The 56,935-nt window shown below is 34.1% G+C and overlaps 1 protein-coding gene across 1 annotated transcript; it reads left to right on the forward strand.

Moving 5' to 3' along the window:
- Positions 1-7,690: 7,690 nt before the first annotated feature.
- LOC123667926 (glutamate decarboxylase) lies at positions 7,691-51,131 on the forward strand. The gene is made up of 13 exons (XM_045601756.1): positions 7,691-7,756; positions 9,730-9,805; positions 24,179-24,288; positions 24,496-24,622; positions 36,919-37,116; positions 37,379-37,497; positions 37,857-37,997; positions 38,407-38,517; positions 38,757-38,824; positions 44,386-44,464; positions 47,626-47,775; positions 48,494-48,688; positions 50,176-51,131. The coding sequence occupies exons 1-13, from the start codon at positions 7,691-7,693 to the stop codon at positions 50,356-50,358; spliced, it is 1,623 nt and encodes a 540-aa protein (XP_045457712.1). The 3' UTR covers positions 50,359-51,131.
- The last annotated feature ends 5,804 nt before the right edge of the window (positions 51,132-56,935 follow it).

The following is a 56,935-nucleotide window of genomic DNA, read 5'->3' on the forward strand; positions in this document are numbered from 1 at the left end:
GGTCAGAGCTTAATCCACCACGCTGCTCCAATGCGGGTTGGCGGATATATTCCCTACTATGAGTAACAAGGCCTATAAGTAAAAGAGGCCTATGCCCAGTAGTGGGATATTACAGGCTGAAACAGATAGCCACGTGTCTTCTGCGGTAGAATTATTCTGAAACTGCGAGGTATCATAAAAATTCTTTTTCACGGCAATTAACACACCGCCATCGTGACATTGTTAGTAAAAGTCGTATTTTTCAACAATATGAATCCATTACCATGTTTCAAAATATTTTTACAATAACTACAAAGTAAATAGTAATAGTAAAAAATTTGAATCCAGAAAAGTATTAAATGAGAAACGTTGCCTGAAATCAACTTTGGCTATTCTAGCATCATATCTTTAATTTGAGTTTCGAAAATGGCATTTTCTCTACACATGTTAAAAAAGCTGTTATTCACCCCATCTTTAAAAGTGGTGACAATACCTTTGGTAATTATAGAACTACCCTATGGAAAAAATCTCATAAAACATGGACAAATGCAGACCAAATTCTCATACCGAGTTATGAGAGTCAACGAGAACTCCACTCTATCCAAAGTATTCTAAAGCCTAATCAATTAAATATTAATTAGATACCTGGATAAACAAAATTTGATTTCTTCCCAACGATTTCGCTTCCGTAACAACAAAAGCACATCAGATGCTGTTCACGAACTGATCACTTATATAGTTAGACACCTAAATAATAAACAAAGGGTACTGACAGTTTTTCTTGACCTTTCCAAAGCTTTTGACATAGTCTCTATCCCTATACTTTTAATGAAACTTGATGCTATAGGCATCAGAAATAATCAAATCGATTTTTTATCGTATTTACCTTACTGGTCGTAAGAAAATAATGAAAATAGATGACTCTTACAGTGACGAATTGTTTACCTCATATAGTGTTCCTCCAGGCAGTATTATTGGACCTACGCTTTTTCTTATATTCATCAACGACTTATGCTATCTCGACCTTTGTACCGGCAGCGTTGTTTCAAAAAAAAAAGAAATTAAAAATATATTTCAACCACCAGTAAATTATCAATGTTTTAAATATATTATTGCTAATGGATGCCATAGTACCTCCCATAGTAGTCTTTTATTTCATTTTTTTAATTTGTACCTATAAATAGATTTTTAATTATTATCTACAGTTTTGGTTTTATTATACGATTTTAAAATAAAAGTGATTAATTTAACTTTTTCCATTTTTTTTTCAGCATTGTTTTTTTTATCGTCTTTAAATAATTGCTGTTTCTTATTGTTAGTTTTATGTATATCTGTTTAAATTAATTGAGATAGCGTAATACGTGCAATTAAGATAACGCTAAGTTTTTAAGATCTTTTATGTATGATTACAACTTTCTATTGTCACTGTCTATCTTGTTGGTTTAAATAAATAAATAAATAAAAAAGAGTGTGCTTTAGACCACACGACTGAAGTAACACTTCTGCACAATAGACCTGCACTATGTCTTAGATATACGAAAGATAAACTGGCTATAAGAGAAAGAGAGAAAGAAAATGTGTGCTCGCACCTTTCTCTTGCTCCGTTATCCTCGTCCGATCACATTTTTTGTAACGCTCTCGTCACACATTCAACAACAACAATTTTACTTCAATAAGTATCAGACACAAATCTGTTAGTTAAGCGATAGCTAAGAAAAAATAATAATTTATTCAACAGTTTTTTTTAAATTCTTTTTTTCGTGTCTGGATACTCCGTGATAAAAAAGAAACAAACGTAATCAGTAAAGAATATTGTGTCATTAAAACAGATGGAACATATTTTATCGCTCCGTAACAGATTACATATTTTTTATCATATAATTTCAATCATTGATAAAAGAAACGCACAGTATATTAATTCTCAACATATGATTACTTTTTTATTGTAAAGTCTGACTTAATTTAGTTAAAACTTAGTCTCCTAACTATTGTGTAGTGTCAAAAAATACATACTTTTTTTTCAATTTTTTCCTAAATTAGTAAGTATCCTTTCCAAATAAAATATATAATAGTGTAATGCTAACAGTGTTTTAAAAATTTTTATATTTCATAAATAATATAGCAGGTAATTTTTTAAAGTGACAGTTATTTATACTTTTCGTCCTTTGCTCAAACTTTCTTTCGTAAACAAAAAAAAAAAAAATATTCAATTGTGTCCTTAAATTTATTTATGTTATTCGTGCATCTTAAACAGTGTTAGAAAAATAATTGTAACAAACGATTGACATTTTTTTTTAAATTATCTGCGTTTTTTCCGGTTCTGTGCAGAATCAACATTCCGAATCGATGGTAGCTTCACTATTAACCATGATTAATTCATGAAGGATGAACTGTAATTATATTTATAATTACAATTTGTGAAATGAAAATTTAAAAGTGATTTTATAGGGGTAGAGGAATTTTTAGTTTTGATTTTTGAATAGTTTCTTAAACACAGACGTCATTTATTTCATTATATAAATAAATAACTTTTTTTACTTATTTGTATCAAATACTCAATAATTTCTTAACCTGCCAAACGGCGTGACAGTTTATCGGCGGAATTAACGCTTGTCAACATATTACTTTAAAAAAAACACTTTAAAAAAAAACAGAATCACAAATCATTTATACAAGGGATGTTGGCAAGGGCGAACTTATCTCTAAAAGAGATCTCTACCAGTCTACCCATGGCTCATAAGCGCAAGTGATAAAGTAAAAAAAAAACTGAACAAAAAGATTAAAAAACCATATACTTGTTACAACATAGTTATATCATACAATATTATAATTATTTTCCCTTTACTATATGTATTATAAAATTTTATCCAAAATAAATATCATTTACTATTTTTATTATTTATACTTTATTGTACACCACAAATATATTACAAACGAACCATAAAGATAGTTACAGACAGTGAAGTACAATGACGGACTTATGGCTATTAGCCATTTCTTCCAGACAACATACATAAAAAGAAAACTTATTATCTAAACTGGGTAGGTGGTGTAGATGTATATTAAACTTCCATACAAATGTTTACATTCTAATACTTATTGAAAATACATCTATGTATATAATAATTGTGTTTGCAGACAAACGAAAAAAAACCGACTTCAGTTACATCGACAAGTAATATTTATTTATTTATTTATTTATTCTTAATGTACACCAAAATACAGACACATATAAAGAAAGATACAATACAAGATGTAAAAAGGCGATCTTATCGCTAAATAGCGATTTCTTCCAGATAACCTTTGGGTACTGGACACGATACAGTAGCAGCGGTTAGAAGTGTGCACAAATTAAGGAGGAAAAATCAATAATAAATAGATAAAAACTACGATATGATAGACTTACATAATTATTAAAGAAAAATAATACAACGTAGATCGACGAAAAAATAGTCAAGTAACTACGCGTTATCAAAGATTACTCAAAAAGTAGTTATCAGATCTCGATAAAATTTAAATGTGACCACATGATAAACATCAGCTTTTGATTCAATTAAAAATTATTAAAATCGGTACACCCAGTAAAAAGTTTGCGGGATTTTCGAGAGTTTCCCTCGATTTCTCTAGGATTCCATCATCAAATCCTAGTTTCCTTCATCATTACAGCCTATACAGTCCACTGCTGGACATAGGCCTCCACAAGTTTACGCCAAAAATAACGTGAACTCATGTGTTTTGTCCATAGTCACCACGCTGGGCAGGCGGGTTGGTGACCGCAGTACTGGCTTTGTCGCACCGAAGACGCTGCTTCCCGTCTTCGGCCTGTATATTTCAAAACCAGCAGTTGGATGGTAGTCCCGCCATCGGTCGGCTTCTTAAGTTCCAAGGTAGTAGTGGAACCTTGTTATCCCTTAGTCGCCTCTTACGACACCCACGGGAAGAGAGGGGGTGGCTAAATTCTTTAGTGCCGTAGCCACACAACACAGTTTCCTTATCATGGTACAAAACTAGGGATATTTCCTTTCCAACAAAAAAAGAATTATCAAAATCTGTACATCCAGTAAAAAGTTATGCGGTATAATACAACGTAGGTCGACGAAAAAAGCGTCAAGTAAAAACGCATTATTAGATATAACTCGAAAAGTAGTTGTTAGATCTCAAATAAATTTAAATGGGACCAATTAACACACATCACCTTTCGATTAAAAAAAAAATGTCGAAATCGGTCCACCCGGTCAAAAGTTCTGATATAACATAAAAAAAAATACAGTCGAATTGAGAACCTCCTCCTTTTTTGGACGGTTATAAATGAATACTTATCTGTATGTCCTTTATAGAATCGTAAACTATGCATTTGATCATGTCATCATCTTCAGTAAAGTGTTATGCACGAGCCCACAAAGGTTGCAGAGTTGGTAAGAGCAAAAAAAAAAGTGCAGCAACGCGCGCAGGGCAAAGCTAGTAATCTTTCTCGCTTATAAATGTCAAGATGGTAGAAATTGAATCGGGAAGTTATGGATTTTATTTTTGCAGCAATGCTGAAAATGTCAGTCTCATTATACCCTTATCACGATCGAACATATGGAAGATAGATATGAATAATAAAGACAAATATCACTTCTGATTTCGTCAGACGGACTTTATCTTATCTTAAGTACTCTCAAACACGACTTCACGTGTTTGAGAGAAGAAAAAGCTATCGTTTCACGTTTTCTGAAATTTTCCAAACATTTTTCGCAATTTTCGTAACATTTCATTTCGCAAGGGGTCATCCATTAGTCACATAAGGCTCGATAAGGGAGTGGGAGGGTTCGGTCGAAAAAATATCACGAAATGTACACGGAGGGGGGGATATTGAGATATCACGTGTATTAATTTGTTAACCAAAAAAAAACAACCACCAAATAAGCTCCAACCTTGATGTCTGTCTAAACAGTATCACAATGCTTAATTATTTAAAATAAATAATAAGATTATACCTTTTTTTCCGAAAAATTTAATTTACTTTGCACAAAAGAAAAACTACACGTGATTTTTGGGTCGCTTCAGCCTGTAATATCCCATTGCTGGGCATAGACGCCTTTCTCCATGTAGGAGAAGGATCAAAGCCGCTGCTCTAATGCGGGTTGGCGGTTGGCGGATTTTCGGGTAAGGGGGATAATCTAAGACTTCACCAAATATTACGAAAAAGGGGGATATTGTTTAAAAATTATTAAAAAATATCACGTGAATAATAGACGAGCCATAGGAACGTGATAAAAGTGTTTGAAAATTAAACAAAATTTTCTGATTTTATCGCGGTTTATTAAGTTTTTTAGATCAAGATCAATACTCTACAGCAGCAACAGTCATGGGAGGACTGGGGTGTCAGACGTCCTAACTTTACTCATTATAATGTAGTGTTTTCATTATAATGAGTGAAATTTGCGTGAACATTAGAAAACAATAAGTGTTAGAAAAATTAAAAAAAATTCAAAATAGTCGTGCTGTTCTCTCTGGTTTCTGTTCTGGATAAATATTATCAACAACAGATGAAACAAGAACTCAGAAGAGTGTCCAGTTTTGTTGATAAGTTAATCTTTCAAACTGTAGCAATTGATATACTATCATAGATATCTTTGTCAGTGGAAGGTAAAAATGGCTCTTATAATGGTTTTAACCGATTTCAAAAAGCAGGATTTTTTCCATTTCATTATATCTTTCTGTATGTTATATCTTAATTAAAACAGCGTCACGTTTCAGCCTGTAATATCCCACTCCTGGACATAGGCCTCTATATCTATATTCCCTACTATGAATGTGCTAGGCTGTGTGGATATGGCAGAAAAGAATATAGCCAACCCCTTTCTTCCCGTGTGTGTCGTAAGAGGCGATTAAGGGATAACACAGTTCCACTACTACTTGGAACTTATAAAGCCGACCGATGGCGGGATAACCATCCAACTGCTGGCTTTGAAATACACAGGCCGAAGACGGGCAGCACCGTCTTCGGTGCCACAAAGCCAGCCCTGCGCCAGCCAGCATGGTGACTATGGGCATAACACATGAGTTCGCACTATATTTGATGCGAATTTGTGGAGGCCTGTGTCAAGCAGTGGACTGCGATAGGCTGATATGTGTGTGTGTGTGTGTGTGTGTGTGTGTGTGTGTGTGTGCTAATATGAATGATGATCGCTATCAGGTGTACATGATAACAACCGGGACCGACGGCTTAATGTGCTCTCCAAGACACGGTGGAAAATAGCGCTAACCGTATAGAAACTCAGTGAAGTTGTATATAAATAAATACATGCATAAGAGAGATAACTACATAATGAACCGTTGTGTGTGGGCGTATTGACGTAACGTTTCGTCGTGGGCGTAAAGGTTAGCATTTCGTGACCTTACAATGGATCACTGCTTGCTTACTGATAAAAGCTTCCATTCGTAGTTTCCTTTGACTTCAAAAAGAAAATATTATAAAAAATTGCGGAAAAAAGTTTAGTTAATTTATGGTAAATATTTAAATTTATAAACTCGAAAGTGCTCATGGCCTATTTGAATGAAGTTGTTTTTGATTTTGAAAAACGAATGTAATTTTTAAATTCTAAAATAACGATTCGAAAGTGCTTGTAAGGCGTCCCTGAATAAAATTATTTATGGTTTAGATTTTGAAAGAATTCGGCTTTTAGTCATACAATAACAATCGACCAAATTACAATTAAAATAAGAAAAAGCTTCTTACTATGCAAAGTATAAAACTCAACATATTTAAGTGAAAGCTAAAATCAGGATCTTTATGTAGGGTTCTCGCTTGATTACCGTTTTTGAATTGTTAAGTATAATTATCTGCTTTTGTGGAAGGTAGACTGTGAAACACTACTAAGTAACTCACAAAAGCGAAATAATAACCGCTAGGTAATAGATTTGAATTTCATTTGAACTCGACTTATATCAAGTAGAACCTATCTGACATATCTTTGATCATAAGAATTCATTTGATATTTTGATATAAATCGCAAATATTACATCGAATCCACATATAACGTTCACCAGCCAGATCGATTTTAAATGTAGGCTGACCTAATTCCGCCCATCCCCCCATTTCAACCCCCATAACCTACGACCTTTCTTATACGCATGCGCGTTTCATACCCTAGGCTACCCTGAAATAAATACCTCAGTCGCTGACCAACTATCGTGGCGAACGCCGCTTAATATTAACCAATAAATAATATATATCTCTTCATATATGAAAAGCATAATTAAAATTTTACGAAAAAGCCCCGTACCGAGTTTTAAATTTTCTAACGATCCTTTCTGCCACATAGTAATCTGTTTCTCAACGAAAAACATTTCCTATAAGTAGTGTTCAATCAATTCTATTAAAATAATTATTACATTAATATACTTCTAAGTTTTAATCTACGGTTTAAATAAGGTTGGTATTGTGTATCTGTTGTATGTAAAATTTTGTAGTTTTACGTAGTAATTCATATTTCATTTTCTTCTCATACATTTTGAACGTTGAATTATTTATTCGATCATTAAAAATATCATAATCAAATCTAACAATTTTTAATCATAATAAAAAGTCATAGATTATCTGTTCTCTATAAATAACGTCAGCCGTTCCTATGTATGAAAAAGCCTCACAGATAAAAAAAATCTAGTAAATTAACACATTTTTTTTTTCTTTTTACAGACTAGAGATAAGAAATTGAGGTTAGCAATGTCTAAGCTGACTCTGGACGGCTTTTTTTCCTACTGCAAGCAAATAGCAGAGCACATACAGTTGGTTCGTCTTATAGCCGCCATTTTGTGATCGCCGCCATTTTAATTTCCGCCATCTTGTCTCTTGCATGTTACATAATCTTTATTTCGCTTCTGATATGAATTAGCTTCACAAGTTTTTTTTCTAATATTTTTTATAAATAGCCAACTGTTTATAATCAATTTTATTTTATAGCTATGAACTATTTTCAATTTAATTATAGTTTTTAGACTGTAGTCTAGATTTTTACTTAAAAAACACAAAGAATTGATGGAATTTTATTTCATTTTATACTTTTTTTGGTATAAACTATAACGTGAAATAAATTTAAACAATTCTGGTGCAAAGAATGTAAAAACAAGTATTTCTATTATCAGTGCAAAATATAAGTATAAATATCCTTATCTGTGAACACGAAAGTTCCAAAAATACTAAAAAAGTTTTTTATAAAATATCACCTCTCGTTTTTGTTTACAATATAATTTGTTTTATTACCTATTAACTATTAATAAAATTAAATTCGAACATAATTATGAACCAAATTAACCCTATAATTAATAAATTTTGTCACCTTTGAAATTTATTTCCGATTTTTGAATTGACTTAAACTTACGTTATATATAAAAAATAATATAGATATATATCCTGGTATACCTTTTCTAAACGTCGATATGTTACCAGTGACATAGTCCGTGGTCGGAACGAAATTCCTAAGACCTCACAGTACAGAGAGAGAGAGACCTAAGAGTCAGAGTCAAAATCTATAAGACAAGGAATGCCAAAGCCTATACGACGTCCTACATTATCACGTTAGCAAACGTTAATTGAAATATTAATAGCGTTGTTTCGCAAAAAACCGTATCGTCGTGACGTATCGCAAGCACGACGACTAAGTATCACCCCCCCTCGAATGCTACATTGACAACAAAAGAAAGAGCAATAATTAAATGATAGTTAATTACTTGCATAAAAAAATATAGAACCTTCTTTTCTCCGCCCTTTTTGGATTGAATTTGAAATCGCTCTTAAATTATATGTTGCATATTTTTAAAAAAATACGAATCAGAAATATTTTGGTAACTACTAAACGGAGATTGCACATCTACGAGGCGCTTAGGACGTATATCGAAACGCCTTAGTCAGTCTTTTATTTTAAATGTTAACCATATTTTTTAGGTCCTGTGTTCCCACTATAAAAAATCAGCAACTTACGCGTCAAAAGAACAAGCAGGTTTTAGTTATGCTAATATGCGATCCTTGTAAGGCCTAAACAAAATGAGGCGATTTTCTAATTCTTTTGGTCACAAAGTCGAAATAAATGGTAGTATCAATCAACTTGATATGTGATTAACATAATCATCGAATAATCAATATAATAAAACGTTAGATTTCATGTGATATTTATTACAACATTTTCCCGTTTTGGTTTGTTGATTAAGAATATCATCAAAATTAAGTAAATGATTTTAACTAATTTCATTAAACCTTTGAAGCCCTGTTCTCTCCATCGTTCATTCCATTTACCTACTAACTACTTGGCTTAGGATTTTATAGATGAGTTAGAATGTGAAGCGTGAATATCATAATATCATTCAGTATTAACAAAACTTATAATTATAGAACTAGATTTAACAATCCAAATCCTGTCCTATCCAGTTTTGTAAGAAGTACAATATGTTGCACAACAATTGCCATGTGATAGAATGATTTGCTATTATACTTTGGTCTGGCTAAACATTATTATTATTTAATACACTGAGAATTTTTTCCGTGCACAGCAAATAAATATAATCATTAGGATATCTTGAACAATATCAATTTGTTACTTTATTTAGCTTGCAAATATTGACGATGGATTTGGCGGCAAAATAATTCTAGTGTACTCTTTGTGATTTACGAGACTAACGCCATCTATCGGTGTTGAATGACAGCATGTTTTAAAAAATGCTGACATGGCGTTTATGTGTTCTGTTTTAATTTTTTTTATTTGTTCATAGGGTGACAGGATGGCATCCCTTTCAGGACAAAGCACTCCCAGGCTGACCTCTGGCGTCGGCAACTTGTACTACGACTGTGAGTATCTTCTCATATTTTTAGTTGATTTATCTGCCAACTTTGAAATACGCTACAGTTTGAAAATATGTTACCATTACTTTTCTCAAACGTTAACCCAACGAAAAACCAAACAAACTAGCTTTTATAAAATTTCAAGAAATTGAACTCCATCCAGTATAATTCAATACGAGATCGTTAAAACAACCTTTTTTATATAAGTTACAGTCCCAACATTAGGTACGTTTATCAAAATTATCGACAAGTTTTTTAAGAGAATGTATAAACTATATATTTATACTAGCTGTGCCCGCGGCTTCGCTCGCGTTGAAATCAGTGTGTCACAAAGTTTTCCTGGTAAACCTCCAGTGAAACTATCATCAAAATCGGCTTAGCCGTTCCGTAAACCTTCCTCTTGAAGCCTTCTCTCCATTGGTGAAACCGCATGGAAATCCGTTCAGTAGATTTTGAGGGAGTCGATCACATATACTTTTGGGGACTTTGTTTTGTAATACCTGTTACTACAACTGTTACCCGCGACTACGTTCGCATGGTTATGAAGATATGCGTTACTATTAAGATGTTTAACGCAAATTATTTTTTTAAATAACCTATCAGGCGAACTTATAGCTGCTGTATATGTTTCATACATACTATCATCCCCATTTAAACCCCCTTAGCGGTGGAATATTACAAAATCCGTTCTTAGCTAAATTCTACTGACTATAATCTACATCCCTGCCAAATTTCGTCTTTATCCATCCTGGACGGATGGGACCATCCAGCGGTTTTTGAGTTCTCGTGATGAGTGAGTCAGTGACCTTTCTCTTTTGTATATATAGATTACGATGTATTATTTGGACACTTCCTCGCCATCTATAGAGCATACATTTTAAATTTCAAGTCTCTTACCTTAATAACATAGGACTTTCATACAAACTTCCAACTCCCGTTTTATCCCATCCATATCTCAATAAACATTTTACTTCTTCTGTCACTATAGACAGTGCGACTAAAGCCGATACCCTTAGTCATCTTTCTGCCATTGAAACTCCTGACTCTTCGTCAACTTTTACCTTCACACAATTGACTGAATGTGATGTTAAGAAGAGCATATTAGCTGTTAGTTCTAATGCAGTGGGCTTCGATAACATCAGCCGTAATATGATCATTCCTATAATAGACTCAGTCCTTCCTTTCATAACCCATATTTTCAACGAATCCCTAAGTTCCAATACATTTCCTACTAGCTGGAAAGACGCTCAAATCATTCCCCTACCTAAAAAACCGAATTCCTCTACGCTTTCCGATCTTCGCCCGATAGCCATTCTCCCTTTCCTGTCCAAAGTTTTAGAGCGTCTTGTCCATCAACTGCTAACTTTATTTCTTTCTTCCAATGATCTCCTAAATCCTTGTCAGTCCGGTTTCCGTAAAGGTCATAGTACGGCAACGGCCCTTGTGAAAATCACTGACGACATTAGACGGGCAATGGACGGTCAGAATCTCACCGTGTTGACCTTGCTGGACTTTAGCAATGCGTTTAACGCGGTGGATTTTGATTTACTGCTGGCTGTTTTGTGCTCACTTAACATATCTCCATCAGCAATTGATTGGTTTCATAGTTACTTGTTTGGTCGTCGGCAGCGCGTTCGTGTCCAGGATTCATATTCAGACTGGTCTAACGTTAATGCTGTCGTTCCGCAAGGTGGCGTGTTGTCCCCGCTCTTATTTTCGATCTTCATAATTTCAATAACTCTCCGCATATCTTCTCTCTACCACTTGTATGTCGATGATCTTCAAATTTATTCTCACGCTAAGTTGACAGATCTACCTACATCAATAAGCAATTTAAATAATGACTTGAAAAACATATATAGATGGAGTAACTTCTACGGATTAAACATTAATCCCTCAAAATGTCAAGTCATTATTATCGTTAGTCCTAAGCTTGTTTGTCGAATAGATTGGTCACTTATACCACCAGTCGTTTATAACAACGTCGTAATCAGTTACAGCGACAAAGTCAAAAACCTCGGAATTATCTTCGATAGACATCTTTCTTGGGCACCTCAGCTGAGTGAGATGAGCCGTAAACTATTTCCAGCTATCGGATCACTGCGACGACTGCAATATTTCCTCCCTTTGCCTACCAAAATTACGTTAGCACAGTCACTCCTTCTACCAATTCTTGACTATGCTGACACTTGCTATCTTGATCTTAAAGAGGAGCAATTAAATAAGCTTGAGCGCCTTCAAAATCTTTGCATACGGTTCATATTTGGTCTTCGCAAATATGACCACGTTTCCGAATTTCGCGATTGTCTCAAGTGGCTTCCGATTTGCTTTCGCAGGAATACTCACATACTCTCGCTACTATATTGTATACTTTTTCATTCTGATACACCTCTGTACCTTAAGGAGCGTTTCAAGTATCTTTGTAATACACCCGAACGCACCCTTAGATCTGAGTCTACTTTGATGCTCGAAACTCCAGCTCACATTACTTCTTTTTACTCCAATTCTTTTTCAGTTAAAGCTGTTCGACTTTGGAACGCTCTACCTCTTCCTATAAAATAAGCCCAATACCTGTCTTGCTTTAAAAAATACCTCAAGGCGCACTATTTGTCACTTATTACGTCATTATTGTGTTTTTTTTTAATCTCTGCATAACATAATGTAGGAGTACTGCTTCACTTGTATTTTGTATTCTATGCTTTTATCCATATTATGTGTATTTCGTTTATATGTAGGTATAGTATTTTTATGCGTATGTATATATATGTGTATGTATGTATGTGTATATATATATATGTGTATATATATATATGTTTGTATGTATGTATCTATGTATGTATGTATTGTTCTGTATATGTATGTGTATTTGTACTCGATAGTTGATATTGTTCTACGTGACACTAATTGTCACTTCTCTGTGTACACTTCCCTACCGCTTTTTCACTACGCTGTGTCCTATATGCCCAAAGGTTGTCTGGAAGAGATCGCTACTCTAGCAATAAGACCGCCTTTGTACACTGTTTTTTTTTTTTTATTTGTAATATGTTATTGTGTTGATCGTTGTTGTGTACAATAAAGAGTATCTATCTATCTATCTATCCCCTTATGGGTCGAGTTTCGTAAAATCCGTTCTCAGCGGATATTTACGCCCTATAAGGAACCTATCTGCAAAATTTCAAGTTTGTAGCTGTTATATTTTCGGAGATTTCGTGATGAGTGGGTCAACCTACCATCCCCCGTTTTAACCCCAAAAGGCATTTGATTTCTAAAGATACACTATTTGGATACCTTCTCACCATCTATAGAGCATACATTTTAAATTTCAAGTCTCTTAATTCAAAAACATAGGACTTTCATACAAACTTCCAACCCCCGTTTTACCACCTTAGGGGTCGAGTTTCGTAAAATCCGTTCTTAGCGGATGCCTACGACTTATGAGGAGCCTATCAGCCAAATTTCAAGTTTGTAGGTGTTATAGTTTCGGAGATTTCATGATGAGTGAGTGACCTTTCGCTTTTATATATATAATAGATAGATATACATCACTATATAGATTGTTAGTAATTTTTTGCAATAGTTATTACTGGCCTGTAACTTGTTCCGCGTGAAATTATAAAAAAAGTTATTGTTTAGTTCGCAGAGTTATAAAATAAATAAAGTTCTAAAATAAAAGTAACCTAAGTTACTCCTTATAACATCAGCTATCTGCCAGTAAAAGTAACGTCCAAATCGGTCCAGCCGACCGAGATCAGCCGGAACAAACAAACAGACAGACAGACAGACGGACAAAAATTGTAAAAAATGTTATTTTGATATATGTACCGTGTATACATCCATATGCATTTAGTAAAAAGCGGTTATTTTTAATATTACAAACAGACACTCTAATTTTATTTATTTGTATAGATTATTGAGCGAATTTTTAGGATGAAATGAATTCAATTTGATCTTTCCTTTAGACGTTGTTGAACGACACTAATATGTGATTAGCTATAAGAACACATAACATAAAATGGTCTGAGACGCGTCTTTCGATTTTCTAGCTAGTGCTAAAAATGTCCTAATGCCAAAAAATGACTTACGTTGTATAAAACCATAGTATGTCATATTTTTCTCTCTGAATTGACATACCGAAGTATCTTTTTATAGTTATAATAGAATGTTTATCTACCCTCCGAACCACGCGTAATTTCCTCCCCATCCGGTCTCCAGACGGCGAGATAAGCTGACGCGATTATGATGTAACTCGACACTAGCTTTCGGGTTATCGACACTTATAAATCATTGGTGTTTTAATTAAAGTTTAGGAGTGTTTGTTATCTGCAAAATATACAAAGAAAAAACTATTTAATCACAAAACTAGTAATCGGTTGTGTAGGTGTCAGCGATCGCGGATCCGATTTACGCTCGTAGCAGATATTCCGCGCTTCAGCCTGTAATATACGACTATTAGGCATAGGCCTCTTTCCCCATGTTGGGGAAGGATCAGAGCTTATCCCACCACGCTGCTCCAATGCGTGTTGGCGGATATATTTCCTACTATGAGTAACGATCGCTATCAGGCGTAGATGACCGGGACCGATGGCTTAACGTGCTCTCTGAGGCACGGTGGGGAGACCCACAAGGACTCCACAAACATCCAGACCACGGCAAATACCTGTATGGCCAATACAAATGTTTGTCATGTGCGGGGATCGAACCCGCAACCGCCAGCGCAACAGGCACATCCAACGCGGCGTAGCAGATATTTGTATTTCTACAAATATTGTTTCTAGTCTTTGTGTCTGTTATTCTGGGTTTCCACCGTGCATCACCAGCACATAAAGTGCTCGATCAGATGTTAATGGACACCCGATAGCGATCGTTACTCATAGTAGGAAATATGTAAAACCCGCAGTAGCAGTGTGTTGGGTTAAGCATACCCTTTTTTTGGATAAAAGATGGAGTAAAAGACAGCCTGTCAGTGGGATGTTACACAATTAATCAATACATTTACAAAGTTTAAGCATCCGATTCTGTGCATGAGAGATGTTTTGGAAAGCGAATCACTGAAGTGGTCATAAAAGCAAAAGAAGCGAAAACAATTTTTTTTTGTATGGCTCTATTATTTTAGGTTTCTGTTTTTTGTTACATTCCAATCGATAATTAAAATCCAGATTTATATTTTCTTACTTTACTGCCTTTTACAAAAACACAATTACTAGCTAATTCAAAATCAAGGATTATAATTAATGAAGTCTTTGACACTTTAAAACAACAATTAATCACAGCTGTGAATGCATTATAGGGGCGGTGTGCGTCACCATCAATTAGCGGAAACGGCTTATGTTTTTCTTTTTTCTTTTGACAATTTAATTGATTCAATCTGTAACATCCCACTGCTGGGCAAAGGACTCTTTCTCCATTTAGCGTAAGAGTAGGAACTAAATCCACCACACTGCTTCACTGTAGGTTACTGGATATATTACCTACTCCGAACCATTGCGATCAGGAGTCTATGATAACAACTAGGTACAAAAGCTTAATCTGCTCTCCGGGGCACAAGGATCAGACCAGATGGGTACCAAATATTTGGACATACACGATATCATGTATTTGGCTGAAGTAATATATTCTAATACATAAAATTCTCGTGTCACGGTGTTTATTACTAAACTCCTCCGAAACGGCTAGATCGATTTTTATGAAATTTTATGTGCATATCGAGTAGGTTTGAGAATCATCATCATCATCACAGCAGCCTTTCGCAGTCCACTACTGGACATAGGCCTCCACAAGTTCACGCCAAAAATAGTGTGAACTCATGTGTGTCATGTGTTGAGAATCGGCCAACATTTATTTTTCATACCCCTGAATGGTAACCAATCCCTAAATTTATTTTTTTAATTTTATTACAATTTTTTTTTAAATTTTTATTTTATTAAAATTTAGCATTAAAAATACATATAACTTCAAATTTTCACCTTTCTACAATCAACCGCTGTTTTTTAATCGCGTTTGGCGGCACAACGTTTGCGGGGTCAGCTACTCTATACAATAATTAGCCTCAATCTTTAGGCTATATAATAATTTAGTGCCTTTTTTCTCAAATAAACGCGGTCGAAACCGCCGGGCCCAGCTAGTGTAATATAAACTAATTATTTGTCAAAAATAAAATAATAGAGAACCTAATTTATCATGAGTTTCACAATAAATCGTAACATAATATGAAACAATTACTCTGGGGTCGTAAAGACCGCGAGGGGAGTTGATCCGACTCGCGGTAATGACCGGGTTTAGTTCGAATCCCTTATTTGTGAGCGTCGTCTTGATACAGGAGTGATGTATGTTGATTGAGTTTTTTTATGAGATTTTATTTGTTATCTTAAATATAAAGTATGTACAAATACTTAAAAATCAATTTCTGTTTACCCTTTCTTTTGTAGTGGTATAAAAGTTCAAATTACGCCCGTAGCTGCACTCGTATTTATAAACCTATTTCTTAATTAGTCTCTTTTTATCATAAATATACAATGTTCATACTAATAAATACTCTGTATAGGATAATACAACCGGCTGTAAAACAGTATGAAGGATTAATATATTAACTTGATACTCCTTTAGAATATTTTATTATCTACTAAATTGATTGTTTCAAAAAAAAAATAGTAATAATTAAACGCCTTGTCATGTAAATATTTTCAGTGATTTGTCTCGGATTTAAGTTTTTAGAGTTATTCGTAGTTTTAACTTATACTCCATACGAATAGACCAGAAATTAGAGGTAAGTTGATTATTGAGTAAGGCCGTTAATTTTGCAATAATGTAATTTTCTAATTAAATAAAATACCGGCTAAGTGCTAGCCGGACTCGCGTACCGAGGGTTTCGTACAAACAAAATTATTCACAATATTTTTATTATATGATGTAACTAAAATTTTTTGCATTTGTTTTTGAGAAAAATTGTAAAAATAATTAAAATGAATATGAATAGTGCATGTACTAAAAGTTTATTTCAATGCCAATTCCATTTAGAGAACCATAAAAATGATATCACTCAGAAATGAATATAACATCGCTTCTTTACAAGTACAATAGATAACAGAGAAAAACTCTTAAAAAAAAATCTATTTCGTTCTAAATCCACATGATCCCAGTCTATCAATCCTCGCTAGGGACAGGACGGCCTAATACCGCAAGGGGCCCGTCTGATACCAACGGAATTTGCGGGTTAGTTCGGCTGTTCAAGTTGAGTATTTTATAAATACGTTTCGGAGGAGGCTTGAGATGTATGTTTATAGACTTTTGCGTGATTGTCATGAGTTTTTAACCGACTACAAAAAAGGGTAAGTAAGAGGTGGTTCTCTATTTGCCTTGTTTTTTATTTGTTATCTCATAACTTTTTATTGGGTAAGCCGATTTTAGTTATTCTTCTTTATTTGAAAGGTATATTTTGAAGATAAAACATGTTTTCAGTTTTTGAAGGATATTTTTTTCTTAGAGTTTTACATTGCTTTTTTACATTGTTTTGAATAACTGTGTTTCCTTGTAAACGAAAAAATTTCACTTCGATTACATCAACAAGTAATACCAACGTATGTAGACGAAAAAATAGTCAAGTAAATAGGCATTATTAGAAATCATTCAAAAAGTACTCAACAGATCAGCAGCTTGAGATAAAAAAAAACTCAAAATCGGTATACCCAGTTAAAAGTTACTAACTGAGGTAGGGCACAGCAGGAATTTCCTGCTCAAAATATGGAGCAGCCCGACTGGGGTAGTACCTCGACCTTACAGAAGATCACAGCTAAATAATACTGTTTTCAAGCAGTATTGTGTTCCTGTTGGAGAGTTAGGTGACCAGAGCTCCTCCGACTGGGGATTAGGTCGGCAACGCGCTTGCGATGCTTCTGGCGTTGCAGGTGTCTATAAGCTACGGTAATCGCTTACCATCAGGTGAGCCGTACGCTTGTTTGCCGACCTAGTGATATAAGAAAAATTAAAAAAAGTTATGAGGTGCACACAAAAATATAGTTGTATAAGAACTTCCTCCTTTTTTGCAGTCTGTTAAAATTTCTAAGAAGATAAAAAAATATTACTGCGTCTTGTGTCATTACGTGATAATGTATGTTTATCCATTATATTTATCGTCAGGGTAAGACTTTTCTAATATGTTTCTTTTATATATAAACTAGCTGACCTCGCAAACATTGTTTTGCCATATATCTTTCTAACCCCGTCACCCCCCCCCCCCGTCTTATAACTTAGGACTATGAAAAATAGATGTCGGCCGATTCTCAGACCTACCCGATATGCACACAAAATTTCATAAAAATCGGTCCAGCCGTTTTGGAGGACTTTGATGACAAACACCGCGACACGAGAATTTTATATATAAGAAGATTATTTTGTCTAATTACGGTAGAAATGTTAAAAGAGAGTTGCATCTTTTTGTGACGTAGAAATTAACTATTATAAAATTTCTGGGATCTCAAAATGACGTTTTAAGTTGATAAACAGAATTAATTACAAAAGACTAGCGACCTCGGTCCGTCCCTATTTCTTACACGACAAGTAATCACCAACATATCACATACACCTTCTCCGAAACACGCAGCATGTATAGTATACTAGCGACCCACCCCGGCTTCGCACGGTTGCAAAAACTACCAGCAGTCCTCTACTATATTATACATGTATGATACATATAAACCTTCCTCTTCAATTACTCTATCTATTAAGAAAAACCGCATCAAAATCCGTTGCGTAGTTTTAAAGATTTAAGCATACATAGGGATAGAGATAGCGACTTTGTTTTATACTATGTAGTGAAGACATAAGTATTATTCCGATCGGTTCAGTAGTTTTCGCAGCATAACCGAACAAAAAAAAACAGGTTCTCTATTTATTAGTAAAGATATTATAGTTGAATTATATCTTTATCGAATATTGAAATTTAACAAAAATACATTAAATTAAAATATATGTATAGGTATTTTAAAGATGTACGCGAGTAAAGCCGTGCGTATCTATAAAAAACATTACTCGCAATATTTGTTGTTAACCCTGGCGTGTCTAAGCTTCTAAGTGAAATTCCTCGCGTTACTGGGGTCCGACCGGCCCCTATTGGTATGCTGTAATTATTTCTCTTGAAAAATGTTCGTAAATTCTTTTAAATATATTTTAAACATTTTTTTTATATTATAAAAAAAACAATGTGATAAAAAAATGAGTCTTTCGTTTGATTTCTGACGAATTCTTTATTTTGTAACCTTATTACAATATTTATTTGTCTGATACGTAATAAATCTTTGATATATTTGTCACGAATTACTTTTACTTATACTAATATTAACTGTATAGTTTGTTGTATAGAATTATTATACTTCTATATATAAGAAGGGTCGGTGGCTATTCCGTTTCGCTGATGACATGACATGTTACAGCTAACAAACACAGCGGTCAAAAATAATTATTGATTTGAATACATACATCATATAAACAGCATTAGCGTCAATTTACTTTCCACATCACTAGACCCTTGTTACTAAAATGGTGAAAAAAAAAACTAGCAAAACAGTTGTAATCTCGACCGCACCGACCAATCTCCTTCGCGTATTTTTCATTCTATGTGACATTAACGAAATCATCTGTGCTCATTTGGCACTGTTGAAAGCCATGTTAACCTGAAGAAGAAGAAGAAGAACTAGTAAAACAAATAGTTATTGATATAACTGTTTATATCCACGATTTTTTAACACCAAAAAAAAACGAAAAGAAACAAGCTTAACCAAACTTATATAGAAAAAAATCTATAATATATAAGTATCATTTTATGTCAACCAAAACTACGCATCAATTCACAACCTCCGCAAATAAAATAGACAAATAAATAAGTGAAAAACCATTTGCAACGAAAAGCTCTCGAAATGTACAACTCAATGGCAATCGGCTTATGACGTCGAAAACATAAGTTCATACTAAATCTCATCTTTTCTATCCCATGGAATTTGTATCCTAAAATATACCTTACTGTTTAAAACTTAAAGTTGAGTTTCAAATAAAAATGCTCTGTATGAGGGTAACATCTGGGATGCAGTGTAATGCCTGGCAAATAAATTTTCTCGATATAGGGGTAGGTAAATATTTGTTGAATGCGTGTTGTTGATTAAAAATATATCTTAGGTTCGTGGAGTGTAGATTTAAAGTCTTTTGAAGGTAGTCATTGATGGCGTTACTATTAGAAGTGGCTTTGTAAAATATTTTAGAAATGATATTTTACTAATTTAAAATTAAACAAATAGTACAAGATACTGAAAAATACCTATTGTTCGATAATTACATTAGACTAATATTTTATGAATATCTTGTAACAATGAAAAAAAGTCGACCCGTACCCACTTCGTTAGGCGTTTAATATTTTTATGATGCAAATATATAGAATGGTTTCATCTCGCTCGTATTTCTCTGACTTGATATATACTATTATTTTTAACTGATCTTTTTGTACAATAACAATAAAACATAGCATATATCACTCCCAAATAGTGTAGCTTTCTGTTAATGAAAGAATTTTCATGATTAGGTCAATATTTGCGAAGATTACCCCCTACAAACAAACAACGTTAGAAACTTCACCTCTTTATAATATCAGTACAGATGTTAATAAAAATGCACAAACATATTATAATTATTTATTATCTGTAAACGCTGGTAATATCTTGCCATAAGTTTGTTTTTAATTACCTATAAAAAACTTTTCTTATTTTCTTTTTCTTAATTTTGTAATTATTTCCTGTATTATTAAAAAATAAATACCATTACATACAATGCAATATTGAATTTAATAAAAATTGTATATCAATGTTACATCGCGAGTGTGTCTGACAGGCGAGTGATAGTATTAAGGATTATAACAGCTGGGGTCAGAGCGACCGCGGCGTTCGGAGGGTTAGTGTGAGATGTAATGCTAAAAGGCCACACTTTAAATACTTATGTTTGTTTATAATGTTATTTGTAGCTAACTGACCTAGCGGATTCCGTACCGCTATATTTTTTCATATATAAGTACAATGTAATATTAAAATCAAAATCAAAATCAAAATCGAATAGGCCCCAAAAGCACTTTCGAATCGTCATTTTACAAATTAAAACTTTAAAAATAAATAAATAATATATAAACTTTGTTTTAGTACAAAATCACTTATGGCTTTAGGGTTTAAGGTCATATAGAGAAAGATGGAGGCATACCATAGCTAAGCCAGCCATAACCAAGCAGAAAAATTATACGTGAAAAAAATGAATAAGTAGTAAGCACAGCTCATTACTAGGTTACTTTAAAATGTTATTGATAGCGAGTAAAAATAGACAAAAAATCGCGTTTGTTGTACTGGAGCTCCCCTTAATTTTTAATTTTATTTTGTTTTTAGTTATTTTTATTATAGCGGCAACAGAAATACATAATTTGTGAATTTCCACTGTCTAGCTATCGCGGTTCTTGAGATACGGCCTGGTGACAGACAGACGGACGGACGGACGGACGGACAGACAGCGAAGTCTTAAGTAATGGGGTCCCGTTTTTACCCTTTGGGTACGGAACTCTAAAAAAATTATCGTGTCTCTATCGCAAAAGCGCATGATGTCAAAGCTGCCTTTTTGTATATTTTTTTATACAACTAGATCGCAAATATGCGTACGGCTCACCTGATAAGCTATTACCGTAGCCTAGACGCCTGCAAGACTGCAACGCTAGAAGCATCGCAAGCGCGTTGGCTATCCTACCCCCCATCACCCCAGGAGCTCTGGTCACCTCACTCACCACAGGAACACAACACTGCTTGAAAGCAACATCATTTAGCTGTGATCTTTTGTACGGCCAAGGTACTTTTACTTCCCCAGTCGAGCTGCTCCAGATTTTAAGCCGCATATTTCCTATCTTTTTTTTACGTGGGGAAAATCCACCATGGATACCCTCCAGCGCGGGAGTGCCAGAGGGTTATGTCAGACTCCTATACATCGACGAGTAGTACAACGTAGATCGACGAAAAAATAGTCAAGTAACTGCGCGTTATCAAAGATTACTCAAAAAGTAGTTATCAGATCTCAATTAAATTTATATGTGATCACATGACGAACATCAGCTTTCGATTAAATTAAAAATTATTAAAATCGGTACACCCAGTAAAAAGTTATTGCGGATTTTCAATAATTTCCCTCGAATTCTCTGGGATCCCATCATCAGATCCTGGTTTCCTTATCATGTTACCAAACTAGGCATATCCCCTTTCCAACAAAAAAAGAATTATCAAAATCGGTACACCCAGTAAAAAGTTATTGCGGATTTTCCAGAATTTCCATCAATTTCTCTGGGATCCCATCATCAGATCCTGGCTTCCTTATCATGGTACTAAACTTGGGATATAGCCTTTCCAACAAAAAAAGAATTATCAAAATCGGTATATCCAGTAGAAAGTTATGTGGTATAATACAACGTAGGTCGACGAAAAAAGCGTCAAGTAAAAACGCATTATTAGATATAGCTCGAAAAGTAGTTGTTAGATCTCAAATAAATTTAAATGGGACCAATTGACACATACCTTTCACCTTTCGATTAAAAGAAAATTTGTCGAAATCACTCCACCCAGTCAAAAGTTCTGATGTAACATACATTAAAAAAAAATACAGTCGAATTGAGAACCTCCTCCTTTTTTGGAAGTCGGTTAATAACAAGTCATATTATAACAAAGTCGCTTCTCACTGTATGCTTAGATCTTTAAAACTGCGCAACTGGTTTTGGTGCGTTTTTCTTTAGTAAATAGAGTGATTCCAGAGGAAGGTTTATATGTATAATGCATGCACAATATAGTAGAGGAACACTGATAGTTTATGCAACCGTGCGAAGTCGGGGCGGGATATAGCAATAAATATACAACAAAAAGTGATTTGAAAATGCTCAAATAACTTAAAAATTATAAAAGACATTCTTTAATCAAAGTCGAAAAAGGGTCGATCCCTTTAGTCACGTTCCCGTCTAGGGCATTTTTAATTTTTCACCTTTGAAATGAAAAGGGCAAACAATGAAGATACAACAATGCAGTCACTGATCAGAGCACAACGGAGTAATTTCTACTGCATTTTTACAAAAATACTGTGTATGTCAACAAAATAAAATATATACTTTGTTTTATTGAACATAAAGAAGAAAATTGTTTGTTTATTTTGATTATAAGTGCAAATAATATTCGGTATTTTGATATTGAAAATCTGATACTGATTACAATGTTGTTTTTAACTGATTTCAAAATGGAGTGGGTTGTGTTCTTGCGCTAGATTTTTTTTTTTTTTGTATGTTTGTAGCTTTAAGATTTAAGATCATATTTTTAAAAATATTTTTTCTTTATTTTTTAAAAATCTATTCAAATAAATAGCTAACTAAACTTAACTTAGTCTGCAAGTACCACTTCTGGGCAAAGGTTTTTTTTTTGTATAAGATAAGGTTCCAACCCGCGGCTGCTTGTTGTTTTGTGTGGTTTGGCGTAAAATTTTCTTAGTATAAGCAGCGGTCGTTATGAGATATCTGTCGTTATCAGATATATATGATGTCAATTGTGACATTTTTACGTGCTCTCCAAGGCATGATGGGGAAACCGGGTAGGACATACACCGAGAACATTAGCAAATATTTCTTTAATTCTTATTTAGTCCTCTGCCCAAAGGTTGCCTGGAAGAGATCGCTGTGTTAGCGATAAGGCCGCCTGTTGCAGCTGATGCAAACTTTATTTTTATATTTCATTTGTTATGCTGTTAAAACCTTGTATTAGTGTGCGAAAGTGTAAATAAATAAATAAATAAATATTTGTACAAATACATGTACCTGCCCCGAGACGTAAGGCTTGTAAGGCTTATACAATTCACATGTGTACATCTCTGTCCGAGATTCTTAACACTCCTGCCCTGCCGTTACATTGGCCGCTGTCGTAGCCAGGAATAGCGGGACCGCCGGGGCTTTGGGGCCGGGGTATATTTCTGCTTATCATCGGGGATTTTCGCCGTAGTCACCACGCTTGGTTTTAGTCACCAAATTTTGGTGACCGCAGTAAATGTTATAATACTCGCCTCTCACGACCTCCACGGGAAGAATGGGAGTGGTGCTAAATTTTAATGCCGGACACCACATATCATATGTACATATATGACATAATTAAGTCTTTATCTATTCATAATATTTTAACGCTTTCCATCCTACGGGACTTTTCGCGATTATAATTCTGTAACTCCCGATAATTCGGTATTGTTGTAGGCGCCATTGCCACCGGTTATGATAATCTCCATCTCGTAGAATCAAAAGTGTTCATAGTATTCGTGAAAGCTTAAAACATTATATCGTAACCATTGTTCCAGCTATCCTCCCGTACCGAGAAGATGCCAACCCCCAAACGCGCGAGTTCCTCGCGAGGGTCGTGGACGTACTTCTCGACTACATCCAGAAAGTCAACGATAGGAATGAAAAGGTAAGTTAACGGCCAGCTTAGAAATATCACACATACACACATACGATCGTCTGTTCCTAAGGTATAATGGGGAATAACATCAATATTTCCATACGAACAATATTCGCAGCTAATATTACCTAAATACAAAAAAAAAAACTAAAATTCTTTCCTTCTTTGAACAATTCTAATTTACCCATAACTATAAATTCAACACCATGATCTTAGGTCGTGGACTTCAAAATGCCGGAAGAGATGATCAGAATGCTGGATCTCCATCTTCCAGACGATCCCCTGCCTCTGAAGCAGCTTCTAGAAGACTGCAAGATCACTCTTAAACATCAAGTCAAGACTGGTAAGTTGTACAATAACAAAGACACTATACCCACAAATTCTATATTTTGTTCATTTCGTCCTTAAAAATTTCTTTACTTACGTATATAATATTAACTGCTGGTTGGAATTGTCAAAATTATTTATTTTATACTTTATTGTACACCACAAATATATTACAAACGAAGCATAAAGATAGTTACAGACAGTGAAGTACAATGGACGGACTTATGGCTATTAGCCATTTCTTTGAGACAACCCAGACATATAACTTATTATCTAAACTGGGTAGGTGGTGTAGATGTATAATAAACTTACATACAAATATATATAAATATATGAATAAATAAAAGGAAGAATTCTATCATAAACTAATAAAATATGTAAACATTATGTGTAATTATGTTATATTTGTGTTGGATAGTCACCCGAGAGATAGACTATGTAATATTTCAGTGCGTTTTGTACGTTTTTTCCTCAAATAAATTAAAATAAAACCGCTGGGCACAGCTATTCAGATAAACCCGCGGGATGTACGTAGTATTTTTGTATTTTAAGCACAAAAGAACCACAAGTAGCGAATGTAAGTAATGGCGGCGATCATTCCACACCGTTTGAAGAGATAATTGAATTGTTTGATGCGGGGGTAGGTTTTATTATTTATTTACAAGGGTTGACACGCGACTCCTGTTGTATTTTATTTGCGTTTTTTTTATATACATTACACAAATTTGAAAGATTTTGGTCAAAACAAAGTAAACAGATTTATAATCTTTTAACAGACGTAAAAATAAGGTTTTTTTTAAAAGGAGGTCTGACTGTTTGTTGTTATGTCATAACTTTTTACTGGGTGGTGCTTTGGATATTTTTTTTAAATCGAAAAGTGGTGTTTGTCACGTGGGCACAATTTAAATTTGATTGAGGTCTGGTGAGTACTCGTACTTATTGAATTACCTATCTCTAGCTATGCGCATTTGACTTCTATTTATATAACTTATCAATGAAAATTATAGTCGTTATTTTTGGTCGTTTACGAGGTGCAAACACAATTATCGACAAGAGGGCTGGTGCATTTTTTGCGCAGAGAATCGGCATAGCGATTCAACGGGGAAATGCTGCCAGCATTCTTGGCACAATTCCACGCGGACATGATTTATACCAAAACTATCTGTAAATATTTAGTTCTTAAGTTGTGAATTGTAAATATGTATAATGTTTAATTATCGCTTACCATCATGTGAGTCAAATTAACTTAAATTTTAGAACCCTTTGTGTTCTATTATTTAACTGTAAGAATCCGTTTTATTTATCAAATTGTCAGTGTTACCCAAATATTAGGTTGTTTTCAGCATGACATAAACTTTTGACTTTTCCAAACTTTGACTTGTTTTATTGCAAATAACTTTAAAAATAATTATTAAAATATACGCACATAAAAGGTTAGGTTTAAAGAAATTTATCCTCAACAAGACAATACTGTGTCACTTACGTACTTGAGAGCGATATTACACACTTGAGAAAGATATATTTACATTCGTCAGTATAGCACTAAGATAAAATAACAAAATAGTCAGATATAGTACCATTATTAAACTAATCTTAGACAAAAACTAGCTGTACCCTGCGATTTCACTCGCGGTCATTAATCGAAATAAAATAGAGCTTATATTTTTAGTTGGACAAAGTTAAATATCTGTGCAAAATTTCATTAAAATCCCTCTCGTAGTTTCGGAGATTAGCCTGAACAAACATCGTGACACGATGATATATATATATATATATAAACATATATATAAACATATATAGATTGATATAAATAGTGTTTGTCTAGAAATACTAGAAACACTTTTTAGAAATTTATTTTAAATCAAAAATCATTTTTCCCAAGTAGGCCTTGTGCTGTGTGGCTATGGCACTAAAGAATTTAGCCACCCCCTCTCTTCCCGTGGGTGTCGTAAGAGGCGACTAAGGGATAACAAGGTTCCACAACCACCTTGGAACTTAAGAAGCCGACCGATGGCGGGATAACCATCCAACTGCTGGCTTTGAAATACACAGGCCGAAGACGGGCAGCAGCGTCTTTGGTGCGACAAAGCCAGTACTGCGGTCACCAACCCGCCTGCCCAGCGTGGTGACTATGGGCAGAGCAAATGAGTTCACGTTATTTTTGACGTAAACTTGTGGAGGCCTATGTCCAGCAGTGGACTGTATAGGCTGTAATGATGAGGCCTTAAAAGTACTTTTGAATCACCATTTTACAAATTAAAATTATATTTGTTTAAATTAATTACTGATAGTTAAATTGAAGCAACCACCGACTCGGAATGTAGATTTGTTGACATAAAAGAGAATCGGCAAAAAAACTCCGCAGTTTGAAAAAAAACTGTATTTTCTAATGTACCATTAATCCTTCTATGTTTTCTATAGCAATCTTCCATCAAGAAATAACTCTAGATATCTGTATTTAACAGAACAAGTCCCCCATTGTAATGTTACGTGCTCGACCAAGCACGCAGTAATCGCTCGAAGCAATACGGGCGCTGCTCTCGTGATTTCGCTACGGGACAAACGTTTTTGACATGAAAGACATGAAAAGGGATCCAGCCATTTGTCGTATGTTGAAGCGTAGTTTTTTTTTTACGTTAAAAAATGTCACGTTTACCTTATATATAAAATTCTAGTGTCACAATGTTAGTTACAATATTCCTCCGAAACGGATGGACTGATTTTATGAAATTTTGTGCAGGTAGGTCTAAGAATCGGCCAACACCTATTTTTCATACTATTAAGTTATAGGGGAGTTAAGGGGTCAGCTAGTTGTTAATAAAGATTGTCCAATATTTTTAACCGACTTCTGAAAAATTAGGAGTCTCAATTCGACTGTCTGAGAAGGATCTGACGTAATTTTTGAAGAACTCCTAATAATATGTATTTAATTTAGTATTTTTTTAACGTTGATGATGTTGGTCGGTTTGATTTTTGCTTGATTGCAAACAATTATTTTTGGTAAATGAAATTACTGTTATTTTTTTTTGCAAGGAGCAAAATATAAAAAGAAGAAAAATCGTTTGCAAAGTTGTTTCCTTTATGCATGATAGACTTATACTTATTATTTTGTGAGTTACATAGCAAAATATAAAATAAGTGATACACCTGACCATCTTTTGTCCCGCCTCGAGCAAAAGAAAGTCTCCTTGGCTACCAATCTAACGGTCATATGTAATAGGATTCGGAAACACAGGCTGATTCTTTTTATGATATTTATATATCAGTTTTAACTGAGGTGGGGTACAACTGGAAACATCCTGCTCAAAATCTGGTGTAGGTCGACTGGGGAAGTACCTCGACCTTACAGAAGATCACAGCTAAATAATACTGCACAAACAAACACACAAGCCCAAGCGCCCAGACCACTACAAACGTCTGTATGGCCAATACAAACTGTGTTCCTGTGGTGAATAAGGTACAGCTCCTGGAGAGAGTCAGGACTAGGGTCGGCAAAGCGTTTGTGATGCTCTTAGTGTTGTAGGCGTATATTGATTGGATCGTGATCAGAGGTTTGCTACCTTAGTAAGAAATAAGTCAATTATTTTTTTCTTGAAGGAATGTTAAGAAAATTTTTCTTTATTTTTCACTTTCGGTAATATGGTTTGAAAAAATGTAACGAAAAAATTAAAATGTTACGTGTCTCAAACTACATTTCCTGCAAATCAGTGTTTACTGTTATAATTATTATTATTAAAAAAAAAGAAAGAATCTGACAAAAACAATTTTCAATTACATTAACTAATTAAAAGTACAAAATAAATCTTTTTAAAACAAACAAAATCTACCGCCATTACCCTAAGCTCAGCTAAAGCTCGCGGCTTTTAAGTAAAAACAATAAAAACTTAATCCGCATTATAAAGAAAGCGCCTTGATTTACACCGAGTGCCCGAATATCACCCAAATCATCGGATTAGGATACCGCAGTAGGGTGAATGCGAATTCTGTCATGGCTGAGACAATCTGAACTTCAGTAAACGTCAAACTACTGGGTAAAAGCCTCTCTAAAAAAGGAATTGAATTGTATTATGAAACCACGATACAATTGAAACTGGTGAGTAAAATTATTGACATTAATATACAGATCAAAGCACACAAATAACGCGGAACACTTGTACGCTTGATACAAGTTATAGGCTCCGCAATATTGGCCTTGGCTACTCTGCCACGCGCCTTTCACTATATCCCTACTCCGCGGCCAACTGTAATGCGACATGCGATAGATAAATAAAACATTTTGGCGCGATAGAATAACAGTATCACTTTAAAAAAAAGAAAGTTTACCCACCCTCCTCCATCACTTCTAAATCAACTTACGAATATGGGTTGATATTCGTAAAATTTTTATAAGTCCATTGGCGCAGCTTGTAGTGACCTTGCTTTCTGCTCCGAGGGTTGTGACTTCATTCATTACAGCCTATACAGTCCACTGCTGGACATAGGCCTCCACAAGTTTACGTCAAAAATAACGTGAACTCATGTGCCCTGCCCATAGTCACCACGCTGGGCAGGCGGGTTGGTGACCGCAGTACTGGCTTTTTCGCACCAAAGACGCTGCTGCCCGTCTTCGGCCTGTGCATTTCAAAGCCAGCAGTTGGATGGCTATCCCGCCATCGGTCGGCTTCCCAAGTTCCAAGATGGTTGTGGAACCTTGTTATCCCTTAGTCGCCTCTTACGACACCCACGGGAAGAGAGGGGTGGCTAAATTCTTTAGTGCCGTAGCCACACAGCACAGCAGTTGTGACTTCGACGTGTCATAATAAAGTCACTGGGCCGTCATTTCATGATTTTCTGAACTGTATTTGGCCGCAACATATTTTAATCTTAAATTAGGTCTTTGGGTCTTACGAAGCTATAGTATTAGATTTTGGTTCCAAAGACACGAATATTTTACAGTCGATAGTGTTAGTAATATCCTTTGAAACCCAATGATACGATAGCCTAAAATCAGTAGTAGGATTTCAATTGACATTTAAATATCTATATAAAATTGTGTGTAATGTATGTCACCCTAGTTTTAGTCACCCCCACACTCAGGGCGCTATTGACGGCGAATTACCATAGTTTGATAGATCATCCCCTTCAACACGGATTGATTTTATGGACTCCATTGTGTGGAGCCGCCATTATTATGGGAGATAGGAATATTTTTACAGTTCAATGTTTTCGGAGGTAAAAAATATATGTATTTGGCTTAAAGAAACTAAAAGAACTTTAAATTTCGTCGCCAAGTATAGTACAATCACATTATTATTAGGTTCAACTCAAAAACTTGTCAGGTCTCGGTCAAATTTAAATGGACACGGCATGCACCACTTTTTGAATTAAAAATCGTCAAAATCAGTACACACAGTAAAAATGTATGAGGTAACACACATAAAAAAATGTGTATGTACTTATATACGCACGTATGAAGTTATTCTTCATTGGCTAGCTAATTTACGTTGCTAACTTCTTCTTCGTTGACTAGCTAATTTCAGGGTGTCGGTTTTTCGTGACGGTGTGCGCGCGCATCGTAAAAATTTGCGCTCATCGTTTCAGCCTGCAATATCCCACTACTGGGCATAGGCCTCTTTTCCCGTGTAAGAGAAGGATCAGAGCTTAATCCACCACGCTGCTCCAATGCGGGTTGACGGATATATTCCCTACTACGAGTAAAGATCGCTATCAGGTGTACATTATAACAACAGGGACCGACGGCTTAACGTGCTCACCGAGGCACTCTCATCATTTCTCCCAAACACACCAAAAGAAGTATAACTTCAAAAATACAGTTGAATTGAGAACTTTCTTTTTGAAGTCGGGTAAAGATATGATTGAATGAATTTACCAACCGAAAACCAAACATGAATAGGATCTCATTACTGTTCAGGGAACGCAAATTCAATCAAATGCTACGTGTTACTAAGGGCATCTTCTTTGCAAAAAGTTCTGAAGTAGTGACAAAAGCTATCGACATTTCTTTAGCAAAATAGTGTTTTTTTTTTTAATGTGATAACAAATTATAATAATCCTATTAGTTACTAATTTAATTTTTGAAAATTTTGTATTCAGTACCATATTCAGTTTATTGTTGATTACATGTTTTAAGGCCTATAGGATCTCAAAACACAAGCTACTCGTATAGTAGTCATGTTAGAACATGACTACTATACGATTCTAATTACGATAAGTTATGAAATGAAAATACTTTTAAACTACTTTTAATAAAAAAAAATAAATGTTTTTAACATCCTGTTATAAGAGGACGAATGGGGAGTAGAGGCACATGGCCTGTTACATCGGCTATGGTTAAAGGTTATTCAGCAAATAAGTTACGAATACACTTAAAAGCATAGATAAAATAGGCTCTTAGGATCTGTTTCATTTCAATAAACTATAATTATTAAGTTGACACGCGAATACAAATATCCCGCAAATAAAGTGGAATTCGATGGTAAAAAATCTAATATATAAAAATCTTGTGTCGCGGAGTTTGCTATCGAACTCCTTCGAAATGGTTTCAGTGATTTTTATGATTTTGTGTATATTTGGTAGGTCAGTATAGGTCGCAGGCTTTTCTATACACCTAGGTGATAATGGTGTCCCTATTTATATGAGAAACAATGTTTACCGTTTCAGCTAGTAATATATAATTAGCTTTTACCTGTCGTATACCGCCATACGTCAGATAGATTTAACGGCAAGTGAAACAGGCCCTTAGTAGTACATTTTAATACCCTTAGGGTTCACAAACCCTATAAACAATCTAGCCATTCAAACAATAGTTCATAAGACCATTGTTAGTCAAACAAATCCTGTTTCTCGGCCACCACAATGGCGCTGATTGCTGTCACTTTGACACGTGGCGGGAAAATTATAACCTCAAAATACGTGATGGGGATATTTATTTTAATGTAGGAAAGTAAAATTTTTGTCCGACGAAAACCTATTTAAATATAGACTTACATTTGAATGATAATATATACGTAACATAACAAAAATGTAGTAGATAATTAAAAAATTATTATATTATTAAATTATATCCCTATTAAAAAATGCTTGAAATTTAAATGAGGTTTTATTATAAAAACAATTAAAGTATAAAAAATGATCGTTATGTTTATTTATTTATTTATTTTTATTTGGGAAACAAACAGTACCTACAATATTATGTTATATGAACAATTGTTTTATAATAAGTATACATGATTTTTTTTAAATAGTTATGCCTAGTATGTTCATTTATTAATTTTAATATAATGAAATCAAAATATTACTACATTTCCGTTATTATTTAATACATTTTAATATGTATTTTCATTTTGTATTAATAAAAATTTATTTTAATTACTTTTTCGAATATTAAAACTAACAAGTTTTGATCCTATGAAATAAATTTTATTTCAAACCAAACAAAAATCAAAATCGCTCATCTTCTGTCGTATACCAGTTTGTTTCTGACAGGCGCCTTTAAGGGCATTCCGTGGGGACTATTGTGGCTAAAGATAAGTATTTTGGAGGGCTCACTGTTTATCGGAAATATCAAGTGTCAGAACGTTTATACTTACTACGTACTTCGGGATTGAGGGCGAGTACTTTTTGTGTTTTTTATCTATGCTTTATTATATTTATCTATGCTTAATTATATTTTTTATCTGTGGTTTTGTGTTAGTAATGAATTTAAAATCTCATCTTCTGCTGTACATTTATGTTTGTTTCTTTATCTACTATCTTATATTACTAAATTTCAAATCACAAGTACGCTAAAGAAGTTTCACTTCAAAAATTTATCCAGTAATTCCTCAACGCATGAGTATAAAATAAAATAAATAATAAATAACAAATCCGCGATTTACATAACACACAAAAATTATACAGACATTATCTAAATATAAACAAAAAAAAAATCATTGCCTCAAGTCAAAACTATATTTAAAAAATTTAAACTGATCTGCAGACCATCTTGACCTCGTAAAAATGATATATTAGTAAAATCCCTTGATTTATAATGCAAATTCCTTACCCCATTCAAGTCACTCATACCAAATAAACAATCATTCAAGCCATTGCAACCCTCATCCAGTGTTGCCCTCTAAAATTTAGATTAATTCCGAATTACTCCACCTGACTTGCCAGCCTAAATTAATAGCGACCCCATCTGGTCCATTGCGAGGGGATTATATTAAATTCCGGCGTATATATTTTTTTTATCATGGTAACTCCCGAGTACGAGAGTACAATTATGTAATTTATATTAGTTTAATTGTTATAAGGTGTTTCTTTACGCCAATTAATATTATAACGAGCAAATATTTGTATTTTGAAAAAAAAAATGAGTGTGCTTTAGACCACACGACTGAAGTAAAACTTCTGCACATAGGCCTACACTGTGTCTTAGAGATATGAAACGTAAGTGGCTATGAGAGAAAAACAGAAAAAAAAACGTGTGCTCGCACCTTTCTCTCTTGCTCCGTTTGCCTCGCTCGATCACACGCTTGTGATGCTCTCGTGAGTAGAGAAGTTTTACTTCAAAAACTATCAATATCTTATTTGAAGACGGAAATTAAGGCTATAACTGCGACACGTGACAGCCCTTTGTCAATTTTCTTTACACCATCGAATACATGTCGATGAAAAAAGATTTGTATTATTGTATTTTTGGATGTTTGTAACGAATTTACTCAAAGACCGTTTTGAAAAATTCTTTTCTCATTAGAATGCTACATTTTTTCTAAATAATGTAGGCTATATTTATTAGTAGACAATAATTAGGAATCCCCACTAAAACTAAAATAATGTAGACCAAGGAGTAAAAAAGTATTCATGTCTTTTATTTTATTTTTTGTATTTTTGTATTAATGTCTTTCGTCGCATACGCTGCAGAACCTTGTTATGTTTAAAAATTATTACTGTTAAAAACTAAAATAATTTGAATTTGTCAACTCAGAAGTGCTTTTGAAGCCTATTTGAATGAAGAAATTTTTAAAAATGCGTCTCCACAGCTTAGCATGTGTCAAGACAACCTAACTTACAAACACATCACAGCAGCCTTTCGCAGTCCACTATTGGACATAGGCCTCCACAAGTTCACGCCAAAAATGGCGTGAATTCATGTGTTTTGCCCATAGTCACCACGCTGGACAGGCGGGTTGGTCACCGCAGGGCTGGCTTTGTCGCACCGAAGACGCTGCTGCCCGTCTTCGGCCTGTGTATTTCAAAGCCAGCAGTTGGATGGTTATCCTGCCATCGGTCGACTTTTTAAGTTCCAAGGTAGTAGTGGAACTGTGTTATCCCTTAGTCGCCTCTTACGACATCCACGGGAAGAGAGGGGGTGGCTATATTCTTTGATGCCGTAACCACACAGCATACTTTATACACTTACACTTAGCAACACTGTCCTAACTTACTATCCACATAAGCCAAACCAAAAAACTACGCAATTTTTATAGCTAGACACTTTAATTTACAAAACAAACAATACTAACTAGAAGGTATATTATATTTACAAGAATTAGAAGAATTATTAAGACATTTGCAGTCTGCTTTGCTAAGTTTGATTTTATTAAAAACTATACAGAAAAATCAGGACAAGGGGTGACATGTTGAATACGTCCCAAGGGACGATTTATCACAGCTGGGGCGAAAGTAAACAACATCAAACGAGTGGGAATTTAAATTAGTTGTATCACCCTCGAGAGTGTTTTATAATGGTTAAATATTTTTGATTGAGGTAGGGCTTAGCAGGCAATAACTAGTTAAAAATCTAGAGGAGCCCGTCAGAGGAAGTATCTCGACGTTACAGAAGATCACAGCTAAATAGCATTGCTGTCGAGTATTGTTCTGTTCTTGCCTAAATAAGATAGAGAGCTCCTGGGGAGGGTGGGGGAGCTCCTAGTGAGGGTAGGAGTAGGGTCAGCATCGTGCTCGCAATACTCCTGGTGTTGGAGGCGTCTATGAGCTCCGCTGCTACGGTAATCGCTTTCCATTAGATGGGCGCTTGTTATCTACGACCCACGCTACGCTACACTACGCTAGTGGGTGACACTTGATGTTAATACAGTTTGTTTTTCATGTATTAATTAATTAATTTAATTTAATTAATTTATTTTATTAGATAGATAGGAATTCACTTTATTCTTTTTAATATTCCGTATCTTTTTTTTTAATAATACCAGCGAATTTGGCTTGGTTTTTTTATATAATAAAAGTTTTTTAATAGAGACTAGAGACATTTAAAAAACTCACAAAAGAAATGTATTTATCGTCTTAATGTATGTCAAGCAATTTTATTTCAATGAGTACTTTATGCTATGATGTTTTGTCTGTCATTTAAAATCTATCAGGTTTTTTTTTTTTTTTTTTACTATTATTGATATATATGTATTTGTGTATGTATGTGTATGTATATGTATGTGTATGTATGTATATATGTATATGTATATATCTGAATGTATGTATATGTAAGTAAGTATTATGTATATGTAAGTAAATGTATTTGGTGTACATGTACGTTTGTGACTATGTACATATGTATGTTACATAACATTTTTGCGCCCTATCCCACACTTCTTATTTAGTCCTCTGCCCAAAGGTTGCCTGGAAGAGATCGCTGTATTAGCGATAAGGCCGCCTGTTGCAGCTGATGCAAACTTTATTTTTATATTTCATTTGTTATGCTGTTAAAACCTTGTATTAGTGTGCGAAAGTGTAAATAAATAAATAAATAAGTTTTTTATTTTTAAATATAAAAATATTATTAAAGAAAATTGTTACATTTGCTATAACAACTGAAATATAATTACTTTATTAAAAAAATGTTATGTTAAGAAATAGAGTATGTATCTTTTGATATCTGTATATTTTATTTAATCTGTAATCATTGTGTCATTGTAATGGCGGGAAACGACGTCCTCCATATTGATAGCGCCATAACCGCCCCTTATCTTTTTATATTGATATTTTTTATGGACTTACTGAAAATGAAAAATATTTCCTTTTCATTATAAAATATATCATCCCAACTAGAATTTTAAATACTCAGTTTCAAGTCTTATGTTTCTTTACATGGTGACAAAACAGATATCATCCCGCCTTAGGGTCCTTGCCTTACTTTACAGACCACAGCCAAATAATACTGGGGAGTACCAAAAATAGTCAAAAATCCCCCATAGTTAAGCGAGCGTAAAGCCACGACATAGCTACTATACTAGTTCTGTCCTGCCGGTTTTACTCGCGGTATTTAATCGAAATGAAATATAGTTTATATTTTTAGTTGGACAAAGTTAGACATCTGTGCAAAATTTCATTAAAATCGGGCTAGTACCTAGTTTCGGAGATTAGCCCGGACAAACATCGTGACACGAGATTTTTATATATATAGATAAATAGGTTTAGAATTTTTCGTTCGTTAATAGGATATTGCAAGAAAAATAAAGGTATCATAAGAAATAACATGGATAACGTTTCAATAGTGATGTTAAGTTGACCGAAGTATTACATCCGGGTGAACCAGCCGGGTGGATGATTGTTAATACCGGAACCGACATTGATATCCGGGAGAATTGAGGGTTTCGTTTCTTTGTTACCAGGGATACAAATCCCTTTTACGTTTATCCGCGATTATCGACGTTAGAACGGCTGTTTTCGATAGCCTTAAACTACTAATTTTGTGTTGTCATAATAATGGATATTTTGACAGTAATTAATTATCTATCGCTTAAGATACCTAAGCTTTTTGCACAACGAAAAAATTTGAGTCATATAACAAAGATAAATGAAAATAAATACATTACAAAAACATTTGATAGCAACAAGAATAGCGTTAAAAATTCGATTTTAATTGGTTATTGACGCAGTTGGTACCAGGGATGGTTTCCACTCTAGACTGGATTTGATACCCGCCTCCAGTCTGGGTGTTGTTTTATACGACTAGGTTGGCACACGGTCAACCTGATGGTAAGCGGTTACCGTAGCCTATAGACGTCTGACGTTGCCAATCTTACCCCTGACCATCACCAGGAGCTCTGACCACCTTACTCACCACAGGATATAACACTACTTGAAAGCAGAATTATTTATCTGTGATCTTCTGTAAGGCTGAGGTACTTCCCCTGTTTGGCTGGTCCAAATTTTGAGCAGGACATTTCTGCTGGACCCTACCTAATAATGTAATATTATAGTTGTTGGTTACTTTATTAATTGGTTGATTCAACCTGTAATATATATATTCTCTTTCTCTTTTTAAGAGAGTGGTGGTTACTTAGCAATCTAAAAAATGCTATCTTTTACCAGGTCATCCCCACTTCTTCAACCAACTATCCTGTGGTCTGGACATCATCTCTCTTGCCGGCGAATGGCTGACTGCTGCAGCGAATACCAACATGTTTACCTACGAGATCGCACCTGTCTTCATCTTGATGGAGAACGTCGTGCTCGAGAAGATGAGGGACATGATTGGGTGGAAGCGTGGAGACTCTATTTTGGCACCAGGTAAGGATGAAATTGAAGAAAATATCCGCTAATGCTTAAAAAAATTTAGAACTACAGAACTTTTGTTTTTTTTTTTACAAAATGAAAAAGTAAATGCTAATTACATAACAGGCATGTTCGGGCGTCAAACATAAAAGGCATGAGTAATTTCGAGCCCGTATGTGTACTTTAAATAAAAATAAAAATAAAAGTTAACAAATAAAAACATTTATCTTGAATTAAACTGAGGATCAGATGATGAACATTTTTCCCCCATCACCAGGCGGTTCGGTGTCCAACCTGTACGCGTTCCTGGCAGCTCGCCACCACAAGTTCCCGCAGTACAAGGAAAAGGGCCTCTCCAGCATCCCTGGTCAGCTCGTCATGTTTACTTCTGAACAGGTATTTTCTTTACTTATTTTGCAATAAAAGTAAATTTAAATTTTGACAATTTTGTATTCTAATATTAACGCGAATTTCAGTTATTATAATGAAACAACTGTTTCGGATTTTATCGCGGTTTATTAAGTTTTTAAACGGTGGATGTTTCGGATACTTACAGTAACCATGGTCACTGAGGAGTCCTGCCTTTGACATTTTTTCTGTTATTTTAATAAATATGAAAGAGAATAGCTTAATCGCATTTTTTATATTTTATTTTCTGTTTGTATTAATTTAAATAAAGGTATAAAAAAAGTAAAAAAAAAAAAACCGTAAAAACGTAAACTTTCGAAATATATCAAACACGGTTTTCCGCACAGTGCCACTACTCTGTGAAGTCCTGTGCGTCTGTGTGCGGTCTGGGCACAGACCACTGCGTGTGTGTGCCGTCTGATGAACGCGGCCGCATGATCCCGAGTGAACTGGAGAGACTCGTGAGGTACCACAAGGACAGGGGCAATGTGAGTATCTTTTTTTTTTATATACAACTAGGTCGGCAAATAAGCATACTGCTCTCCTGATGGTAAACTATCATCGTGGCTAGACGGCTTATAGACGCCGGAAACACCGGAAGCATCGCAATCGCGTTGCCGACCCTACCTCTAATCTCCGAGCTCTACTCACCATAGGAATACAACACTGCTTGAAAGCACTATTATTTAGCTGTGAACTTCTTTGAGGTCGAGGTATTTTCCTAGTTGGGCTTCTTCAGATTTTGAGCAGGACATTTCGTGCTGTGTCCTACTATAGGGCAGACGACACCTAGACCAAAACATATTCGTACAAATATCTGTCCCTAGCGGGAATCGAAACTGCAACTACTAGCACCATTACATCAGAACTGTATCATTTGTTACTTTGTTACATTAGGTCCCATTCTTCGTGAATGCAACGTCTGGTACAACCGTTCTTGGAGCTTTCGACCCGCTCATGGAAATAGCCGACATCTGCCAGAAGTATGACATGTGGATGCACGTCGATGTAAGTACATGTACTCGATTTGACGGTTATTCAAAATTAAACTGAAATCAGAATTTATTTAATCCAGTATGTTTTGAAAGCATTTTTGATTCGGTTAAAAGAGGCATAATATTTTTTCATTCTTTAATTATAGTTTTTGTGAAGGTACCATCGATTTTGAATATAAAAAAAGGTTTAAATTCGGGTGAGAAGAATCGGCAAGAAACTCAAGTGTTATCCTTTTGAATATATTGTTGTAGGCTGCTTGGGGTGGTGGTCTGCTGTTCTCAAAGAAGTATCGTCATCCCCGACTCACTGGGATCGAACGGTAAGTGGTTACAGGACATTGGTATAGCTCCCTGCGCATTTGTTTTTATACTCCAGTAACAGGAGCATCATAAATACTTTGTCAAACCTACCCAGCTGTCAAAACAGCGCATCTCCATTAGTTAAGGCCACCTTACTCACCACAGGAACACAACGCGACTTGATAACAGTATTAGTTAGTCGTGATCTTCTGTAAATTACTACCTAGGTATTTCTGCTACAGAATCTTAACGCGTTGGATAGTGTCTGCAAACATTATTCCAAAGCAAACGTGTGTTTCTTTAGGATGGGATCCAAATAGGCCAATCCATAAGCGAAAGAAACATTGTGGCTTACACCACTCTCGCAAAGGCATTGTACATTATTTGTAGATAGAAAATTACAGTATTCTAACTCGTTATATGTACTCATATCATGCTAAATTTCATTCAAATCAATTTAGCAGTTAGCGTGAGCCAAAATTTTCTGAAATATATTCAACATACCGAACATATTGCGCTGTATATTGTTTTAAATTTCCATGGTTGTTAACATTATTTGAATTCGTTTCTTCGGGATTTACACCATGTACCTTTTTATATTTGAGGCTCCGATATTTCGGCGCAGTTGCATGCGCCATAGTCACGGAAGAACTTACATGGAAAGGTACATCCATGGAGGTGTAAATCCCGAGGAAACGTATTCAAATAATATTGCGCTTTTATATAAGAACAGCTAATATCTTCGGATAAAACAGACACATTTTCTTTAAAAGGAAATAAATTTTCCCCATACTTTCTCACGAATAATACTCTGTTTAATCCCATCTTCCTACCATTAGCCCCCATCAATCATGACTGTTAAATACTCTCACAGGGCTGGAATGGGGAGGCAAATGCGGGAGGCGTGGGTAGTCAAGCGAGTGACACGGGTGTAGGGTTGCCACTATATTTGTTTACTAGTGGTGCCCCGCGGTTTCACATGCGTTAATTTGGGGGATAAAATAGCCTATAGCCTTCTTCGGGGCTATCCAACACAAAAATAATATTTCAACTTGAATCAATGGTTCCTGAGTTCCACTATAGTTATTACGCTATATCAGGAATATAATGAATTTAAATTGTAAAAAAAAAACTAGTGCGCAGTATGGCCGGTTCACATTATTCCAGTCCAATAATCCAGCGAGTCAATCCAATCCAGTTCTGAAGACCACACGACTGAAGTAAAACTTCTTTATTTACCCCTACAGTAATATACGCTCTCTCTCTCTTTCTAAATAATAAGAATAATACGCTTTATCTATTATTATTTTTTAAATAAAATCTTTAAATTTATGTTGAGACAATTCCAAAAATGCCAAACCCAGAAAAGGAGACGTAACTGCCTATGAAAGAAAGAAAACTTATTCTCGCACCTCTCTCACTTGCTCCGTTCGCCTAGCTCGATCACACTTTTCGTAACGCTCTCGTCACGTATTCCAGCTTACTCCCCAAGTCAAGCGTGCGTAAAAAAGTTTTACTTAAAAAATATTAGTATGAATTATTTTTCGGATGATCGCCAGCCCTGACGTAAGGATTAGTTCACATCGGATCTGTGTTCGCACGTCACACGTGTAACAACTCTCGAGCTCTGGCGTTTTAAGTCGAACCTCTTAATACTGACATGGATTTACCGAAAATGTTTCTATATATTGTTAATTGCAAGAAAATCCTTATTATTTTCTTTGGAGTCTTAACCTTATTAATTTTGTAATCAAGATTAAATGTTATGTTTTTGAAAGGACTCTGTGCCTCTGCAGTGGGCATAATTAAGTTCAATTTTTCCTTGTTAAATTAGAAGTTTTACCGACTTGTGTGAAAAATTTCTAAGCTTCTAAAACTCACATAATATAGTACATAGTGTCAAAACAAAAATAAATTTATTAAAAATGAATTACAGTGAAATCAACAATATTTATTTATTTATTTATTTATTTACATTGTTAAAGTATTTTAATGATTTACAACCAAAAAAAATTATAAATCCATAATTCTAAAGTTCTTCTTCTACAGTTTCCCAACACTTCGTCATTTTTTATTTTTTACAAAAAAAGCCCCGTTTTTCCATTACCCCCAACGGTAGGGCTGCAATCAATTAAAGTTCCCCGAGGGTAAAAAACAAAGCGCATAGCAGGACTCGCGCATTTAACACATGGGAGAAAACGAGCGCGTATTACACAGAAACGTAACGTTGAAAAAAAAAAACGAATTCATTTTCAACCGACTTCAAATAAAGGATTCTCGACATTTTTGAATATCATATCAAAAATTGACCGCTCCAGCGGGATTCGAACCCGCGTCTCCGACTGACCGTGTCGGCGCTCTAGCCAATTAAGCTATGGAACGATGTACCCGCTAGAGCGAAATTTTTGATATGATGATTTCTACCTTTACCTATGTTTAGAATTCCTAATGTGAGGGTAACATAAAAATAAAAATCGTACATATTAAAAATAGCATGGTGTCGTCTCCTGTCAAAGATTTTCATTGTAATATGAAACTTTGAATAGTTACGAGTCTCTGTAAAGAACTCACTATAGACGGCGCCACGGTTCGCTTAAACCGAAAATAAAAATCACCATATCAAAAATTTCGCTCTAGCGGGTATATCGTTCCATAGCTTAATTGGCTAGAGCGCCGACACGGTCAGTCGGAGACGCGGGTTCGAATCCCGCTGGAGCGGTCAATTTTTGATATGATATTCAAAAATGTTAAGAATTCCTAATGTGAGGGTAACATAAAAATAAAAATCGTACATATTAAAGGATTCTCGATTCGATTGTATTTTTTTAATGTGTAAATAAATACATAAATGTGTGTTACATCATAACTTTTTACTGGGTGAACTGATTTTGAGGATTCTTTTTTTATCTAAAACTAGTGCTTTTCGTGTCGTAACGTTTAAATTTAATCGAGATCTGATAAGTCGTTTTTAAGTTATACCTAATAACACGTTTTTAGCCAATTATTTTATCGACTACTTAGGTTTCGACCTACCTACGTTTTATTACTTATCGATGTACTTGAAATCGTTTTTTTTTTTTTTCGTTTAATGCGAGCAGTCTCAATTATATTGTGAATATGACACAGACATTTAAATTGATTAGTTCGTTTGTGTGTGCTGATCTCGGGAACAAGTGAAATTTGTGTTTTTGTGTAATATTTACAGTAAAACTTTACTAATGAGTAGTTAAGTATGAGTAGTAATTTTTGCTGTGTGGTTACGACATTAAGAACATAAACACCCTCTTCCCGTGGGTGTCGTAAGAGGCGACTAAGGGATAACACGGTTCCACTAACACCTTGGAACTTAAAAAGCTGTCCGATGGCGGGATGACCATCAAACAGCTGGCTTTGAAATACACAGACCTAACACGGGCAGCAGTGTCTTCGGTGCGACAAAGCCAGCCCTGCAGTCACTAACCCGCCTGCCCAGCGTGGTGACTATGGGCAAAACACATGAGTTCACACCATTTTTGGCGCGAACTCGTAAAGGCCTATGTCCAGCAGTGGACTGTATTAGGCTGAAATGATGATGAGTTAAGTATCTGTTCGACATAATCATTATTATTACATAAATACAAATACAAAATAATCAATAAAAAATGAAAATCAGCTTAAACCAAGAAAGAGAATTAAAAAAAACATAGTATTACAACATTTATCCATTTTTGATATTGTTTAAAAATAAAAATAAAAAAACAATTTGTTTCTTTATCTTCTGATCTTCTTTTCCTAAAATACGAGATGTAGTTGTTGTATTTAGGGAAACTGTTTTTAAAGTTATAACATATAAATAATATTTAATTATATAAATAAATATATGTATGACCAGACTCAGATTTGAAATTAAACTCAAAACAAAAAACATCACTGCAATCTGCAAAATCGAGCTAGTCATAAAATATACCCTTTGTATCGGTGTGAGAGAGTCCACTCTCCCTAATATGTAAGCCGGGATTATCGTAAAAGGCGAGCGAGAAAACGCAACTGTGTCAATAGATGCGATTTCGTATCTGAAAAGACACTAGATCGCAATTACAGCTTTAAAATCATTAATTAATTGTTATTTCATTTAGTTTTAGTCTCATTTCTAGTTTATAGTATTTGTATATCCAAATTAAATCTAACCTAAGTTTAGGTACCTATAAATAATGACCCGAGGTATTAAAATTAGTTTATATTAGTAGCGGTTCAAGTCTCTCTCACCTGCCACTGTTGATGCAACAATTTTGAAGTACCTAAGACTTCTTTACGCACGCTTGACTTGTGGAGTAAGCTGGTGAATGTGTGACGAGAGCGTTACGAAAAGTGTGATCAGGCGAGACCAACGGAAGTTGAGAGGGAGATATAAGTTAGTGAAGATAGAGAGTTACGGTTCGTATATTACTGTAGGGGAACTAAAGAAGTTACTTCAGTCGTGTGGTCCAAAGCACACTTTTTGGTTTGAAAATGATAAGTTGAACTTGTTCAAATTAATGTAGTCAAGAATTATGATATTTTGATAGAAGTTATAAATTGTTAGGTTTCCTTAAATTAAAAAACGAATGGTTACTTACATTTTGTGTCATAGTTATAGATCACTGGGCCGTCGTCATTTCATGATTTTCGAAACTGTATAGGGCCGCAATATCTTAATGTTTTTGTCCTATTAAGTATTTCGGTCAACGAATATAAATAACAAAGATACACAAATTATATTACAAGTATATAAATTTAAAGTTTATAATAAACTAGCTGACCCGGCGAACTTCGTATTGCCTAACAGTGACTTTTAAGTATTATCACAAATCTTTTGTATGGGAGTATAGAAAAGTGTTGTTTTTAGACTTTTTCAGGAAATTCAATTTTCTTTTTAATTTTTCTCTCCGTAAGAACCATTCTCGTACTTCAAGGAATATTAAAAAAAAAGAATTAGCGAAATCGGTCCAACCGTTCTCGAGTTTTGCGCTTAGCAACACATTCAGCGACTCATTTTTATATTATAGAAATACGGTAACAGCCAACTGATATTCTTATAAATTTTTCGATAAATACTTATAAATAATAAGTTCATACATATACATATTACACCCAGACTCGGAGAGGGAAGCAAGGTCACTGTACACTGCGCCAACAGGCTAATCGCTTGCTCTCGCCTTTAACATTCCACTACTGGGCATAGGCCCCTTTCCCCGTGTAGGAGAAAGATCAGAGCTTAATTCTCCACGCTGCTCCAATGCGGGTCTGCGGATATATTCCCTACTATGAGTAACGATCGCTATCATGTGTATATGATAACCGGGACATAAGGCTTAAAGTGCTCTCCGAAGCACGGTGGGGAGACCCACAAGGACTGCAACAAACACCCAGACCACGGCAGACATCTGTAAGGGCAATACAAATGTTTGTCATATGCTGGGATCGGACCCGCAACCGCCAGTGCAACAGCTACAAACCAGTACTGTGACCGTTGGCTACTCAAATATATATATATATATATATATATATATATATATTTGTATGATAAGTAATGTACTTAATATTTATTTTTTGTTTCTAACAGAGCGGACTCTGTGACTTGGAATCCTCATAAGCTCATGGGCACCCTCTTGCAGTGCTCCACCGTGCACTTCAAGTATGAGGTAAGTCCTTCGTTTTCATTTATAACTGACTTCAAAAGGAGGTTCTCAATTCGACTTTTCGTAACACTCTCGTCACTCATTCACCAGCTTAATCCCCAAGTCAATCGTGCCAAAAGTTTTACTGAAATTTAAACTAGAGCATCCAATACTCTTCGCTTTATTTACAATTATTTTATTAAACTCAAATATCATTTTAATTTATAATATGACGATTCATAAGTGCATTAGAAAGTTGATTTTGATTTCCAATGTGTGGTTAGGGCAAGTCAATTTTCCCTTTCGAATTACCATAATCCACCAACAGTGTTCACGTACAGGCAACAAACAACTGGTCCAAGAGATAGCGACCCTATAATACATTCTGCATAACAATGCGATGACAGCAGAACAGACTTATCTCAAAAAAACAGACTCGTTTTATGTTAATATTTATTTATTTACAATTATATTTATGTTGGTAAATGTTTAGTTTGTTTCGTTTAATGGATTATTTTATAGCACTGAATTATATATATATTTAAAAATTAATCCCCAAAATTTATACGCGCAATTTCCGAACGGCTGTATCAATTGTGTAATTCTTTTTTTTTTAAAATATGTTTCTTTGTTTTCAGGGCAAGGTTTATATAAAATAACAATTGAAAAAATCGAAATAATTAAAAAAAAAGATGACATGGAGTTTAGTACTATTTTTTTAACCGTGCTAGTTTTTTTCAACTTTTACGGTTTTAACGACTACGTCAAGTTACTTGTCGATGTAATTGAAGTCGTTTTTTTTTCGAGTAAGCACAATTAGGTACAAAAAACGAGTGTGCTTTAGACATACGACTGAAGTAAAACTTACGAAACGTAACTCTCTCTCTTTCTATATTTACCAACTTATATCTCCCTCTCAACTTCTGTTCGCCTTACCCGATCACACTTTTCGTAACGCTCTCGTCACGAATTCACCAGCTTACCTACTCCGATTGTTAATGTTTTTAAAATTATATTTATTTTATATTGATTTAATACTGGTGTACGTATCAGTGTTGTTACAAATATTTTTTTTATTGATAATAATTTTACGCCAATTTCTCTTTTGGTATTTTCCAATACAAAGCTATAAGGGTCACTTTCCCTTATTCATTTAAGGGCTTTAAAGGTATGCAGTCCACGTCAACTCAATATGCTAAACAATAAATCCTTACAAACTCCGCCCCCTTCGTAAACTTTGACAATAGGGGTGGGAAATAAAATATCGATACAGCCTCTTCTTTAATACTTTTGTGATTTTCGATAGTAAATTGAAAAATGAAAACTGATTATTTGGACAAAGCAAAATAAGACATTACTGATTTTGCTTATTGTAGATTTAGGTGTAAAATATGTAATTAGGTTCTATATGAATAAGAATTTTCATTTTCTATGTTTTCGAGAATTATATACAACTCTTTTTAGCCAAAATTCTGTAGCTTTTTAGGTGATAAAGATGATGATAGTTAATGATGATGATTATTACTTCAGTTGTTCTGGAATATTCTATAACCCTATTGAGTTATATATACTATTGTATTTTATAAACATTTTTGAGTTTAAGTTATTGAAATTATATCTACTTCTTTTGGCCCGTTACACACATCACAAATCTTTTAGCGCGTTATACACACCGTCACAAAAAACCAACACCCTCAAGAGAGCTAGTCAACGAAGAAGAAGTTAGCAACGCCAAGTTAGCTGGCCAATGAAGTATAACTTCTTAAGTTCGTACATTAGTACACACACACTTTTTTGTATTCTTATATAGTTAAACAGAAGTTAATTTAATCGTACGATACGATGTCAAAACACAGCTCTGCTTTTTCAATTGTCTTTCAACGATATATATTTTGGTTTTAGGTATGTTTTTTTTTAATTCACGTTTTTCCTTTAATAGGCGATAAGAATATAAAGGAATTAGTATATGAAAACTATCTAAAATAAGTGGGTGTGACAGCTCCGTCATGCAACTGAAGTTTTCTTCTTGCGTTCGAAAATATATTTATCAGTTGTTTTATTGCTGTTAAAGCTATTTCACATATGGCGGTCTCCAACAGATAATTATATATATATATATATATATATATATATATATATATATGTATATGTATATATGTGTGTGTGTGTGTGTGTATGTGTGTGTATTTTTTCTCACCATCGAATTCCACTTTATATATGAGATATTTCTATTTGTTATAAAAGTTGTAGTTTATTCATTGTGATCAATAATCCCTAATGGCCTATTTTACCTCCTACTGTTAAAGTCTATCCGTAGCTTATGTGCAGGATGAACTTGATTCACGACTGGAGACAGACGCTAAGTATCGATATACAACCTATCGTAGAGGAACATCACTAAAAGATGACGAAGGCACGCGCCACATTTAATTAAATTCCTCTTCGGACACTTTCTGACATATGTTGCCAATTTGCTCCCTTTTTCTCCATTTTGAACACTGGAAAAACTACTTTATTATCTTCACGATAAAGTCTAAAATAAGTTGTGGGTACATATCAATTTGTTCTCGTATTAAACTGAGTTCTGTGTCCAACGCATTAGGGTTGATTTTTGATTAAATATCGATTATTTATTTGTGGTAAATTGAGTCTTATTTCGTTGTATTAAAGTGGGTTTTCGAATGGTGTAAAATTAACATTACTTACAGATTCCAGTACGCCTGCGTTTGATGGTTTTTTCATGGCGTATAATTCGAAGTTTATGTTGTGTATAATTGTAGATATAGGGGATTAGAGATGAGGGTTTGTCAACTATGGAGTTTTAAGGGATTGTTAAAACTGGCCAAGTGCGAGTCGTAATTATGAGTGAATCTGCTTTTCGCTTTCAGGATTGTGAGTTCAATACAGTTGAATCGAGAACCTCCTCTTTTTGAAGACGTTTAAAAAACTCTCAGTTGCATTTAAGCTCGTTTTATTTATTTTATCAGATTTCTTTTTACTTTTACTTTATTTTGTTACGATTACAAGATAAAAAAAAGGTTTTATCAAGTACAGATTACAAAAGAGTCTGCATTCTACGACACAGTCTACGCCGTAGCTCGTAGACTGTGCTGTCACCGCTTTGCCAACGCATCCTCAAAAAGCCGATGGTCCGTATCTACTTTTAAATTGCACCTTAATTTCAGGGTATCCTCCTAAGCTGCAACGCCATGTCCGCCGAGTATCTGTTCATGCCGGACAAGATCTACGACCCTCGTTATGACACAGGAGACAAGGTCATCCAGTGCGGACGCCACAACGATATCTTCAAGCTGTGGTTGCAATGGCGTGGCAAGGTATACTTTTAGCATATGCAGCATACATGCAAGGATGTTAAATTAAACAGCATTACCATTTGTAAGCTATACACAAAATATTAGTGAAATAGGAGCAGTAGTTTAGCTTGAGTTGTTAACCTTATATAAGCTATTTTGGGAATATTTTCATTTAAGTGATAATTATATCCTAGGAACAGTATTATAGGTTTTTCTATATTAAACTTCGACCCGTGCTGTCAAATTGGACATAAAATCTATTTTAGGTACCTTACTGGCCTGAGAACAAGTCTTTTTTGATATAACTAGAGTGGCAAACAAGGATATGGCTCATCTGATGGTAACGGATAACGTAGCTTATGGACGCCTGCATCATCAGGGAAATAAAAGATGGGATCGATGTTTTTTATATAAATAAATAAAGATAGGTTATAAGCTGCAATATCGTAGGGTGTAATTTTTTTATTGAGATCCTAGGATACCTCAACCTTAAAGAAGATCATAGCTAAATAATAATCAAGTAGTGTTGTGTTTCTCTGGTGAGTTGGGTAGCCAGAGCTCATGGGAAGTTTAGAGGTTAGAGTCGGCAACGGGCTTTTAATACTCCTAGTTGCAGTTTGGATATCCGCTTACCACCAGTCGAACCGTACGCTTGTTTGCCACCTTAGTAGTTTAAAAAAGTCTTAAATACATTTCCAATTTCCAAAAATTTAAAACTATATAAGTACTATGATATCAGGGCACATCTGGCTTCGAGCGCCACATGGATAGACTGATGGAGCTGAGTGAGTACATGGTCAGACGCATCCGAGAGCAGAGCGACAAGTTCTATCTGATCTTAGAGCCCGAGATGGTCAACGTCTGCTTCTGGTACTTACCGAAGCAACTGCGTGGTCTTCCTCACGACAAAAACAAGGAGATCAAGCTTGGAAGTGTAAGTTATTGATTGAGATAAAACAGAAAAAAATAAATAAACCTCTCACACTCAACGCCCCCACTGGGATTTAGTTCCGTTTGCTATTGCTTCAGTCTCTACTATCCCCCAGCTGGGCAAAGGCCTCTTTTCCCATGTAGGAGAAGGATCAGAGCCTAATTACTTCTGTGTTGGGGGTAATAGATATTTGAAGAGGCCAGTAATAAAATATTTACTTTGTTAAGCCCACTTTTTTCTAGAGATACATTTAATAGTGCTGAAAATGAATTGCTTAAAGTTAAACTTTAATAGTCGTCAGCAGGCCTAGCATGCGCGCCACGACAAAATTTTGTCTACCCCTTTTCTCGTATTATCTCTCTATGTCTACAGTAGCTAACATGCGTGCACGCGATACTCTTCTCGTTACGTCAAGAAGAGATAATCATTAAATTTTAGTGATCTGTGATATTTATCTCTACGGAAACTAACATGACATCGTAATTTTGTCGAATTTTGTCGTTTTAGGAAGAGAAACTTCTCGTCTTCAATATTATCGACGAGAAAGACGATAAATAAAAAATAAATAAAACCGGGTGCCTATTTTTTGTATACCATGGCGTTTCCCTATTATAATTATATAATTTCGGTATACGAAGAGCGGGAAATGCGAAAAGTCGAGTGAAGTGTGCCATATAATGACACAAAAAACGTATTTGCAACCTGTTGCTTCTTATTCTAAATAATAATAATAATAATACTTTATTTCAGACCAAAGTATAAGTCCATATTGGGTTAGTACAACAAGACAAGACAACATTCAGAATAAAAAACAAAACAAAATTATATTAAAAAAATCAATAACTAAAAATAAAATTAAATAGAATAAAAGTAAAATCAATAATCAAAAAAAAAATTCAAAAATTCAAAAAATTTTAAAAATTAAAAAAAAAAAGAAAAAAAAAACAATGCGTGATAGAATTACAATTATCTAATGTGCGACAAGATATAAAGCACAACACGAGCATATTGTTTTACATATATAATTAAATTCATTTACTTACGCCGTTTTATTTTCCATATTAGATTTTTTAAATTAGATATACACTTTTTATCTTAGCCAAAAGGCCGAGAACATTGTTAAATAAAACATGTGTCACTCGTTTGAAATTGGTCAATAACCTTGTAAATTCAACTTTACGACATAAGAAATAAGAATGATATTCAGTTGTGATTATGGTTGATAATGTTTCTCTACTCGACAAGGCGAAGTCTTCGGAAGAGAATTTTGTCTCTCGTAGTGCGCATGTTAGGGTAATCGAGAAAATACTCGATGTAGACATTATCTCTCTCTCTCGTCAAGAGATATCTCGTTGTATGCATGCTAGGCCGGCTGGAGATAAACAATTTTGATATAGTCTCTTGGTCAAACAAGCTTTCCATCGCTTAATAAAATGACTATTATCGGAACTTTATATTCTATAATTTTAATTGTTGCATTATTTTCAAAGGTCTGCGCTAAACTGAAGGGCCGTATGATGCAATCAGGAACTTTGATGGTCGGATATCAACCGGATGAAAGGCGACCAAACTTCTTCCGCAACATAATATCCTCCGCTGCCGTCACCGAGAAAGACGTGGACTTCCTCCTTGCTGAGATGGACCGACTCGGACACGACCTAGTCGTCGATTAAGTTAACTGTTAAAAATCATTCTTAACCATAATCTTTGATGGATGGGTTAAAAATGATAACAAAAATCGATGTGTTGTTTAAATGTGCTTACTAAATATTTGACGCTCTGAAAAGTCTTCCATAGAGTACCTAAATTATTATATGAATGTCTATTTTTCGTGTTGTTTCGGCGGGGGAAATTGTATAAATATATACTCGTAGAACGAAATGTAAGTCTTTAAAATTTGACTGTCAATATAAACACTTAATTTTACGGGTATTCACCGTGATCGTTATTTTGGGATTTCCAATATTTCAACGACTTTGCAGACGACGCGGTCGCGAGTCGAAATATTGGGTGTTACAAAATGACATTATGGTATCATAGAATACAAATATAGAACAAAATGATTTGATTTCTTTAATAACTAAAATATTTAACGAATTAGAAAACTTTATACATTTTTCAAAATATTATTTTTATATTACCGCCTTTTGTTGATTTGTCTTTGAAAGGTGTGATCGGAATATTGACAATGAAAATATATTAAACCTTTTTTTAAAATTATTTTGGCGTAGAATAAAATAAAATAATTATGATAGAAAATTATAAAAAAATAGATGTTAATACGGTTTAATATATTTACGAGTGTATGTACGGTTTAATATGTGTTTAATATATGTATTTAAAAAAAATAGTTTCGACATGTTAATGTCACATTTATTGCAAAAAAAAAAGTAAAATGGTTTTTAGAATAAGTAAATACCGAATATAAAGGATAAAATTGTTTCGATGTGTTGTTTGTTGAATGCTTAAATTATTTTATTAAAAATAACGCTTAGCGTTTATTATTTATATCGATAAATAATATATAAAAAATTAATAAGAGAATTGTTAGAATATAGTACCTATTAAAGAAAAAAGGTTGCAACTTTTTTGTGTAGTTTATACTTAAAAAAATAAAACATGATAGTTAATTAAATTTAATAATAATATGAATTAGATATAAGATTTCTAATTCACGTATATACGGACATATCTCCCGTTTTGCCAATTAAAAAGTACTTATATTGTATTTTATACGTTAAAAAAAACATTCGGGGTAACAGATAAAAAATACTTATTTCTTTTTAGTTTTGACATAATTTTTTTTAAAGTTTTATATAAAATCTTCTTTTTAAATTCTATAGTAAATGTAAAATGTAATATTGTGTATTAATGCAATAACACATAAATATACTAACATGTCTAGAAGTATTTCTATTGATATTTATAGTAGTATCATTAGAAGTATTACTTCTCATAATCAATTTGTATCATCAGAAGTATTTCTTTCATAGTCATGGTAATAAATAACATCACTATTTATGCTTTATATATCGTATTATTAAAATTATGAAATATATTAAAATAAGATAAGGAAAATTTGTAAATATATAACACGAAAAAAGTGATGACAATAATAAAGTAGAATAGATACATTTTATTTAATCTGTAATTAGTCAAAGCCATATTGTTCTTCTTTTACGTATAGAGTAGATTTATAAAAAATTATGTATAAGTGATTTCGAATGAAACTGTCTGTCAAATTATGAATTAAATTGTAAATATGTAGCACGAACTGCATTTAACATTGTAATTTAATTCCATTTGGGGATTTTATTTTAATTTTTTTATTTTTGTTTTTTTTTTATTATAAATTGTTTATAGGTACCTATGTACAACGAAATTTGTTATGTTTATTAAAATAAGTATTAATGTAAGTTAATATATTTTCAATGTCAATATTGTGTGATGAGCAAAAGCGTAGCCGTACAATATAAATACCATGCTATAAGTATGAAAAAAATTTGAAAGTGTCCATTATATATAAGGAGGCCGGAACATAAAAAATATATAATTATATTATCAATATCATAAAAAAACCTATGTTGGCTTTTACGTATAAATTAAATAATAAAACATATTTTAAGTAACAAAAATTATAAACAAAATATTATCATGTTTAAATATTTTCATATTTAAACATGATAGTTTCAAAATTTTGTTTAAATTAAAATAATACATAAACATTATTTTGCGTCACATGAATTTCATTTTTATACGAATGGATTCACCGTATCGTAAAGTAAGCTAAACAGGAGTAAAAAGTACTGGATGTCTAACCATTTAAGAAATGTGGCGGCTATGTTTTTAATATGGAGAAAGGTCTTACAAAATCTCTTCCTGTTTAAAATTAATAATATAAATTAGAAAATGTTTGAGTGTTCTTAAAATGTATGGATGTATTTATTAGTGTTTTGAAATGTTTAGAATTTAGAAGCGATATATCTTGAAGAATATTTTTTATCACATTTAAAGTGATAAATAGCCAATATCCTACTCCACTTGTTGCTATATGTAAAAAACTGTATAACCAAATTAAATGGAATTGTTGTTAGTTTATTGTTTTATTATATTAACCCCCAGATCAACCCTATTAAATATCTCAAGGAAGTAGTTGTACTTCCGAAACACATAGGGACTTATGTTTTTGTGTTGAGGGCCTCTTTTACCGTCTATGGATAACGATATTTGATGGATAATGGTATCCAACAGATAGAAGCTTTGGATATTTTGACTTTTTACCATTGAATTCCACTATATTTATAAATATATCTATTCGAAAATATGAATCTTAATAATAACGAATAATTTAATGAATAGTTTATTAACTGAGAAGAAACAGCTCCCAATGACCTGATCTAAGTCTATCCAAAACCTGTAAAACGGGCCCTAAATCGGTAAGATTCACTGCTGGGTAAATTCCTCATTCCCCTTAAAAGAAAAGGGTTCGAGATTACTATCACGCTACCCTGACGAAAGTTCCAGATAGGTCCAAATTAAAAACTTTTGCGTGTTCGAAACAAGGATTCCAAATAATTTATTCAAATTTGATACGTTAAAATACAATTTTGATCTGGGCATTTTTCGATCCAGATAGATCTGTCCGAATCCCCAATGGAACTTAAAATTTTATATCGGAGTTTTTCTACAGGCTACTCCAATACTGGTCGGCGAATTATTTCCCAAACACAAGCAACGATTGCTATCAGGCGTCTGTGATGATCACCGTGAAGGACAGCTTTACCTTCTCTCCGAGGCACAGTTTGGGGTCACATATGCCACAAACCAATACGAATATCTATATCTTTCCATAGCTGTGACGCGCCATCCCATCGGTCCAAATGCAACAATGTAACTATAATTATAAATATTATAAAGGGAAACTTGTTGTTGGACTTACATTTTTGTAATTTTTTATAGTATGTATTAACTGAAACGCTCTTGGTTTTCTTAATAAATAAATAAATAAATGAATCTACCCTGTGCGCAGCACATATTTTAAAAGAGTACACCCAACGTCCATACTTTTATTTCATTTTTTCTTTTATTTGGATAGTAAAAAACTTATAAAAAAAAAATTGGTTGCCTGTAAAGTCGGTATACGGGCGAAAGTTTTACGTGACAACGACTTTGAGTGGTAAAATAATTTTAATGTGAATATTCATTCGTATAGTAGGAAGAAGGATGAAATAATAGTAACAATTTAAAACATTTATTTATACAAAGAATTATATTTAAAACATTAATTTATACAAAGAATCTCGCACTGAATTTCATTCTCTTTTTATGTCTGTCTCTCTCGCTCTTAGGCGGGCTAACCATGCCCGCGTGCCTCTCACTCGCTCTCATTGTGAGCGCATAACGTGAGCGGAGCGTAACGCAGTTTCTTGAAGTGTCACCCGGCAAACCAATTTATAAGACGTTGTCACGTCAAAATTATGTCTAATACTTAATAGAAAACTAAAATGCTAATTATAAGCTGCTGCAAATTAAATTATAAGTACCTGTGTGACCGAACTTTACTCGGTATTTTTAGTAAGTCGTGTGTTTTGGAAATCATATTTAATCGATCTGGAACTATGAGGATTTAAACCGTGGTCTTTTCGGTCGATCGTGACCGGCCGATTTCCCACCTGAGCTATTACAACTTTATTGACAAATTTACCTTCGGATTCTAACGATATTGTAGCCATTTTTTTCATTGCCTAAGAACAGGGATAAAACGGCATTTTCTAAAAAAAAATCCTAGCTAGATTAATTTATCCCCCCGAAATCCCCTGTATACTAAATTTTATGGAAATCGTTAGAGCCGTTTCTGAGATTCAGATTATATATATACAAGAATTGCTCGTAGTAATAGTATATGACATAAACAACAAGTTGTAGTTTCTACGGTTTAATAGTAGTTTTAAGCCGTAAAACCGGGTGTATGTGTTTTTCTTATTTTTATACTATGATGGCAAAAAAGCATCCGGACCCCATATTGGTAGGCGGTTGCCATCACCTATGGATGCCTGCGACAGGGGAATTGCGCGTTTACCTGAAACATAGAAATCTGCTAACAGATTCGCTGAAAGATAGACACATCGCATGTTGATTTGAACATTACTATTTTGTCTATTGTTTTTTCTTTCTTCTTCATTTAATAAGTTGAATGTTTAATACTGTTTTCACAGATTCGTCAAACTGTCAAAACAGGTTGATGGCGAAAGAGGTGCCCGGATTTTACACATAAAAAATTAAATTACTTATTCTAAACTGGCCAAAAAAGTAAATAATACTTAATATAAATCAAATTTGTGTACGCATTCAGCCTATAACATCCCACTGCTGGGCATGCTCCTCTGCGGGTTGACGGATATGTTCCCTACTATGAGTAACGATCGCTATCAGCTATTTATGACAACAACCGGGACCGATGGCTTAACGTGCTCTCTGAGGTACAGTGGGGAGAGCCACAAGGACAGGCAATCAAACCGGAAAGTAATCTTTGTACAAATCAAACATCAATCCCGAGCGGGAATCGAACGTGCAAGCCATCGGTGTTTTAGGCGATTACTAGCACAACTACACCAGAGCGGTTGTTATAAGTTTGTATAATAACAATAACTTAACAAATAACCATTTTGCTTTTATTATGGTATTATAGAAATAACAATATTCTTTAATAACCAACAAAAATGGAGATGGACAGGTCACATGAGACGAGACACACAAGAGAAATTATGTAAAATAGTCACAGATTGGTATCCTAGAGATGGCAAAAGATGTAGAGGATGCCAACAGACAAGATGGGAAGACGACTTAAAACTCACGGCAGGACATCACTGGAGAAGGGTAGCACGGGACAGGTATCAGTGGAAAGTGTTAGAGGAGGCCAATGCCAAGGGCAAACTGAACTTCGGGACATTTTATAAAAAACAAGAAAACATATATGATATGCATTGAACTTCAGATTGAAAGGGCTTATTATTATTATTATTATTATTTATATTCCATAATTCTTTAAAATTTACATGAATTATTTATCAAAAAAAAAGTATAAGGCTGAACGGTGTAAAGCTTTCGTCTTTCTCCGGATGAGATCAGTGCTGCCGACTTAGGTGATATTCCCCTAAATTTAAGGATATTTTGCAAATAGCAGAAAAGTTTTAGATATACATTTTTTAGGCTATTTTTTTTTGGGAATTTTTAATTCGTCAGTACGAATTTATTATATTTATATTAAAAAGATTATTAAATAAGAATTCGTCAATTATCAATTTTTAAAAGAACGTGTTCAATGTGCATACTAAAAGTAAAGTATACGAAATAATTTATTTTCTATTTTATAACCATTTGAAAAATAAAAACTAATAAAAAAATCTGACTTTTAAATGATTCAATTTCACAATTCGCTGCAAAGCTTACATCATTGGTAGAGGGTGGCTGGCCTGTCGGTTTTTTTATCGGATACACTTAGGAGTAGCTAGAACTTAGTAGCGCAGGAACTTCATGACCTGATTACCCCTACCCTTTCCATCTTCGTACAACCAGAGATCTTTTGGTGTATACAATATTTTAAATTGCTCAAAGTGTTAAAGAAGTGTTTGAAAATATTGATATTTGAATTTTTTTTAAAGACTTTATTGATTTTTAATTAAACAATTTAAAGTGAGCTATTTAAAAGGACAACGTAGTTGAATTGAGCTATTGAAAATCTATCGATTAAGATTTTTTTTATTACAAATATCATTATTTTGCAGGCTGGGGTGGGTAGGTTCGCACTATAATGAAATATTTATTCTGTGGACTCAGCGATGTCTATGGGCATAGGGGAATCCCGAACAATCTGACAGTCATCTAAGCCAATCGATATTTCCAGAGTGACTGTTTTCGGTATTTTCAGTACTAAAAAATATTGGTATAATTTGGGCTCCGTAAAACTGATCTAGTTTTTTGTTGGTACCTATAATTTCATAAGCTGGTATTTTTTCACGTATCGATGTCAAGCCATCTGACGAGATGTTACGCAAATTGAATTTAGCTATATACCAAAGAATAAATACTTCCACTCCTGCATCTGCTGCTGCGCCTAATGACTCTGATAGTGACTGTGACTAGTGAAAAAAAATAAGAGTAATACAAATTTTTGTAAGTCCATTTGTTATTAGATTGTCACATTGTTAATTAGATTCATTTTTTATTTATGTGGTTAATAAGTAAAAATAT

This window comes from Melitaea cinxia, chromosome 29, assembly GCF_905220565.1.
Source record: "Melitaea cinxia chromosome 29, ilMelCinx1.1, whole genome shotgun sequence".
Taxonomy (NCBI): domain Eukaryota; kingdom Metazoa; phylum Arthropoda; class Insecta; order Lepidoptera; family Nymphalidae; genus Melitaea; species Melitaea cinxia.

Excerpts from the sequence above, each read along its gene's own strand:
- LOC123667926 (XM_045601756.1), top strand. The coding sequence starts at position 7,691 with ATGTCTAAGCTGACTCTGGACGGCTTTTTTTCCTACTGCAAGCAAATA. Across the intron at positions 38,518-38,756 it reads ACATGTGGATGCACGTCGAT|GCTGCTTGGGGTGGTGGTCT; the intron begins GTAAGTACATGT and ends ATATTGTTGTAG. Across the intron at positions 48,689-50,175 it reads AGGAGATCAAGCTTGGAAGT|GTCTGCGCTAAACTGAAGGG; the intron begins GTAAGTTATTGA and ends TTATTTTCAAAG.